General features: G+C 35.5%; 4 protein-coding genes across 4 annotated transcripts; all 4 read left to right on the top strand.

Moving 5' to 3' along the window:
• Positions 1 to 758: 758 nt before the first annotated feature.
• On the top strand, positions 759 to 4,069 carry LOC113518732 (membrane-bound alkaline phosphatase-like). The gene is made up of 5 exons (XM_052895551.1): positions 759 to 1,116; positions 1,581 to 1,773; positions 1,863 to 2,035; positions 2,376 to 3,015; positions 3,682 to 4,069. The coding sequence occupies exons 1-5, from the start codon at positions 766 to 768 to the stop codon at positions 3,894 to 3,896; spliced, it is 1,572 nt and encodes a 523-aa protein (XP_052751511.1). The 5' UTR covers positions 759 to 765; the 3' UTR covers positions 3,897 to 4,069.
• An 871-nt stretch (positions 4,070 to 4,940) lies between these two features.
• On the top strand, positions 4,941 to 11,014 carry LOC128200842 (uncharacterized). The gene is made up of 3 exons (XM_052895548.1): positions 4,941 to 9,481; positions 9,617 to 9,740; positions 9,915 to 11,014. The coding sequence occupies exons 1-3, from the start codon at positions 5,849 to 5,851 to the stop codon at positions 11,012 to 11,014; spliced, it is 4,857 nt and encodes a 1,618-aa protein (XP_052751508.1). The 5' UTR covers positions 4,941 to 5,848.
• Positions 11,015 to 14,498: 3,484 nt separating this feature from the next.
• LOC113509511 (membrane-bound alkaline phosphatase-like) lies at positions 14,499 to 18,333 on the top strand. The gene is made up of 6 exons (XM_026892848.3): positions 14,499 to 14,649; positions 15,220 to 15,497; positions 15,571 to 15,760; positions 16,682 to 16,857; positions 16,952 to 17,603; positions 18,084 to 18,333. Exons 1-6 carry the CDS (start codon positions 14,589 to 14,591, stop codon positions 18,272 to 18,274), a joined length of 1,548 nt encoding a protein of 515 aa, XP_026748649.2. The 5' UTR covers positions 14,499 to 14,588; the 3' UTR covers positions 18,275 to 18,333.
• A 5,838-nt stretch (positions 18,334 to 24,171) lies between these two features.
• Positions 24,172 to 47,939, top strand: LOC113509510 (uncharacterized). The gene is made up of 10 exons (XM_026892847.3): positions 24,172 to 24,523; positions 30,797 to 31,012; positions 31,338 to 31,383; positions 41,160 to 41,362; positions 41,461 to 41,645; positions 41,774 to 41,952; positions 42,042 to 42,700; positions 42,910 to 44,431; positions 44,697 to 44,808; positions 45,318 to 47,939. The coding sequence occupies exons 2-10, from the start codon at positions 30,956 to 30,958 to the stop codon at positions 45,466 to 45,468; spliced, it is 3,114 nt and encodes a 1,037-aa protein (XP_026748648.2). The 5' UTR covers positions 24,172 to 24,523; positions 30,797 to 30,955; the 3' UTR covers positions 45,469 to 47,939.
• Positions 47,940 to 72,089: the final 24,150 nt, after the last annotated feature.

Here is a 72,089-nt window from a genome sequence, read left to right as displayed (position 1 = left end):
TACAATATGAACAATAACGGACTGATGATAGAGCCTTGAGGCGTCCCTCTGTTGATTTTTCATTTTTGACTGTACATCTTCCCCTTGCGCTCCTTCTATTTTTACATATACGCTCAGTGCATCCACTGCGTCCAATACCGACGTCGCCTCAGTTCTGTATATAGTTCCTATGGCGATTCGTATCCCACCGGGTGAAGAGACCTCCAGCCACATCTGTTCCAATTTCAACAGTGGATGCGAATGCACCCGTACACGAAGGTCCCGTCGTATATAAAAGCCCACTCCTCCTCCTCTCTTGCCATTCAGTCGAGGTGTATGCTTAAATATGTATCCCGATATAGCCGGCGCTCCAGATTTCTCTCTATTTGTTATCCAAGTTTGTATGTATATATATGTATTAATGTGACATTGAGTGACTTTGAGAATATGTTGAGTGAAAATAGTAGTTTACGTTCTTTATGTCCTCAATACTGTGTGTCAAGGTACCAAAATATCACATTAACTTTGATGATTATGAATTAACTTTTTCATTGTAATATTAGTAAGGTTTAGTCCTCCCGTTACTGGTAAATAATAATAAAAAAAAAGTAAATAAATCTGCAGTAATTACACAATAATAAATAAATACAAAATCACGGTATTACCTTTTATCTATTTTAAATACAGCGATTACATTAATTATGATTAGAGGGTATTGATAATAGAGAGAATAAAAGTGATATTAGGTGTATGCAGGCAGTTACATTGACACAGTTTATTGTCAATATGCTGTTGTCACCGTTGGTGTTGATCACAACAGTGTTGGCGGCTGTCGCCAGTGCCGCTGATACACGACACCCGGATTTGTTGCCACTGTCGCAACACGATGCGGCAGCCAGAAACCCTGCAGAGCAGTCTGCTCGATACTGGGTAGATGAGGCTCAGGCTGGGATCAAGTCTCGTCTTCAATTAAACAAAATCGAGGGCAAGGCACGCAATATAGTTATGTTCCTGGGTGACGGCATGTCGGTTCCGACGTTGGCGGCCGCACGGACCTTGCTAGGACAAAGGGAAGGTCGCACTGGCGAGGAATCTCAACTATCTTTCGAAGCGTTCCCATCTGTTGGTTTATCGAAGGTAGATATAGTTATATAATATAAATGATGACATCGAACGACAGGATTACTTTTTTTTTGCAAGGAACTCGTATTTGAGAATAAACAGTTCAAACAATTATAAGATTAAGTTTACAAGTTGAATGAAACTATTAACGGGAACATGGATTTTTAAGTTTGTTTACGTAATAATGGGAATTGATAAATATTTCGTGTGGACATATATATTACTCTGGTCAAATATTATAGGTACTAAGAACTCTTTCTATGTCTTAAATACGAACATTATTAGCTTTCTAACTGAAACAGGAATACATTTAAATCGTAACAATAATTTCTTACTAGGGATTCTTTACATTCTTTTAATATCTCCGCTATGTTGGCTTAATTTAGTTGTTTAGGCGATTTCCGCCGATTGCGATAGTTCATGCCAATTTGTAAGATCCGTGTGGCTTGAATTTTTATTCATCAATTACAATATTTCAGACGTACTGTGTAAATCAACAAATACCGGACTCGGCGTGCACGGCGACCGCGTACCTGTGCGGCGTAAAGGGCAACTACGGCACGATCGGCGTGACGGCGGCGGTGCCGCGCCGGGACTGCGTCGCGTCGCTCGACAACAGCACCCATGTCGCCTCCATCGCCGAGTGGGCGCTGCAGGACGGCCGCGATGTTGGTATGTGGCCGCACTGCACCTTAGGCACTTATTAAACTTAACTGTTACCCATAAGTGGTGTGTCTACAATATAATTGTTTATTATACAGGTATTGTGACAACGACGCGTATCACGCACGCATCCCCGGCCGGTGCGTACGCTAAAGTGGCTGATAGAAATTGGGAAAATGACAATAGCATTGTACAAGATAGACAGGATCCATTACTCTGTCGTGATATCGCTCACCAGCTTATACATATGTATCCAGGGAACCAATTTAAGGTAAATTACAATTCGGTTTCTTATTATTAACGTGCTACTATTAAAATTTATAATACAGAAACGAATTATTTCTTAAAACAATAACTAAGTGAAGTCAGCAAGATACATGTTCTACATGTTGTATTAGATTATATATATATATATATATGTGTGTGTGTGTGTGTGCGTGTGTGCGCGTGTGTGTGTGCGTGTGCGTATGCGTGTGCGTGTGTGTATATAATTATTATTAATAGATAACTAATGATATAGCGTGCGACTAAGGTATGGCTTGACTATGGACAAGTGACGAAAAATATACACGATTATTATTTTTAATGTAAATATATTTTTATATGTATAGGTAATCTTAGGTGGTGGAAGGCGTGAATTTTTACCAAATACAATACGAGATGAGGAAAATACGAGAGGTAGAAGAACGGATGAACGTAATCTTATTGAGGAGTGGCAATCACTAAGAGCATCACAAAATGTCAGTTACAACTATGTATGGAATAGAGAGCAATTGATGAACATATCTGAGTCACTGCCAGAATATCTTTTAGGCCTCTTTGAAGGTTCTCACATGCAATATCATTTAGAAGCAGACACTACTACGGAGCCAACACTCACCGAGTTAACTGAAATTGCAATAAGATCTCTAAGTCGTAACGAAAAGGGTTTCTTCTTGTTCGTGGAGAGCGGCCGCATTGACCACGGACACCACGACAACTACGCGCACCTGGCGCTCGACGAGACGATCCAGCTGCACGCGGCGGTGCAGCGCGCCACCGAGATGCTCTCCGAGGACGACTCCCTCGTAGTAGTTACCGCTGATCATGCCCACGTCATGACCATTAACGGGTATTCACCACGGGGAAGCAGTATCATTGGGCGTTCTAATCAGCAGGGCAGTGATGGCGTACCGTACATGACCGTCGCATATGCAAATGGACCTGGCGCGCGTGGAGCTCGAGTTGATGTCACAGCGGATGAAAACTTTGGTAAGATAATGATAATTATATGTGTAACATGACTGATGTATCTCGAGGGTTCATAAAATATAAATAATACTAAATAATTACGAGTACATTAAGACTGTAAGTACAGGTACATACAGTACACATATATCGTCGAAGTATTTGAGTAAACATTTTCTGTATATTATTACAGATAGAATTAGATAGAAATTTTGTACCTGTATTATTTATTAAGAGGAGATATTTAGCTTTGAATAGTTCATATAATATGACAAAGGAGAGATAAGAATTAATCATTTTATATGCATTATATTGCAGCGTTACGGTTGCGGTAACCGCTCATGGTCAGGCGGTCTATACGGTTAAATATTTTTGTATAAACATTTTATTGTCATGAATAAGAATTGTACATAAAGATTTCTATTTTTGTATGTAAAGGGTAATCTGTCGATCTACTGAACCGTTTCTGGAAATATTTGTTGCCTTTTTTGATGTTACCTTGAATGAAAATCTGGGAAAGATATATTTTATAACATAAGAATTTTACAGGACACATTTCTCACAGTATCTTATAGATATGTATTTTAATAAAAAATAAGAAAAAAGAAAAAGAGGTAACCAGTTCGTATGATAAACATAATCAATGATACTTATTCTGAGTTTACAAATAATGGAACTCTTTATTGCTAGGCGATTTGCGGTGGAGAACTCATGCAGAAGTACCGCGGAGCAGCGAGACGCACGGCGCGGACGACGTGGCGGTGTTCGCGCGCGGGCCGCACCACGCGCTGTTCACGGGCCTGTACGAGCAGAGCCGCATCCCGCACCTCATGGCCTACGCCGCCTGCATCGGGCCCGGCCTGCACTACTGCAACGCCGCCACTTCTTTCAGTGGTTTACCATAGTTCTCTAAATATATTGTTATTATGTTTGATACTTGCCACCTTTGCTATATTATATCAGTAATTTATCATTTCGCGGTATCGAAACTTTTCATATGTAAACACACATCACAATGTAAACAAACCTAAGTAAATAGTAGCAAGCTCATCAATATTTACTCTGATATCAATTCCTTTTATAAGGTATTTTATGTATTATTATTTCGTATACCTAAGAATATTATATTATAATAATATACTCTGGTATTCATTTATTATTACTCTCCCAAAAATTATGGCCTAATGATATATATAATATCTAGAGTCTATTCTAAACGCTATGTTTGAAGTATGAAATTTGAGTTTACACATACCTAATAATGTATTTTAAACATATTTTTCTTATATACCCAAACGTAAGTTTTTTTGTATATATTAACTCGTATCCAAATGTAAAGTGAAGCTTTGATGTATTTTCAATATAAAATAAATGTATGATAGAGATTTGAGCAAATCATATCAAATAATATGTGTAAGTATATTTGTTATTCATATATATTACTAATGAATAAATAAATAAATAGACTCAGTATAACGTACTATACCTCATAATGTACGGTATTAAAGCACAGAGAGTTTTTTTTTATTTGATATGAAAAACAAAATGTTGCTGCCATCGTAGCCCAAAGGTGTATTCTTAGTTGTAGCCAGGCACACTTGCGCCGTAGTGCGGACAATCTGTGTCGGCGCACTTCGATTTTGCGTAGATAATGGTTTGTGCAAACAAATATTATGACAGGGAAACCATTTGTTTGTAACTGTAATAGTATAGCTGAGACAATTTGTAAGCAGTAATATTATAATAACAGAAATACTGTCAAATATTGCCCAAATATAAAAACCTACTAATATTATAAATGTGAAACTTAGTAAAGCTGTTTGGTTGTTTTTTATTTAATGACGTTTGACGGCTGAATAAATTTGAATACTTGGCAGGTAGGTACATACGAGTATAAGGTTAATCCTATGGTAGACACTTTTTAATAGAATTCTCACTGGTAAAGCTGTGAATCTCGAAATTGCACCTCATGGCGTACGCCGCCTGCATTGCTAAACTGACAGTGCTAAATGGACAATTAATAAATGTTCTTATAAACAAACTATTTTCATATTGCACTGCATGCACTATCATAGGCATAACTCCATAGATTGCTTAAATAATAGCTTTGTGTGGTATTAAAGACAATATTTTAAACTCAATTATAACATATTAAAAAAAAAAAAAAATTACACGGCATTACATGTAACTGATCTCTTGTGCGAATGGGTGTCCCTTAAGGGTCTATTCTTGGCCCATTATTATTTTTAGTTTATATTAAAAAAAAAATCCCCCATACTGTTGGAAACTCCAACAAAAATTAATACTGGCATAAAAACTTTTTATTATATTTTTTAATTTCAAATAAAGAATAAATAAAATTGTCATAAAAATGGAGAATAAAAAATTGTATTCCTAATTAACTTTGGCCTTTTATATATTAAATCCATGTATCTATATTGAGTACAATACAAATTTGGTCCATTTCGAGCATCGTAAGGCAAGAAACAGCGAATTACAAAAAATCTCAGTTCAATATACGTGGATACGAGAAGCGCCATTGTTTCAAGAATACAACATATATGAAATCTATTCTCCTCCGTGCGTTCGACAGGCGATTGCAATTTTGTTGAAGTCTACAAGTAAATATTATATATTTCTCCGAGTGGTAACTACAATTTCTTTAGTTGTCAATTAAGAGTTTTATATAGACGACGACAAACGATTATCTCAGTTGACCTGCGAGAAAAATATACATCGAACAGCGGCAAATTCATTCATGACACGAGGTGGGAACTACGATTATTATATTCAATAAATACATTTGAACATTTTCCATAACATCTACATATTTTAATTTTGTGGCAATCGTCGTGCAATGGCCACTGATAGTGAAACTTCACTACGCGCCTCGCGAGGCTATGTTAAAGGGGCGATTACTCGTCTTCACAGTTTTGTTAGCAACGAGTCTGAATTAGAAGAAAGTACCTTACAGGCCATTACAACGCGTAAAGAAAGACTGCTCACAGCCTTCCGTGAATATGAAGGATTTAATATGCGGATTCTTTCAATGCGACCAGATGATGACGAGGACGTAGCAGCTGTTGAAGATAAATATCTATATACTCTTACCGTTCTTAATGAAGTGATTAGCCGTAAGACTTCTTGTGTAGAGGACTCTAAAAGTCATGTTAATACTATTGCACGATCGAAAACTAAGTTACCCGCGATTCAAATGTCCATATTTTCTGGTAATTATGTTGAATATGTAGCGTTTCAATCATTGTTTACTTCATTGATTCATAATGACTTAACATTAGATAATGTTCAGAAGTTGTATTATCTTAGGTCTTATTTAAAAAACGAACCGTATGATCTTATTAAGAACTTACCATTAACAGCCAGTAGCTATGATCAAGCTAGACAATTATTAGACGAGAGATATAACAATAGGTATCGTATTGTAAATGAACATATTGGTCAATTACTAGACTTACCTGCGCTTGTCAAATCAACCCCTGAAAACATTCGAAATTTTGTAGCGAGTCTTAAGCAGACTTTGGCTGCTCTGCAAAATTTAGATGTGAAGGTTGAAACTTGGGATCCAATAATTGTTTGTATTCTTAATCGTAAGTTAGATACATACACGGCTCGGTCGTATCAAATGGAAAGAGATATTGCCGAGGAACACAGCGTCAAGCACTTCATCGAGTATCTTGAGAAGAGGGCACTTGCATTGGAGAACGCTGCGCCGTCAACTGCGATGCCATCTACCAAGGCCAAGGGTTTATCAGTCAACGTAGCGGCTGCTGGTGAGAAAGTGGTGACGTGTCATTACTGTAAGTCTAACAATCATAAATTATTTTCCTGTAATACATTCAAATTAATAACTTCTGTGGAACGCTATAAATTCTGTAAAGATAATAAGTTATGTCTGATTTGTTTGAATAAGCACAATGGAAAATGCAAATTTCATTTCAAATGCGATCAGTGTAAAAAGGCACACAATTCACTAGTTCATCATGACGAATGTGACGAAGGTCCTGTTTCCTTATTATCCAAGGGCCACGATTCTAATGTTTTGCTTCCCACAGTAAAAGTGAAATTATTCACAAAGGATAAAAAGACGATAATAGTGAAGGCGATTTTAGATACAGGTTCACAAGCCTCCCTCGCTACGAGCAAGTTAATCCAGCAATTGGGTTTAACTCCAACACCCAACAATACAAATATAATAGGCGTAGGCAATGCTCAGAATAATACAAGATATTGTATTCCATTAAACATACACTCTGTTAATTCTTCTTTTAATATGACTGCCAATTTTTATGTGGTCGAAAAAATTACCTGCAAGCATCCACAAACAAAACTTGATATTCGGCAATTGAAATTACCTCCCAATATAGTGTTGGCAGATGATCAATTTGATGTTCCATCTGAAATAAATCTCTTAATGGGTGCTGACATATTTTTCCATGTGATAATGCCCAATGAGCCTGAGCGACCGTGGTCTCGAAATCTGCACCGGCCGCTACCTAGTCAAGATGACATTACGCCCTGCATTATCAATACACGTTTTGGATATATTATTGGTGGTTCAATGCTTGAATATCAGCAAGCTTCAAAACAGGTAACATCACTATTATGTATTAAATGCGATCCTGAAATCAATGATAATATCAAATTATTTTGGGAAGCTGAGAGTATACCACAAACCTTTTCTGAGAATCAAAGTGAACAAGAGTTAGCTGAAACTATCTTTCAGAATTCTGTAGAATTGATTGATAATAGATTCCAGGTGAATTTACCTCTTAAAGTCGAGGATAATGAAATTCATAATTACTTGGGCAATTCTTTTGTTTTAGCTTGGTATCGATTTTTAAGTTTGGAAAGGCGTTTACAAAATAATATTAATCTATTGTCAGAATATAATAAATTTATTCATGAATATGTAGAGCTAGGTCATGGCGATTTTATTAATTTTGATTTCTATGATTTTGACAAAGATGCTGTATATTTTTTACCGCATCATGCGGTCATTAATGAATCGAGTAAAACTACTCGCACAAGAGTCGTTTTTGATGCCTCAATGAAGACGGATAAAAAGGTTTCATTAAACGATTTATTACTGAATGGGCCTTCAGTCCAGAAAGAGCTTTTTGATGTAATTTTATTGTTCCGAATTGGTAAATATACGTTTTCCACGGATATAAGGCGTATGTTTAGGAATATTCTGGTGAATCCCAAACACAGGGCTCTTCAAAATATTCTTTGGCGAAATAATCCTGATGAGGCAATAAAATGTATACGTTTAAATACTGTTACGTACGGTATGAAAAGTTCAAGTTATTTATCAACTCGTTGTTTACTCGAACTTACTGAACTATTTGGTCAAGAATTTCCTATAGCTTCATTTATATTGCGAAACTGTACTTACGTCGATGATATCCTCTATTCGTCATCAGATCTTAGTGAAATAAAAGAAGCTAAGCAACAATTACAGTCTTTGCTACAAAAAGGAAGTTTTGAAACACATAAATGGTCAACTAATGATCCAGAAATTTTGTCTGATGTTCCAATTAGTAAACAACATTTTGACGAGCTAGAGTTGCAAAAGGATAATTATACCATGAAAGTATTAGGTTTAAATCTAGATGTAAAGAATGATTGGTTTAATATCACATGCCCAGAAACTATTGATATAAAATCGGTAACAAAAAAGTCAATTTTAAGCTGTATTGCTAAGTTTTATGATCCACTTGGATTTGTGTGTCCAATTATAGTAAAGGCTAAGATTATTATGCAGAAACTGTGGGCTGAAGGTATTAGTTGGGATGCTTCTCCCTCCGATCATGTTAAAGAAGAATGGTTGTTTTTTATTGACGGTCTCAAGGCAATGGAACCTATTCATATTAATAGAAATATACCAATTCCATTAGGTTCTAAGGCTGTTCAATTGATCGGTTTTGCCGATGCCTCAAGTAAAATAGGCTACGGATGCTGTGTATATCTTAGAACGGTAGACTCTGATTGTAATGTGCGCATGTTTCTTTTATGTGCGAAGTCCAGAATTAATTCGTTTTCGAAACCAATAACGATACCACGATTAGAGTTGAATGCGGCCTTATTGCTATCAAGTCTATTACGGAGGACATATGAAACGTTACAGCTCAAACTTTCAATTGATAGTGTTTATCTCTTTACCGATTCTAAGATTGTTTTAGGTTGGTTGAATACTGATATTTTTAATTTACAAGCATATGTGGCTAACCGAGTAAAAGTGATTACAGAAAAAACTGTACAATTTCAATGGAATTATGTTAACACAAAGGAAAATCCAGCCGATTTAATAAGTAGAGGTATAGATCCAAAAGAATTAACATCTTGCTCTCTATGGTGGGACGGACCAGACTTTCTAAAAGACAATAGGTACAATTTTACAAACAAGGCTTCCTTACCTATCGACTTACCTGAATTGAAGAATTCTGGTGCGGCTGTAGATTCCTCTAAGGTAGTATACCTCTCAACACAAATAAAGAGTGATATCTATCAGCTTATAGATAAGTACTCGGATATAAATAAAATGATCAGGGTGTTAGCCTACATATTAAGATTTTGTCATAATCTTAAAAATAAAAATGATCAGATTAAATGTAATTATTTAACTACAAAAGAATTGCAACAGTCATCGCAAAACATTATTAAACACGAACAAAGTATCCATTTTAGCAAGGAAATAAAATCGTTGACTGAAAGCAAAGATGTAGAGGGTATTTTAAAACCTTTTCATATTTTCCTGGATAAGCACGGTCTAATAAGGGTAGGTGGAAGGCTTCATAATGCTGAAATATCTTATAATCAGAAACATCCTATTGTTTTACCGAAGCAATCGAGAATAACCGAACTTATAATTCAGAATGAACATATTAGATTATTTCATGCAGGTCCGAAGTTGCTCCTTTCGAGTCTTAATCAAAGGTACTGGCTGATTAATGGCATGCGACAAGTTAAGAAAATAACTTATAGATGTCTTGTTTGCTTTAAATTGAAGGCAGAGGCGGCAAAGCAACTGATGGGTTCGCTACCATATCAACGTGTTACTGCCTGTAGGCCTTTCCAGACCGTTGGCGTAGATTTTGCCGGTCCACTTCGAGTTAAGAATTCTAGAGTCAGACGTGCAATCGAAACTAAAGGTTATATATGTGTATTTGTTTGTTTCGTAACTAAGGCGGTTCATCTTGAACTAGCTTCAGATTTGAGCACCGAAACCTTTCTCGCCTGTTTTAAAAGGTTCATTTCGAGACGTGGCCTTCCCAGTGAAATTTTCGCTGATAATGGAGGTGCTTTCAAGGGTGCGGCGAACCAATTTGTTGAACTTTACCGGCTCCAAGCTTCCAAGGGTCATCAAACGCGAATACAAGCGTATGCAGCGCAGCAAGGGGTGAAATTTCACTTCATACCCAGTTATTCACCTACTTTTGCTGGCCTGGCAGAAGCTGCTGTCAAGAGTACCAAATTTCATTTAAAAAGGATTTTACAAAAGCTTTTGTTAACATATGAGCAATTGTACACAATTTTAGTTCAGATAGAGGGTGTCTTAAATTCAAGGCCTATTTTACCTATGAGATCTGATATAACGGATTTTAGTTATCTAACTCCCGGTCATTTCTTGACTGGTAATGCTATTGTAGCTTATCCTGAAAATGATGTATCAGATTTACCTATTAATAGACTAAGTTTTTGGAAACAATGTGAACATTTAAAACAATGTTTTTGGAAAATATGGCATAAGTACTATTTAAATGCTTTGCAGTTTAGATCCAAATGGCAAAAGAGTTATCCTAATGTAACAGTAGGAATGTTGGTGATACTCAAGGACCCAAAAAATCCTCCTTTGCACTGGCCTATGGCTAGGATAAGTAAGGTTTTTCCAGGTAGAGATGGGAAGGTTAGAGCTTTCGAAGTTGTAACACCTAATGGTAAAACTTATAAACGTTCCTTATCTGGTATATGTATTCTTCCTATACGAGTAAATGATGCCTAGATTTAATTATTATTTGCTCATTTTAAACTGCTTTCTTTTTCTTCTTTTTTTAATGTATAACGATAAAGAGAAGTAAGAATATGTTATTTGTAATTGTTTAGTTATTTATACAATTTGTTATTGTTATACTTATTGTAATGTAATTGGGCATCACCCACAATATTGGATTTACTAATATAACCATCAACTGTAATATTTTTATGGTTCTGTTATGTTTATGCAAGTTGTATTAGTATGAAGTAAAGACATTTTCTGTTATATGTTATATATTGTGTAGCACATGTTACTGTTCTGGTAATTTATCCACTAATAAACCGCTGGTGTGGCGAGCATGTTGGAAACTCCAACAAAAATTAATACTGGCATAAAAACTTTTTATTATATTTTTTAATTTCAAATAAAGAATAAATAAAATTGTCATAAAAATGGAGAATAAAAAATTGTATTCCTAATTAACTTTGGCCTTTTATATATTAAATCCATGTATCTATATTGAGTACAATACAGTAAATTATTTTTTGAAGACGACACTTGATTTTTAATTTTTACAAAAAGACTTAAAATTATGATGATGTAAATAGGGCTTTGCTACGTCTTTTGCATTGGTTCGACATTGAAAAAGTTAATAAGTTTTGTATGGGAATGGACATTATATTATTAGGTGTTATAATAAGATACCAAAGGATATCTTGGATCTAACTTTTATTAAATTTGAAAATATTATTAAGATACATTTATCAACCAAAGTTTATTACAATCTAAACAATTACTTGCATGACAAACAAACCATGTAATTTGGATAGCATATTTAAATAAATATAGAGAATGTTAACAAAGTTTAAAAGAGTAAGTTTCTTGATAATTCTTCTCAGCAGATAACAACATTCAAGCCTTGCAGTAGATTCATAATAAATAAAGATTTAAAATTGCTTGTAAATAACTCAAATGGAATAAAGATGATTTGAAAATTCAAAAATTCAAAGTTTTTAAGAATATTATTGTATTCAAATGAATACAATGATATTTAAAAAAAAAAAAAAAAAATTTGTAGAATTGTAAAACAGACTGTAGAATTATATACGGCAATTAAAAATTATTACATTTACTTAAAAAAGTGTTCCTTTTCAAACATCCTACTGCTCAAATGTTATTACTTCAACATAATAATGATAATGGATCAGGTGCAAAGAGAACGCTGCTATTTTGAATATGTAAACTGACGATAGGTATAGTCAGGATTCCAAAATGTAATGCAGTGTTTAGAATATTTTTAAATAGATTTTTAATTGATAGTAGAACCTTATAAAGTATGTTTTTAAACAGGAAGAAATTTTGAATTGTACTTGGAACTTGTTTAGGGAACTGATAGGGCTTTGAGTGATAGGCAGTGATGGACTGACATATCTAATTGAGTTCGGGTGACTATAAATACTTTATAATCTCTAGAAATGGTTTTATTTTGTAACAAGGAATAGTGTAGCGCGGTGTCGTGGTGTCGTGGTGACGCGGTGACGCGGTGTCGACACGCGGCAATAAGAGGGCGCGTTCATTTTTCATCAAAGCTCCATTAGGTGCGCGAAGCAGTCGGCCAATAAACGTCTCGTTGCGCCGTCGCCGGGTACCTACGCGGCGCCAGTTAATGATCCAGCAAAATTGGCACGAGAAAACTACATTTTTCTATTGCTCGGTCCAATACAGCTTTATACGATACACATACAATACGAGGAAAATGTCACTGTAACCATTATTGATTCTTCTGAAAGTTTTGTAAAAATGGTTAAGTTTAAAATACAATAGTAGTTAAAAAGTATTCAAATTATTTTAATGACAAAATTATTCTTTCTTACTAATGTAATAAAGTTGTAACTGCACGATGTTTGTACGTGGAAGACGTTAAATAAGAAAAATAATACAGTATAAAGGATTTTAATTAGACCAATAGATGCCAAAAACATATTTTTTATTATGTTTTGGCATCTATTGTAGAAATTATGTTTGTCTGTCTATGTGTATGTATTCCGGCATCAGACAAAAATTTCCGCACGAAGTTGTGTGCGCTTTTAATAATTATGTTCCTGTCCCTGTTACTTAAAACTGGTGTATGTGTTATCGCTATCTAGAAGTGGTCCATTTCATCGGTATTCACACATTACATTCATACTTCCGAAATCTACGCGGGCGAAGAAGCGACAAAGGGCTAGTTTTTAACAAATATTTAATTCGGAACATTTAAAAATGATTTCGTGAACTAAGTGTCGCGAATGACGAGATTGTTTTGGCTTTGTAAAAGCAATGTATACAATATGAAATTATACGTGAAATTGTTGGTGAAATTAATGTCGTGAAACTGGTTTCATGCCACTAGTAATGCGTAATGTAAATTGGGGCTTAATATTCTGGTTTGTGAAATTTGTTAGCACCTCAGTGAACGCGATTATCATTAGATAGTTCGAATGTTCAGCCGAGCGCTGGTAGGCGTTTCCGTTTTTGATATTCATCATTTACACTGAGATCGTCGTATTACTCAATGTGGAATTAAATTCATTACATTATTTATACAATTACAACGATAAATAACATATATGAGATATACAGAGTAGGAATTTGTAATAAAACCAATCATTTGTAATACTTTAATGCAAATGGAAACGAATGATGGACTTGTATGAACGATGCATATTAATCCACATATATGTGGATCGTAACGATATAGTAGAGTTATTAGAATTTTTGGATCCCCTTTATAATTAATTAAGGAGAAGATAAATTATTCTTGAATCCACATGTGTGTGGATTTGAGTGAACTAAGGGCATATCGTATCTTATTATGTAATAAAATTGTGACTGGACGATGTCTATACATGGGATTTTCCATTTAAGATAAATAATATTAAGTCTTAATAAAATCAATAGATATTAATAAAATATTTTTCAAAAAAAATTCTGCCTGTTTATCGTTCCGTCTTTCCGTATGTTTGTTACGGCATCATGCAAAAACTATTGCACGATATTGGATATGGTTCACGGTTGTGTTTCTGGAGGTGTAACTTAAATGTTGATGAATATCTGGTGCATGTGTCATCTAGATAGTGTTTCTACAAGTGGTTTTCATTGCTGATGTTTTTTTAGTTTTGTAATCCATGCGTATGAAGTAGCGGGCAAAAAGTTATTACAGTTATAAAATAAAATATATATTCAAGAGATTCACTCGGGAATATTGGTATGATCAGCAACGCCAACGTTTGTGACAATTACAGTCTCATACTGGCGATATCGTGCCTCGACGAGTAGATCGGTACTTATTGCAGCTCCTGGATAATTTTTAATTAACAAAAAAATACATATAAAACTTACCTGAGAACCATACAGTTTTCGCGACACGTAGATGTCTAATTTTATTCCAAGAAGTGCCATTGTTTTATCGAAATTTATCATAGTGAATTTGATGAAATGATAAATATCTCAGAGGATGCGATGCTGACGATCTGTGCTCAGTTTCGCGTTAGTTATCGTCAGGCAAATATTAAATATTTCTACATAAATTTGAAGTGTTCCGCAGTGTTCGCAGAGTGCTATGGGTCGTGGTGTCTTATTACTGTTGGCACTCTTTGTTGTCCATCTGCATCCATCTTTTGGTAAGTTCACAATAAACATGACTTACCAAATACGAATTTGACCTAAAGAAGTTACCTCTTGAAATTATATTAATTAATTATTCCTCGAGATACTTTTCTACGTTGTGAATGATTCATTAACATGCTTAAACTGTATACAGAAGTTCTGACATGAGTAGCAATTACTTGTTACTTTGTTTCTTGATATATTTTCATTTCGCATCGGGTACTCGATCAATTTATTTGATTTAATACTAAGTAATTTTAATATAGATATTTTCGTGACTCTGGTATAAGTAGTTCTCAGAACAAAAATATTCTGTTAAGTGTTTAGATAAAGCATTTTTTCATTCCAGTTCAACAAATCCATTTTTATGGTATAGGAAAAAGAGCGACCGTGGTGATGGGGTTCTATTTATATAATTTCGAGGGGTAAAATTTCTTTTATATAATTATGTAGTAAATTCATAGTATAAATAACAGCTTACACAGTTATAAATTTAACAGATGAGCGAGTATCAGTGTAGAGAGGAAATTATCACTATTAATTATTACCTTTAAGATTATCAACTATCACATACTTATTCGCAGAAAGAGATGTTTATCACAAGTCTTCTCGATATCCAACTGTAAGGAATAAGGAAGAATCAGATCCCAATTTTTGGGCGAAGGAGGCGTGGCAAGGTATTGAATCTAGTCGCTATAAAGACAATGTGAACAAGGCGCGCAATGTAATTATGTTCCTGGGAGATGGCATGTCGGTGCCGACGCTGGCGGCCGCGAGGACTCTGCTGGGGCAGAGAGAAGGCCGCACTGGAGAGGAGACACAGCTGTTTTTCGAATCGTTCCCTACTATAGGATTATCAAAAGTATGTACAATATTTTCGTTGTGAAGTCTGTAAGTAATTATAACTATATTGATGTATTGTTTTGTAAACACAGACATACTGTGTAGACGCCCAAATCGCCGACTCGGCATGCTCGGCTACAGCGTATCTATGCGGTTCTAAAGCAAATAGAGGCACTTTAGGAGTAACTGCTGATATATTACGGACCAATTGTTCATTCGTCAATCCAGAAAATTACGTCCATTCTATTGCTGAATGGGCACTCGCCGCCGGAAAAGATGCAGGTAACTATTGCAGCTGAATAGAAACAAATTTACACAAACTCAATACAAATATAGAGGAATATCTTTTTATTTAATATTACTCAGATTTTTTTCCAATGTTTAATAATGTTTAATGATGTCTGGATTTCTTATGGTGATGTAGCTTTTTAGCAAACACTTACAATAATAGATAGTAATACATTGTTGATATAAAAAACAAATGTCATTCAGTACCGATTATAAAGAGTAGCAGCAGACAGAGTGACATTAAATATTTTTTTTATTTCTAGCTGAATAGAAACAAATTTACACAAACTCAATACAAATATAGAGGAATATCTTTTTATTTAATATTACTCAGATTTTTTTCCAATGTTTAATAATGTTTAATGATGTCTGGATTTCTTATGGTGATGTAGCTTTTTAGCAAACACTTACAATAATAGATAGTAATACATTGTTGATATAAAAAACAAATGTCATTCAGTACCGATTATAAAGAGTAGCAGCAGACAGAGTGACATTAAATATTTTTTTTATTTCTATCTGATGGGGTAAGCGGCGCGGTATCAGATAGCACGAAAAATCCCCGAAATGAAACACCATATACAAAAGAATGAGTATAATGTAAAAAAAAAAATCACAGTAAGTACTAAATATTTAAAATCTACAATACTAGAGCCTGACTTCTAGGAAATTAAATTATAGCGTGTTTTAGAACAGAGTGCCATCTAATATCAACTTTGGAATTAAAACAAAATAATAATTGTATCTCTGCACAAATCATTAAGTAAACCTGACTAAACCCTTTGTAAAGTACATATACAAAAATATATAAAAGTATAAACAATCAATTTATAGATAGTGGCGCTCTCAACACTATCCATATTTGGATTTAATCCTACAAATTGGAATTAATAATGATTGCTATGCTCGTTATAGGTATAGTCACCACGACTCGCATAACTCACGCATCTCCAGCAGGCGTGTACGCGCACACGGCCGAGCGCGACTGGGAGAGTGATGCCGACGTCCTAGACGACTGTGCTTCAGCACAAGATGTGCCTATTGACATTGCTGAACAACTAGTACACAACTATCCTGGAACACACTTTAAGGTTGGCTTCTTTTTTATGTTTTCTTCTTTGAGTCTTGGTAATATTTCCATTGGTAATCAAATTCTTAAATGTACATGACTTTTTATTATTTTAGGTTATTTTAGGAGGCGGAAGACGAGAATTTTTGCCTAATACTATTATAGACGAAGAAGGAACCCAAGGCAAAAGATTAGATGGTAGAAATCTTATAAATGAATGGATAGAGGATAAAATATCCCGCAATGTGAGCCACAAGTATGTATGGAATAGACAGGAGCTTGTACAACTGTCGTTATCACCTCCAGAATATTTACTGGGCCTGTTTGAGGGAAGCCATATGAAATATAATTTGAAAGCAGATCCTACTATGGAACCCTCCCTCGCTGATATGACAGAAATAGCAATTCGTTCCTTAAACCGTAACAATAATGGCTTTTTTCTATTCGTCGAGGGAGGTCGCATTGATCATGGACACCACGATAACTTAGTGCATCATGCACTGGATGAGACCATCGAGATGGCGGCGGCAGTACGACGCGCTACTGAGTTATTATCAGATGAGGACTCGCTGATCGTCGTGACCTCTGACCACGCACATGTTATGTCTTTCAATGGATACACGCGACGTGGCGGTAATATCCTCGGGCCGTCTGATGATCTCGGTGATGACGGGCTGCCATACATGACACTTTCTTATGCAAATGGACCTGGTGCGCGCTCGCATGTGAACGGCAAGCGCGTGGATGTTACTGCTGATGAAGATTTTGGTAATTTGATTGCTATTATTAAAGTACTATAGTGCTTATTATTACTAGTTTCAAAAGTCTATGAACAGTTCTAGAAGACTCTATATTCCAGATTATTTTAACAGATAGGACTACGCAATCTTCCACAATCTAGGTTATCTATTGCTTTAAGAAAATCTATTTTTTCTTCATTCTCGAATTTTTTATCAAAATACTCCTCATTTCTAATTGTAAAAACTAAATACGTATCTGTCGCATGATACGAGTATCATATAAGTGGTTTTAATTTTAGTACTCTTGCTCATTTTTAATGTCAATTTTGTATTAACGTACAAACAAAGATGAAATACCATTACAGTATTTGAACTTGTATTTTCCAGTTGCACGGGCTATATTTCCCCTTGGCGTAATGGAGTAGAAGGAGTAGGCACCTATAATTAGTTGGCTTTTCCAATCTGTCTAGCTCTATCCACGAGTACATCTGTTTATGTGTTGCTGCAGGTGATCTGGACTGGATGACGCACGCGGAGGTACTGCTGGAGGACGAGACGCACGGCGGCGACGACGTGGCGGTGTTCGCGCTCGGTCCCTACCACCACCTGTTCACCGGGATGTACGAGCAGAGCCGCATCCCGCACCTCATGGCCTACGCCGCCTGCATCGGGCCCGGCCTACATTCCTGTGATGATTAAATTTTGTTAATTTTTAGCTCTATTTTACGGTCTATTATAACATTTTCAACATTCAACAATTGTTTTGTTACTTTCTCCCACCCGGTCTACCAAGTCATTAATACCATTCAATTAACTTTTGAACTTTGCTTTCTTGTATGAAATGATAAAAAAATATTGTTATATATTGGACTGAGCTCTTAGGAGAATGTTCAACTTTATAATATTTTAACTTTGAGTTTTGTCTTGATATAGCTAAATGTAAAATGGATTCAAATGTTTTATATACTTAATTATAATCTAAGGAGAGGTTTTAAAACATAGCAACTACTAGATAGTTACGATCAACTAGCAGTCAGTCGAGTTGCCGGGATGCGTGAGGGGCGGGGGTGGGGCGCGGCTCGTTCGCGGCCGCTCGTCGGCAGCTATTGTCGCGGTGACGCCGATTAATGGACGCTGTGGCCGCACTTTGCCGTCTCAAACTCGCTACACCCAAGGGTAGAGATGGGTAAAAACTCAATATCTGTATATTAAGTCCTTCAGGTCACTGATGACCACCCATTGCGATATCGCTCATATCAGTTGGGGATCTATATTCATTACGAGCGGGTTCTTTTCTATATTATATATTGGATAACCGATAGTTGATATATTTGTTATTGGGCCAATATATGTATAATTTTTGCAATACGAATCTTTATAATATTCGAGTGCTAAAATTTCATATAATTTAATAGGATTTTAGGTTAATAAGCTGCAAGCTAGGCTACTTTGGCTATAAGAATGAATAATTTCTCATAATAGTCCAAGACAAGTAAACTAAAGTGGCAATGGGCTGGTCACATAGCTCGAATAACCGATAACTGTTAGAGAATAAAGGTTTTTGAGTGGTTATCCAGTACACGCAAAAGTGTAGGACGTATAGAGTGACAACCTCAAAATGCATGGAGGTAAGTGGATGCAGGTGGCTCAAGATCGTTCCTTATGGTATGCTATGGGGGAGGCCTTCAGCAGTGGACAGATAATGGTTTATATGATAATAATGGCATGTTGGAACTAATAAAGATATTGGATATGAATATTATGCATATTCACAGTAACGACAACATGTGTTTACACAAGGAATAGTATAACGTGGGCACGCGGCGTTTACTGCATACAGGTATCATAGGCAGAATATTTAATAAATTGAAAACAAGATATAGATTAAGCTGTTAATAACGATCATAATCGTATCGTGTTTATAATTTGATATTATGTAGTTGGTATTGTCTAGATTACAGTGCTGATAAGTGGGCAGCACGCGAGCAATTGGCTCGTTAACAGCACCCGCCACGCCGCGCCCACGGAGCCACGGCCGCATCGGATCCACACCACACGCTCGCGCGCACCTCACTACGCTACGCGCAGTATTATCTCTGCACTTTGAATTTCTAGATTGTTATCCCTGACCGTCACCACACGCACCGCTCGTGTGATGCTCATCAGATAAGCCTGGACAGGGTGATAGGCACTGATGGATTATTAAAATTATGTTTGTACGAACTAAAACTTTGAACTTATTTTTATTACCTGCGTAATTGAGTTGATCGTCTTTTATTTATAATTCACTAGTAGTGAATTTTAAATAAGAATAACTACTTTATATTAATTAGTAGCACTAGAAAGCCTATGTTATTTTCTATAAGCACGTTCGTATATGGTAATACGACGCCTGTTTCCTACAGGACTAGCTCAGCCTAGTGTAGTGTAAGAATCAATAATAAATTTTGTGTTTATACAAACATACTTTGATAATAAAATACATTATAATTATTATTAGAAAGCGATTTTCTATACTGAGTAACTTTATTCCTTATTTTTTTGCCTTTTGTAAACTTTGGTGCAATTTAGCCAATTACAAAACGTTATCGAAAGAAAAGGCACCCATACTGTATGCAAGATATATTAGAATTTCTCCCACAACTAGTGAATATTAAACAGGAAGACAAAATGTTTAAAAACTTTCTTAATCAGTAATGTTAATATTTGTGTATATGACTATTTCTTGAGCTCAAACATATTTTGATTACGCAGCTGTGAGGTGAGGCCTCATCACCTGCTGCTCTAGACGCGGAGGCGACAACTTATTGTTAGATAAATAGTTACGTTTTTGTAACCTCACTATTGTAGATGGTTTGTAAAGGTTTTTGTGTAGTGTTCAGCACTCTCGTATTGACTTACGTCGTATAAAATGTAATTGCTAAATATTTTGAATTATTTTAATTAAAACTATGAGGTGTCGTTTCTCATTGTACGTTTCTTTTTTGTATCAATTTATTATTTTTCATTACTGAAGAAGAAGAGGTACTGAGTATATGGGTACCGTGGGACAATAACCTGTTTTTTTTTACAAATACAAACTGATATTGCATATAGTTTGCTGCCACTCTCGTTTATTTACCGTGCGTGTTATTTTTTACTTATAAGTTAAATATGATCTTGATCCATTATGAACCACTTAACGCTATAAGTAGGGTCGCGGCGCTGCGGCGTCTATTATTAACAATTTGTTAAGTATACAATTGAATATGATACGAAACTCTTAGTACTGTATCGATGCTGAAAATAGTTCGAACAAATTGGTCTTCTGTAGTTCTGTAGCGAACCTTTTTAATGTTACTCTAAATGGCAAACAAGCTGACATGTGAGCATGTTCAATAGAGGTATTGGGAGGCGTTCAAGTAAACGGAAATACTATTACGTGTCAGATTATTTTGATACTATCCCAAAGTATATGCGAGTAAAGCGCTTAGTGGAACGACATTTGATAATAAAGTTTAGGACTTTACTTTTCATCATACAAGGCACCCTAATGCACGGGTAATTTATATCAATATATCAATTTGATTACCATAAAAGAATGATAAACGATAATGTTGAAATGTTACAAATTGCGTATAGAATGTACATTATGATATTATTACGGAAAAGGGAATGTTATGTTAGTAAGTGTCTCGGGGTTGACGCGTCGCGCGACGACCGGCGAGCGACGAGCGACGAGCGACGAGCGACGACGGGGGCGAGACGTCGGCATGGGGTCTTAAATGTGACTCACATGGAACGATAGCATTATCCAAACGCTATCGCTACTGTGATATATCAATTATAGGCGGCGAGTGCGCGCGCGCGTGGCCTGCAACTCCGCGATAAATCTAAAAGCAAATGTACTGACAACTCCCTTCTAGCCACCCTAACCCTATTGCATGCATGTGCACCCAAACATTAACTGTCGACCTTATTGCAATAGTCTCACGATAGACTTTTTTACAGCACTGCACTGCTTCGTTTTATTGCACTGGGGCTTTGCAACGAATGCACTGCCAAATCTGAGGCGATGCATTCAATTGTTCGCGAATGTGTAGCCAATACATTTTCGCATTTTAATTTTACGAACTACGAGCACTAATTGGTGTTTATCGCGTCGCGTGATCCTTTGTTATTTATGTTATATATAAATAAATAAAATGTACGTTTTAATATATAATGTAGGTAAGTTTATTAAAATATAGTTGTAGTCGAATAGAATGTAATCGGATTAATGAAGGTTATGATAAGGTTGTATATGGCTATAGAAATTCCTTAATGTAGATAGATAGATACTTTTTATTGTTTCCTCCAAATGATTACAATAGTAAACTTATTATTAGTAAAGATACAAACAATTACAAGAAATGATCACAGTGAAAAAACTATGGGCGACTTTATTGCTAAAAGCAATCTCTTCCCGGCAACCTTTGGATGGAGTGGAGTTGATATTTAAATTATACAATTTATTGGCGGATTTAAGGAAGAAACGATGATCAATGTATAAATCTCTAAAACAAATGAATCAACAATTTATAAAAAAAACAAGTGTATAATTTTTTAGTGATATATAATTTTAGTTAGTATTGTACTTTAGGTACTATATCAGTAATTAATTTAAAAACTAATTAATTACCGTGCGGTGTCGTGACATTTTCTCATTACCACAGCGTATAGTGATAATTTCGATTTATGCCTTTTAATTTGAGCTACAAAAATCAGTTTAATGATATCGTGAGTTTGTAATGAACTCATCTAATTAATGTATTGTTGTTTTGTAAATGTATTTGTTTATAACCGTTTATTGATTACATTGTACATATAGATTTCAGAAGTGGAGAAATCAATAAACAAGATCACTCTAGGTGATGTATCAGGATACAACATATACCACTTTTTAAGTTAGACTTTTTAAAAATTGCATCCAATTTCATGTAGTAGTTTTGCATAATGCCGGAACAAATATATATGATAGATAAATAGACGGACAAAAATTAAAAACAATATCTTTTTAACATCTATTGATCCCTTATATAAATTTTTCTTAAATATTTCTCATATACAGATATCGTCTATTTACCATTTTTGTACCTAAACAGTCACTGTAGCCTATGGATGCCAGCAACACATGTGCGCGTTGCCGATCCTGAAGAAACCTTAATATACCCTTTTTGTAAAACCCCCATACTATAGTCTCTAGGAAAACCTTCGGAGGGAGCTCATTCCAGAGCCTGAGTGCACTGTACGCAACCATTTAGGTTCAATTTTATTGTTAAAAGTTTCGCAAGCACACATTATATTTTATTCTAATAACTATTGGTTTAACGTACGGAAGATGAATTCCCTGTCGATAGCGAGCGGTGCATTGATAAAAGGTGGCTGTGGGCATCATTTTTAACTATTCCGCAGAACATAATCCGTTATACAAATAGTAGAATACACATAGGGAGGCAAAGTCTCGCCTTAGATTTAAATACCGCCTGTGAATTTGGGATCGTCGACTATACTGATAGCTCGTCTTTGAATAGGGTCAAGAAGACCAAGCTGGTATGTAAAAGCTCCGGTCCACAGGTGAGAACAGTACTTCATAAGGGGTCGGATTTGCTACTTGTACAATAACAGTTATTGTCTTGGCGTGAAGTACCGTTTTGCTCTATTGAGCACCCCGAGCCTTTTGGAGGCCAAACCTATCTTTAAAGTGACCCCGGAACTCTACAGTTCCAGAAATGTCGACAACGAGGATCCTTATATTTTCGGACATGATAACGGATGTGTTCTGAAATTTGGAGCCATAGTAAATGTTGAGCGGTGAATGAATGAATGAATGAAAACACTTTATTGGTTCACTTCAAAGAATGATACAGATTATAAAAAAATACTATATGTGAACGCACAAGCCTGTGTTTTACATCAATTAAAATGGACTAAGTTTAGCTGATTATTATTAATATTAGTAAGATAAAATTTTGGTTGTTAATTTTAATCTTTAATGCAAAGTTCGCCTTCGCTATGCCTGTATGCGCGGAGGAATGCGTGCGCTAATCAAGTGTGATTTTACATTAGTCATAGTAAGCGAAAAGTTCCGCTATGAGTGTATGTTGTTATCCAAATATTAATATACGAAATATTTTATAAAAAGAAACAATGTTTTAATATCTGGGCTCCTCTGTGGCAGGCAGGCGGCCGCGCCGTGTCGCGTCAAACTGAATCGAATGGCATAAAACTGCCGTCGAACTGTACGAAAACTTTGGCAATTACACAAATTGCTCGTCGCTCATTACGGGCCTGTCCCCGCGCCCCTCGATCACCCCCGCACTTGTCCGCGACGCATCAGTATTCATTAAAAGCGCAATTAGCGGAGTGCATAGCCTCCCTCGCCCCTCGTGCTGTGCTCCTCTCAAAGTGTAACATTACGAAAATGTCATTCGTCAAAATTTCCCCGAAGACTGTCGGATCCGGGTGAGCTCGAGCCGCACTACCCTCGCCGGCTCGCCCCTGCCGCCCCGCGGCCCGCGCCCCCGCCCCCGCCCGCGGCGCCCTACCGAGGGCTGCACTCCGGCAGTCCAGAGCGCCCGCCCTCGCACTCTGCTCGCGTCGCTTAACTTCCGAACTTCCGAAGCTCGCGCAGAGTTCTCGGAAACTTTATCCGTGGATCAACTTGCGAGTTTCACGCAAAAGCGTTGACACTTGCCGACTTATGGCTTTGGAACTAATCTCGATAAATGAGAACGAGTTGTAAGAAGATTTTGATGTGAAAAGTTAGAACCAGTTGCACTTGCATTGCGTGCAGGAGCCTGCTTACTAATATCAACTTTTGTTATGTGAGTGGAGTGCGCGTGTACTTTAACGTGTTACAGTGATATCTGGCGGTGAATTGGAAACATTTAAATAATTATGCAGTATTCTATTTATATTAAGTAACAGGTATATCTAGTTACACTAATATACTACTCGTAGCTATATCATGGTAATCATAAGTACTAGTATCATCGACTGAAGAAAATATACATTTTCAAGTAATGATTCGACGTAGAGGATTTATTTTCTTAGACTGGTTTCTTTGTATTGTATAATAGATGGTTTTGCTTTTATATTGATGAGCCACTCAGAGGTCAGTGATATGGACACCCATGTTAATATCTTCTTATCAAAGATGTTATCATCGAGTATTCTATGAAGTTTATGGTGCTGGTTTTATTACAAATGACGTTTGCCTCTTTCCATCAGGTGACATACTGTTTTGAATTCCAAATTTCATAAAAGAAGGGTCGAAATTTTGATGCCAGAATTTGATATATCTGTGATCTATATATTGACTTAACCGGAATAAAAATATGGAATACCTAAATTTTATAACCTCAGTATGGAAGGTTCAGAATTTACCGAGAATAGAAAAACGTACCTACATTAAAAATGAGGCTATCGATTTAGAATCCATCTCTTATAAAGTTTGAATGTATGGATATAGCTCTTGTATGTCCGAAGACGAAGTTAAATACAATCGATAGCTAGACAGGTGTGTACCATGTAAGAAAATGTGGGTTAAACTATGGCAACTTTTGAGGCATATAGTATGTAAACAGGTCGACGATGGATTATGTGGCATAGTTTCAGTATTTTAGAATGGAAGATTATTAAATGGTTATGTTTCTAGATATGTTTATTTAGAGTTTAGGAAATATATTGGAATTATTGATTTGTTGGAAAGTATCCTAAGTTTTAATGTGACGTATGGTCGATGTATGTATTCAATGACGATCTTTTAGGAATAGAAATTTAATATTTGACAAAAACACAAAGTTACAATCACAAGATACAATGGGCCTCACACTAGGCGAGCCTGATCGTGGGCACCCGACAAACATTAACAAATCACAATGTGTACATGTAATAAAGAGTACATAATGGGCGAGTATTAATATGCATTAAAGAATATTAAGATTTTTTGGAACAACTAAAACATGTATCTTTTTCCCATACCTCTGTCTCAGACATAATATGTTCATGTTGATATATTTACACTCTCTACTCTACTACCTATTGCCGGTACTATAATGTACCTCCTTATTTTTGACATATTGCAAAATGTTACATATGTACTAAATTATTAGGCCCCTTTATATGTGATAGTTAGTTAATAATATAGAATGCTTGCTCTTTACCATTCTGTAATAGTACCTATACTATTAATAAATGACATATTTTAGATATGTTACCGGTTTCTATTACCGATTTACATTGTTTGTTATCGATTGCCTGACGCAAGAATTCTTATCAATATATGAATAGATAATGGTACAAGACACGTTGTCTATTATTATAGTAAGCTTACCTCTTTATTTGTTTGCATACATGCTAGTTACCTCTGGAATTGCATCTTCTTATTACCTCCACAACGAAGCTTGGGTGTAGAGTTAAATTACTTGTCAATGTTTAAAACATTTAAACAATTTCCAATATAGCTGGATGATTACTTAAAAACTTCTTAAAATGAAATAAAATCCAATGTATGGTATATAAATCTTGCTTCGATTTACTTTTATGTATAGACATAGTTTTAATTTAACAGGTACTGACATTTTATTACTAAATTTTTAATCACATATGTAATAAGATAGTATAGACTATATTATATTCCAGTATCTATCAGAGTCCACTAAATTTGCAATATGTCGATGTGGATAATATTAGCAAATAGTTCTGGCGAACTCGAAGCATCAGCACCAGTACAGTATTACCTAAATCCTCCAATAAACCGCTTAACTGCACGGCTCCGATCATCATTGGAAATTGAACTCTCGGCACGAACGGTAGAGTTCAAGTTACAAAGCGATGATGACCAGAGCAGTGCTAGTCCTCGAGCTACATAATTGTCACGCGTCTTGTATCTCAAGCACTTTGAGACATCTCCATTGGACAATCCTTTACGAATACATGTTGGTCATTAAACAATTAAATCGGTGTATACACATACAATAGGTTTGGTTGGATAACAGTATATATAGATTAAAGAAAATTCGAAATTATTTTAATTACTATAGCTTTTAGAAATCTAATCTAAATACTAAGCATGCATATAATCTTTAGCTTTGTATAAATTTGTATGCATGAGTTTAGACTCAAAGATTTGTGCATACAAATCTTTACAAAATTAAAGAGGCAAAATTTTAAGAGAAATAAAACTTAAACATAAAAATATAGAGTAAGTGGTTCCGATATTATCTGGATGATTAAATACGTATTGTGTACAAGTACTGTGGCTATCCACAAGGCACACATATATATGTAGAGTTGTAGATATAAAGATGTAGATTATGTATGTTTACATCATATACTCGTACATATGTACAGCGGCGAGCTGCGTTAACACGATGACTGACGAAGTACACCTTTGTCTCGGAAAAAAGATAAGGTGAAATGGACGAAAGGATAGATAAATTATGATTTTTATGTAGAAATATTCCGAATCATAATCATCATTATTAGTATACTGCAATAACTTGTTGAACATCTTTCCGGGCTCTCCACGCCCCCATGAAACGATCCTGAACTACGCACAGTCACCGACACCGCAATAAATTTTTAATTGCCATTTATTAATAATAGATCAATTTGATAGAATTATACAACGGCCCTTGTAGTTGACAACGTTGTACGAGTAGCTCCGTCACGAGCGGGCGACATGAAATGCACTATCGCATTTAAATAACCTGCAGGACGGTGTGCCAGTTTTAATAAATGACGTTCGATACATCCAAATGGGCTGAATTACGTATATGCGCAGATATTTCATTATTGTGAGCAGGTAGTGCAATACTTCAAAGACGATTAGGTACTTACTTAACTAGATTTATTAAAGATAAGATTATTCTAATGGCTACCTAGATATTGAATTATAAATTTATTTTATTAAACCGGAAAAATTAAGTTCGATTTGTTTGGAAATAATTATGGGAACTCGTAGACAGATTTGATCCAAGCTTATCGATACTAAAAGCAGATCTGTAGCGTGTCTCAATTAGGAGAAATTGAAAGAAATGTGAGGAACACAGAGGATTATCAGTTATCGCGTGTCGACGTCTGTTGTACATCGTATTATTATGAGATCTATCGCAATCAAAACAACGATAATGTCGCACTATCTAAAAACAGTATTAAAACGTTCGCCATATCTAATCGGTAAATCTTAATAATTGATATACTTATTACCGGTAGTACTGTGTTCTCTTGTAATAAACATTTCTAGAACACTTACATAGCTACTTAATGAAAATAATGCAAACGAAGTATACTATATATTAAACGTGTTTCATTATTACATATTGTTACAAGTCCAATAGATGAAATTATTGCAATACAAGGCATCAAGAAATTTAAACACAATATAAGAATAAAAGCAGGAAACGATATTGATGAAATTATAGGGACGTTATTAATTTGGTAACCAAAAATACAGACGGTTATGTACAAGTCCGTCGTCATCGCCACGTTATTGTGTTATATAGTAGCAATAGCTGTAAGTAAAGACATGGACTCGTTTTTTTCTTTGCCTATCCGGTAAGAGATTTAGCATGAAGATATTATCTATATACATTATCTATATAGAACGAAAAGTAATATCTCAAGAATATTAGTGATATGATTATTGCTACAACATATAGAGTTAGCAGTACATATCTCAGAAACTAGAAAGTGAAATTGTAAATTAGTTAGAACTAATTGCTGGAACATGTAGAGGGATTTTACTTAAGCTTATCTATAGAAAATAAAAACTAATAAGGTCTCTCAATCGGGAGTAATTGTAAGAAATCCCAGGAACAGAGAGGATTATCGGCTATCACGTGTCGATATCAACGGTACATCGTGTTATTGTAAATCCATCACAATCATAATGTCATACGATGTAAAAAAAGTATTAAGTGAATGCGTAATCTAATCTAAAAATCTTTCATTAAGATCGACTAATTAATAATAATTACTAATAAATTACAATGGCCACATTTTGTAATAAAAATTTCGAGAAAAATTCTACGGTTTTGAATTGAAAATGTTATAATATGCAAGGATAATAATGCAATATAAGAGCTTAAAAAGATTTTAATTAATAAACAAAAACTTGGCATACCTAATAGGTATGTGGCGGACATATTTATTACTTGAATGTTTGAATGTGATCGACAGAGACCTCTAACTACCCCATTTTTAATGGTATTCCTTATTTATTAATTAAGATTAAAATATTAATAAGTTATTAATAATGGACACACACACACACAATTAGTTTAATTCATTTAAAATCAAATAAATAAATTATTTTTTGTTAAGAATTCTCGCGGCGACTTTTGGTTTTTGGTCACAACAAAATATCAGTGTTTAGCTCTTTTGAGAGCAAAGCAATAAACTAAGTTGTGACCATTTTGTGTTACCATGGTACATTCACGAAAAAATATGTTACCTCTTTTATGTAGATACATATATATAAAAAAAAACAAAAAAGTACCTATTCTTTTTTAACTATGTACCAATATCTAATGTTATTTGTGTGCTGTAAGTGATGCAAATAAATTATCTATCTATCTATCGATATATTCAGTGCATTTACACAATTTATGACAAAATATTGCGATGACATTAAGACCAACACTATAAGAGTGGCTGTACTGAGATGTCATGTCAATATGTCTAATACTACATATCTACACCCAGCTCCAAAATTAAACAGAGCTCGTATTGTGCGCACTAGACAACTAATAGACACATATAATTGCATACAGCGTGCATCGGATGGATGATTGTGCATTATTATATACTATACGGAACTATAGGTCTACATTTATAAATGTATTTAAAATTATATCGGCAAGATGGTTTGCTTCTTGTATATAAATAAATAATGAATAAAAATATTTAAATACTTATTTTTTTATGCAACTTAGAATGGCAAACAAACTATCGGTCCACCTGATGGAAAGTGCTAAATGTAATTTATTTGAAAGGACACACATATTTTCACAGTAAATACTCAAACCAATATAAACATTATATGACCTTTGTCGTGTCTGTTGCGTGCCTTTAACTAATATCCAAAGTTCACATTTCATCCCGTATGTAAAAATACCTAGTTTATTGTATCATTATCATTATATCACCCGTTAACTGTCCACTGTTGTACAAAGGCCTCCTCCTTAAGGGTTCTGCCAGTAGTTGTCACGCTTTGCAGGCGGGTTGGCAACGACAGTTAGGCTTTGGTGACGTTTTAGAAGGCATGCTGCTGCCGATCCCTCGCCTTCCCTTAGTCGTCTCTTACGATGCCCACAGGAAAGGAAGGGGTAACCTATTCTATGCCGGGACTACGTGGCTAATTAAACATTTATAAGAATTTAGAGAATAGTCATTTTCTTAGAGTCCACCACTTCAGATGAGAAAAGTAGGCAGGGAACCCAGTTGTTGCTTTTTTTAAATAAAAGTCGAGTTTACAAAAACATTGTTAATGGTTAAAATAACTATCACAAACGTCATATTGATAAAAAAAATACAATGTCGTGGACATCATGCTCTGTACGTGTCTTGAAAATAAATGTATGATTTATATCAATATTTATACTGGTTGGCTCATCAATGTTGAGCCGAAATTATTATATATACAAATATAGAAATCAATATAGAAATAGATTTTCTTTTTTGACCGCGAGAAAAAGTAGTCTATGTAGCCTCCATGCACATGTAGTAATGTACTTCTACAGGGAGTACTACCAGTACTACCAGAGGGAGACTTTGTACAAAAGTCGATTGCGTGGGTACCTCTGTCCCATTCGTGTTTCAACCGTGAAACAGCTGTATTTGCATGGCTGTGTTTCAGTTTGAAGGGTGGGATATGGCGTGAATTTACTGGGTACAGAGGAATGACACCTGAGTCCTCAGGAATGGCAACGCATGGGGGGTATCATGGGCGAAACAGTATACTCTGTTATGTCCATGGTACAGCTCATGTCTATAGGCGACGGTTACCACTTTACACCAGGTGGGCCGTCAGCTTGTTTGCTATTCTAAGTTGCATAAAAAAAAAACATGGCATGTAATACCACTAGTATACTCATTTTTGCAATAATTGGTTAAGCCCTTAAAGCGCTAGCGTTACAAGCAAACAAACTCATTTTTACAGTTTAACAAAAATAATGTATATATTTTTTTTTTCAGACAACGCAGTGGATAGTGTAAGCGCGTTAGTGATGTGACTGCCAGTGTGAACTGGATGTAGTGCGGTGATGCTAGTGATGCTGGGCCCACGCGTGGTGACAGTGTAGTGAGCGACGGCGGCGGCGGCGAGTGATGCAGTGAGCGGCTCACAGCGCCGACATGGCGGACGACAACACCATCATAGAGGGCACCGTTAAGTTCAGGGATGGGAAAAAGGTATATACGGAAGTTTCTTATTTTTTAGTTAACTATCTTAAGTCTTGATCCGCCAAATGTGACAAAATCAGCAAACATCGTTTGTATATGCAGTGATCGACTCTAGGCCCGCAGCGTTCGACCATTTTGTTTTTATTAAATTTTGTCATTGTCAACTTGGCTATTTCGTAAGATGTTTGTTTTCTACAGTTGCCCGTTGTTTTCTTTGATCATATTGTTTGTTGATGTTTATAGGTGACAGATGTTTTCAAAATATAAGCGGTATTTTTTTGTTTATTTTGTTTATTACATAATAATATAAAGTGATCCAATTTATTGTGTGCAGTGGAAGTCCCGGTGGTGCGTGATGCGCAAGCTGTCGCCAGTAGCAGGTGAGTGGTCACAGCACTCTTATCACACTAACTATATTTCCCAATCTTTATATACTTCGCTTGAATGTGAGCGTCCTCCGCAATCCAATAACACTTGTAATATCATTCATTGCCGCCTTAGCCATGATGAATCATAGTCCGAAGTAATTTCACTGACATCTTTTGTCTTGAAATGTGAAGTTTAAAAACTGTATTATAGTTGGATGGTGTCAGAAATACTCGCCGGTGATAGAGAGGTAGGTACGAGTACCAACGTACACGACCTTGTATAATTTTTGTAATAAATAAATAAAATTATATTTTATAATCTCTATGCCCCAATATCGGCTATTTTCGACATCAAAGGGTAGATTAAGATAGCATTTTAAATGTATATGTATTGTGATTCTGCTGCTAATAACCTTTCTTATCTACAAATTGTTCGAACCATATCTCAGTTTACATATTAGATTTGAATTTATATTTATTACATCCTATTAAATTACATTTAGAATTTATTACTGCCATGTATATATATATATATATATATATATATATATATATATATATATATATATATATATATATATATATATATATATATATATATATTCACGCCTATAACTCCCCATGGCAGAAGTCAGAGAGATTTATCAATAATTAAATTATCAATAATAATTGAATTTTAATGAAATTTCAACTGGTTTCTATTGTTTCTAGGGTGCATAATGAAAATAAGAACATTGATCTAAACACACAATATTTGTTATAATTTATACATACATATTAACATAATTACATTAAACGTGCAGTACGATTCTAAGTATGATGGTATTTATTTCAACTTGTTACCTCTTAATGTTTTTGTATATCATATCATGGATTTGGTCTTAAGGTCATCCTTGGACTAATCCAGTTTTATCTAAAGCTATTGTCATAGACTGTGGCCCACTGAAAGGCTAATCAGGATGCTTTGGAGTTGCGTATATTCATTATTTTTTAACGGATAATAATGGATTAGTCGCCCCGTCTGCGCTATCGGTATACGCTGGCGGGGCACCAGTGAGAGATGATAAGTGACGATGAAGCAGGTCAGTTAGCCTATCCTAACAAATTTGCTAATGAATCAATCACAATGGTTTCCAGGCGAAACCGCGAGGAGGTCGACCTAATAGAGTATATTGCTAGTAATAAGGTTGCTAATCCTCATTACTAACAATCCCTTTTCCTCCCAATTCATTCTGTTGCCACTTACCATCAGATAAGCGACACGCTTGTTTGTTCTTTTTCCATAAAACACTCAATAATTCGGTAGATTTTCAATTTGTGATTATTACCGATTTTTTAGTTACCAGAATACATATTCAGTTTTAAGTTTTTTTCTGCGAAAACTTTTTCAGTTCGCTATTACAACAACTGACTGTATCTAAAATAGGAGTGAGTCCTATATATAGTCAAACTGAACCTTATGTAATTGGTTTACGGTTAAATTTAAAATAATCCCATTGACTCCTATCGTTGCATATATAAGAATAAAGCGCGCGGTAAAGTCACACTAATCTTCAAACATCTTTTGGTCTAAAATTCATAGCAAGATGAATCGATTATCAACACAATATATCATCATCATCATCATATCAGTCTTTAACTGTCCACTGAACATAAGCCTCCTTCCATTGGGGAATTTTAACAGTTGTTGCCAAAACGAACGAAGTAAATATATATAAACACAATATATAGCGGATGTAAATAGGTATTAATTTTAATTTTTGATTAAAGATTGATTGCATATAGTTCACATGTCCCTATTAATAATGCCGGATCTGAAATTCAGTTCATTACACCTACATATATAACTTCATTAAGTTTTATTTCATTGGCCTTTATTAACGTCATTCGCTGGAGTTTTAAGTTCTGAATGTGCGTATAAGTTATGCGGTGTGTTTGTCAAATTCTTTTCGAATCAATACGTTTCATTTCTACGTTGGTCTCATTTTCGTTTTTGTAATTGAATCAGTTTTTACTTTACGACGAAAAATCTATTAGTCATGTATTTTAAATGAAACCATCTTGTCGTCTATCGTTGTATTTTATTAGTTTTAAAATAATATTGAGAGTGTGGCAGCCAATATTAATGTTGTTACGATTTAAGCCGCTGCTTTTGTTTTTTTGTGGTTTCATACCTTCACATTACATTATACGGGAATTATATGTGAAGTTTATACTTCTAGAGACACCGTTTAGAGTGTGTTTTATCTGATGGGCAGGTGTTAATGTTATTAAGGAAATTATCTATTTTCAACACGACAGAATAATTATGAACATTTGCTGTGGTCCAAGAGTTACGGAATTTCTTATTGGTTTTCATGTATGATTCACATTCAAATCGGCTACAAGTAGTTTATGAGTATTATATAAAATGAAAATGCATCAAATCAAATATATGCATACTTACGTGTTTACGATATTAATTAAAGATATGAAACTTTCCATCAAATATCAGAGAGAAAGTAAATTTATAAACATTATTTATTTGAAAGGAAGAAGTAATCGGTAGGTATTAAAAAGGTATTATAGGCTAATAAAGTACATAATTATCATATTTGATATTTTTATTTCTTTATTGTGAATTTATACCTATGCATCATAGAATCAGCATTATATATCTTATGATTATTTTAAGTTTTTTAAAGGTATATATTGAATGTTAATCCTCCCTGTGTTTTGTTTAGAAGGGCTTCTACTAGATGTGCGAGTATCTGTATATGTAAAGTTGCAACTGTCGACGCGAATGCGATCAATCACATCCCTCGTGTTCAGGGCTCGTGCTATTGACGTGCCGATACTTATCAGCACGGCCGGTGAAGGGTATCGCGAGAGGAGCCGCTGATAGCGTCAGTAATGTGACGATAATCGGAAAATTTCGCGGTCTTAGTATTACCTTGTACATATCTTCACATCTATACGTAGATATCTAATAAAATCACAGAAAATATAAACGAAATATTATAAAATAAGCTTGCAATTGTAATTCATATTAGTGTAGTCAGATATTCTCTTCCTTTCATTTAAGAGTTTCCTCTTGTCGGTGCAACTAATTCATGCATCTTCTTTCAGCCAGCTCTATCCCAGGCCATATCCTTGACCTCCCTATACGATATGACACCTAGTGTTTCTTTTATCTGTCCCATGTAGTTATTCTTCGGTCTTCCTCTTAATGTAATCAGATGCATATTTTCAGATGTCGATTGCTGAAGATGTCGTTGATAGTTATTATTTTGAAATACTTCAGTTGTACTACAACATATATGTTAAGTAAAATAGATAAAGTGGTCTAGAAAATAAATAGTTAAGTAATAAACAGCATCACTTATGCAAAATATCTAATAATACTACCACTGGCTATATCCTCTTGTTAGATATTACCGCGCCGATAGAACTCAGCTGGCACATCATTTTATGTTATACAAGTATATTACATACGAAACACAGTTAAATCGAACTAACAGTAACAGTCAGTAACGATTGGACGATATTGATTGTATCACGGGACCAACACAGCTGCCTCCCTTCCGTATGCAAATAAATATGACGATCTTAGTGCGTGCGCGATACCGTGGCGCTGCATCTTGCTTGGTATCAGTGCTCGTGACAAGTGGCGGCGCGCGGCCGCCGGGGGTGCGCCGCGACCACTCGGCCTCCATGGGGCTAAACGCAAAGGGGCTCATCTGTACGCGGGGCACGTCTCGCCCCATGCGCTTATAACTCCCATTACAATACTGCACAGGTACCCTCGATATTGGATTGTTTTGAATAAATCAATTTTAATGCCGCGACGGATTTGTCACGCAATCAAATTATATCAGTTGAAAAATTACGTAAATTATATGTGGCAATTGTGCATGGACGGGCAACATATAATTACATGAGTCATTCTTGTTGGATATTGACATAAATAATAAGCAGATAACGGTCATGATAGATAGCATTGACATACATCTTATAAGGATCAATTAAACACACACCAATTATTAATACTTATATTTTGCACCTTTTAATTTATGTTTATAATTATAATACATTGGAATAAGAGAAAGTTAATCATGTAATTCTACTAATTATTAATTATATTAAGATATTGTATGGATTACGAACACCTCTGAACTGTTTCGTCTCCTCGACGATACAGCCCTTTTTCGTTTTTAAAGTGTACATTTGAGCGGCCATGTTACGCCTCACCGCCACGTTTTCGGTTGAAATCACCGAAAGCAACAACAGTCTATTCCTACTTGCATTAACATGGTTTATATTATTCACCTTACCTATGTCCGTCACTGATGTCTCAGTTACCATTCGTGTGTACAGACGACGGTAAACGCTTTCCATTGTTTAGATTTCGGATTCTTCAGATTACATTATAATTAGGTACCTACAAAAAAAATCATTACAATTTGCGAACTTTGATATTACTAGTTAGTTGATTAAAATTATTTTGTTTAATTCCGCTTTCATTAGTATGTGTGCGATTGCCAACACTCTAACATTGACTATTATAATTATTGCTAATGGTAGTGGATTTAAACAAAATAATTTTATTCCACTAACTAGTGATATGGACTTCCACAAAATAACACCTACTTTAGTAAAACATTGGTGTTAGTTATTCATAACGAAACCATGTGATTGTTTCATATCTAAAATAAGTAAATATGTGCAATAGAAACGTGGTCCTGACAGAAGTGAGCTTCAATTAAAAGTGCACTTACATCGATGTTAGTTATTGTAAAACAACGGTTCCAAGTATTAGTTAGTAACAATAACAATATGTTAGTTACATTGTCCAATTTTTAGTAACATTCTTACAAAACTTCTTAACATTAGCTGATCATAATATTAGCTAAGCTTTTGAATATGCACGCTGTGTAGTTGGCTTACAGATTTTCATCTGTCAATAATCAATTGCCAACAATTAAAAAAAAAAACAATAATATACTTTCGTACGTTTTGCGTATATTATTACGTATATTACAGATGCGATTACAAAAATCAACCAAATGGCAACAAGTAGCGATAGAAGTAATAGAAAGTACCTAAATTACTGCATTGCGTAATATTGCTCTACAAAAGTGGCTCCGGTGTGAATATACTTCATTTTTATTAATTATTTATTGTATATAATTAAAGGACTATAAACGGGCGGCGTGTGTAGAATAGGAAACAAATAAATGTCATCGTATCGGCAGGTGACGTGTCCGCTAGCGCACTAGCAGGCAGTACTCGTGCTAGCACAGTTACTAGTGTTCGCTACTCATTAATTACCATGCAAGTGCACTCGCTAATTGAAACGCAAATTATAAGGACCGCAAGCTCGCTGCACCGTGCCACCGTCACCACCACCACCGCCACCACCACCGCACGTCTAACGATCGCATCAGCTATTATTTAAACACATTAATTGGACCGTTCACTGCATAAAGTTTGATACGCTCAGTTAATTTGCATTTAAAATTTTGTTTACTTGAATTACGCATGTTCACACGTCACAAAGCGAAAGTTTTTTCTTAATTACAATTTCAGATTTCGTTCATTGTTATTATAATAATTTTCGCACAAAATACAACACATGGGGAGTATCATGTGTGAAACAGTATACTCTGTTATGTTCATGGTACTGCTCATATCTATAGGCGACGGGTACCATTTTCCATCAGGTGGGCCGTCAGCTTGTTTGTCATTCTGTTTCATAAAAAAGGATGGTTTTCAAACCCCAGTAGAAGTTATGGTAAATATTGCAACAAGTGGATGAAATTATAATTGTTAGTAGGACGTACAATAAAAAAAGTAGGCAGTAGAATAAACCGTAACATGCTGATAAAAAATTGAGAAAGAATATAATAATATTATAAATAAAAAGATGATGAAATCGATAATATGAAAGTGGAACGATGCAGAGAGAGCCACGATATCGAAACTCAGATATAACGCCTTAGATTGTGTATTAAAGAAAGATGTCAAGTCAGAGTTGAAAATTGCCATGGATATCATGAGACGAATTATGTCAATATATGAAACGAGAATAGTAAATTAAGACTTTTTTACTTACAAAAATAAACTATGCTGTTAAGGATCTGCCTAGTAGATATTACGTAAAGCTGGTATAGGTATACAATATGCCAGACGATATGACATCTGTAGTGGACGTAAAACTCTGTAACGACTACAGTTAATGATCGAGACATTGACGCCTCGCGTGGAGCACAGTGCTACGTGCTGCTGGTACTTCGTGTGTGGCGCGCCGAGTGCCAGTTCCGGCCGCGCACCCAATAATGTCGCCTCAAAAGCGGTCCGAAGCGCATGTGGCCATCAAACTTCGTAGACTTTACGATCGCGACATAAAACATTTCCTTGGTGTAAACGTTATAAATGTACAAAACGGCACTGTAATTCAAAGTTCGAAAAACATTCATTATTTATTTTAACTTATAAAATATGCTACTAAAATAGGTGTTATCTTACGGAAGTGCATATCGCTGGTTATTTGATTAAAATTATTTTGTTTAATTTCGCTACCATTAGTTTGTGTGCGACTGTCAACAGTCGAAGATTGACCACTGCTACCACTGCTGCACCAGAAGTTCTACAACATTTCATATTCGATAGTAATAATATAGTAATAATACACAAATTTTGCAGTTTGGATGCCGAACGGTTGACACTAGTCTCCGAGCAGAGATCTAATAATTTGCCTGAAGATGCCTCGTTTAGAAATAGGTTGTGGACCTTCTGGTAGTAATAGTGGTGGTCATTTTTCGAGTACTGGCAGTCACACACATACTGATGGTAGCGGAATTAAAGAAAAAAACTCTAATCAAACCAGTTTAAAACATTCATCATGCAATTGGATATACAAGTGTCATGCTATTTGTAGATCCAAAAATTTATTCTTTCGGTAGAGATTTATGTGTATATTATACTAAAATTTTCCAAGTAACCTTAATTTTGATACGATAAACATGTAGTACATGTACATCTACAATGCGACCCGCCTCGGCTCCGCACGGGTAAAATGTTTGTGTAATTTTTAAATTGTTCGACACATTATAGCAAGGCTGGTACTTTGGCGTGTGTGAAAGTACTGCACTAATATTCTCTAAAATATTAAAATGAACGGCTTATTTAGCAATTTAGTATTGTTCGTTTACATAGTTCCCCCTGCGCCCCTCACCACCGCGCCCCGCCTACTATTCTCTCACGGCCATCGCCTGCGACAACGCAATTATTTTACTGGCTTATTTTTTTTTATTTCGCGTTTTCTTCTGACCAATTTCAATTGACATGTTGTAAAAAGTTTATCTTCTTAATAAAACTTTATCTCCATGAAATTTACGTTTTAATATAGCTATTTGTTTTTATAAGAGTTCGTAAAGTATACGTCAAACCGGTATCCAAACTTAATCTCTCTCTGTAATATTTGTTTTACTTTTAACATAAATACCATTTTTTTTGGCTGACATATTAAACTTACCATAAATATATAGTGTTACGAACTTTTTTGTAAAGGTAAAAGTAAAGAATGTTTTTGCTATAGATTTTATTTCAGACAGCGCATGCCATTATATAGATTTTTTGCCGACTTCAAATATATTTACTGTAAATAATTATTGAAAATATATATTTACCAAAATAAAAAGTAGTTTATAGCATTCAGACATTATAGCATTCATTGAATGCACACTAAGACTGAAAGAATTTCAAAATCAGATCAATACTATCCCGAACATTGAAACTTACAAATTTTTACGTCTATATAATAGTAGTATAGATTACTACTCGCTTTAGGGAGATGACCTCCGGTGTACAAGTATAAAGAAATATATTTATTAATTTAACATATTTATTATTTTCAAATTATATCATGCTGTTTTTTACGAAGATATTTTTTTAATTTAATCAATCATAATAAAACTGGAGGAAAACATTATCACAAAAATTTCATTCGTAATATCTTATAAATTAATATTCATATAATTGAAGGTTGTACTATATTTTACATTGTAATAATGGAATCCTTCGCACATAATATGTATTTGTCAAGCGGTTGAATTTTTATATTGTAAATAGATTTTAAATGAGTCAGTGTCAAGGAAATCATAAACGTTACACGAAAGAGTACATTATAGTAACCAAACAAATATAATAGGTAGTGACTTTACGATCTGAAACATCATTTTTCGGTGGTGGCACAAATCGGTTACAAACGACTGTCAAGAATGCGGAGTAATACAATGAAATGTTCGCTTCAGTTCAACTGAAAGGAAATACAATAGGTATTTCTTGTAAGTCATGGCACATTATATCATTTACGGGGTGATGGGTAGGATCCCGGAAATATAAGGTGTTGCTTCAAATATTTTATTTTTATATTAAAGACAAACTATTACGAATACGTTTAAATTTGCGGTCCGAATGACATTTAAAAAATTTATTTGGTTGCTGGTTTTACAAGTGTCTGTCCAAGATTACATTACTATATAAGAATTTTAATAAAAACATCGTTTAAGTTTGAACATAAACTTTTAAAACAAATTAACAATATTTATTGAAATAACAAAATATTACTTAATTCAATATAACATTAAAAAATTTAAAAATATATATATTTAAAGATAAAAAATTTCTTTAAGATCACTGCCAGCTGGTAGGGTGCCTAGGATAATAACTTTTAAATATAAAACACTTAGGTATAAAAATATTACATGAGACTAGAAATCTATTAAGCAACATGGAACAGGAAAGAAACTGACCTGATAGTAACTAGCCGACCTGATGGTAACAGCGATATGGACGGACGATCATCACGGAATATAGCGATGGTTGTGATACCGCTTACACATTGCATTTTGTCCCCTTCATATCCTTCAAACCAAAACACATTCAGATACAATCTATTAAATTCTGGAAATCACAAAATTTTGGAATATATAAATGGATTCGTGGAACAGAGTAATGAATGTTTGCATAGTATGAGTAACCCATGCCAATGTGTGCAATGTATCGGAATATGCGTATATCGTGAGCTCGAGACGAATCTATCGCGGTGGTTCGCGAGAGATCCATCACGCGCCGCTGCAGGCGGCCGCGAGTACCACGCAGGACGCCGACGCCGCCGCTACAAAGGATTTCGCAATGCTTATTTTCGACTCCATAAAATACGAAGAATGTAACGCGATCCCCGACTTGAAGCCCTCGCTTTTATTACTCACGATCAATAGGTTAAAACGCTACGAACCCTCGGCGCCCCGTCGGCTTTAAAGTGCAATATGTTTAGGAATTCAACAAAGTTTTATTGTTACCTACTCTTTTTTGTAACGTCGGGGAAGCGCTTCACTGAATGCTTTTATTGTTTATGTTCATTCTTTTAGTACAGTTTTTTACTATATTTTGAATTACAGGCTATCACTCAAAATGTAGTAAGAAATTATGCTTAAAAAGCGGCTAATAAAGCTTATAAGTTTCTTTACTCAGTGAAAGTTTTGTTTTGTTTAACAGTAGCCGAAAAAGAACACAACTGTATTAACATTATACTCATTGTAGGGCCCTGACGGTCATGATCGATGATCATGACCATCAATACTTTTGTTAAATATATCCTTCATATCATCTTTTATTCAAAATGGAATTTAATATGTAAGCTTTGCAGATAAGCAACCGATTAGTAGCAGAATTATGGATAAATAAGAGACATCCATGCTGATGGTCTTATAACAATGTGGGAGATTAAAACATTTGTTCAATAGATTGTGTGCATCTGCAACTGTATCGCGACTCGAAGGCGCGATGGGGCGGCGCCACCACGAAGGCTTCGCTGTCCTTGCAGCAGTACCTTGGCTGTGAGAGTGGCTTTACACTGGACAAGCATTCCAATACGTTGGCACTCGTGTGTCGAGACCTAGTAGCTATACTCGCGTTCGAGACAAGAGAACGACTCATACAGTGGCAGGTGAGCCTTGGCCATTATGTGTTTCTTTCTTGTTATCGTGTTTATGTGGGTCATTTAAGGTTCTTTATGATGATAATGATTACTAACAAACTACGCAGGTAAAAGTGAGCGGCCATCTGGGAGAACCTCGCCACTACTTGGTATTAGTGGGAGGTGGAGGTAGTGGTGGTGGAAAGCGCCTCCCACCAGGACCTGCTCGACTACACTTGCACGAGAGAAGGTTTGCGCTCACCGCTGGAGTACCACCGCGGTTACTTGGGATCTGGGAGTTAGCGCATCTCAGGTACATCATTTGTTTAAAATATAGTTGAAAGTTGTTGTCATTTCACATCTGAAATTACAATGTTATATTTATTTTGAGTTTGAAATTAATAAAGATGTAGATAGTACAGTTAAAATATCTCTATATAGGCGATTTGGTGTGGTGGAAGGTCGCTTTTGCTTCGAAGGAGGTTCCCACTGCGGTAAAGGCGAAGGGTTGCATGTGCTTATCAGCGATCAAGCTCGGGAAATAGCTCATGACTTCAACTTGGCATCACAGGGTCGTTTGTCACCAAAAAGGCGACCCTTAGTTGCGAAGAAAAGTGAAGGTATATTCTTTATAATATAAAATTTATTAATAATAAATAAATATTTAATAAATATGTACCTATGAATTTATTTATTTAATCATTCACAGGTGCAGAAAGTCCTAAATCACATAAAACTTATCGACCTGATACGAGACTTTCAGAATTGCAAACTGTGGATCATTCTGTACAGTCAATGGATCGTCTTTATGAAGATCCGTGTATAGGTGAAGAAGCTGGAGCAATATCACCGTATTGGCCATCAACAGAAAGAACTCATTTCCAAGACATGGGACTGGGTGATACCGCTTCGGTGAATGAGGCGGTGGAGGGCACTGATACAACTCCATGGAATATGACCGGGAACGTCACGTTGGAACGTTGTATGAGTTGCATCTCAAAACTTGGTGCCTTGTCAAGGTCATCCACTGCAGCGTTGACGCCTGGTGCTAAACATTTTAATCCTGCGTGGACAATGGAAGCAGTAAACGAAACACCCCATGTAGAAACTGTGGCCGTTGAAATCCCACAAAGTTGTGATGAGTACTCTAATATAATTAATAAGACTGAGGAATTATGTCATTGTGATGTGCCGCCCCATAGACCTCCAAAGCCTACTAGATTAGATCTCAACCTTAACAAAAAGCCACCGATGCCCCTACCTTTACAAACTTGTAGTTGCTCTCATGTTGTTTGCATTGAAGAAAGTAAATCGTCTAAAATAGGACCTTATGAAAATTATGATGTGCCAAAAGTTCCTTCAGCAGAGGTAAGAATTTTGTTTAAAAATAGCAATTATAGTATTATCTACTATTAAAAAATAGCTCTAAAATGCTTTTGGTCTATTTTCAAGTATATAAGTTTATGAACAACCTTGTAAATGTAACAGTAGAACTGTAATACTTCGTTGTTGTTGATTGATAAAATATGGCTGTTTTTTAAGCAATATATAATTAATAAATAATTTATATTTAATAGGTTGAAGGAGAATACTACGATACACCAAAGAGACTCAAAGAATGTCTTAATAGTGACCTTTTCAAAATAACAAAAAATTCTACTACAAACACACTTATATTAAAAAAACCTTGTGGATGTTTACTAAAATTCGGAAAAAGGCCAAAAGAACCTACTATTATAGATGCAGATGAAACATTACAACCAACTTCCAATTGTGCTTGTCAAAGGGTTACCGACTGGGCAAATAATTGGATTAAAATCCCTTACTGTAGGAAAAATACCACTTCAACAGATAACTTAACTCCAAACAAAGAAAATTTAAGACCACCTCCTAGTGACCGCAGTGCACTCTATGCAACAATTGATCTTTCTCGTAAGACAAAAAGAAAATTACGGCCTAGTATTTCTCATGATGAAATTACGTCTGAATATTATTTTAAAAGTACTGATACGAGGAAAATAGAAATTGACGAAGGTCCATTAGCCAATTATGAAAATTTAAGTTTTGCTTTATCATTAGAACATTATGAAAATGCCAAAGATCTTTTAAGAAAAGCTGGCATTACACAATCGGAATTAAATGCTATAACTACAAATTTAAAGCCAATCGCGTATAAAGTAGTAAATGGAAAAAATGTTTGCACAAAGTGCGGTCATCCTCAAATGAAATGTGATAATAATGACAATCGCGAAGCGAATATTGCTAATGTAGGCGACGATTATCTAATGATGGAACCCAATACAAGAGAAAGTAATAAAATTGAGCAAAATAAGCATTTGCCTGCTGGATACACACCAATGTCACCAATAGGAGGTTTTGCTTTTCACACAATGAAACATTCTTCAAAGAGTCCCATTAATAGGTTATTAGAAGAAAAATCTGCAAGCAATCCGACGCTTTGTGGATCCGAAGAAGATCGACCAACGATTACTGATGATCCTAATAAAAGCACAGCACGAACATCTGTCGAACGTGTAGATAAAATAGAATACAGGAAGCGTTCAAGTTCTGCAGATTCATCTCGATTTCTTGAAGACGTGAAAGAGTTTGAAGGTAGTGTTGGAAGTCATGGATCAACATCCTCAATAGAAACGTTGCGAAATATAGCTCTTGAAACTGACCGTGTTTCAACTTCATGTGAATGCGCAGCAGAAAATAAACACTCGGATGCAGACAGTTCGGAAGCATCGAAGGGCACTCGAGGGCGAGGTGTGGTACTATCAAAACGATCGTCATCGGTGCCTGGAAAGGCAGGTGGTAATCGCGATTCGTCAAGTTCGAATGATTCTGGTGTATCAAGTTGTTCATTGCGGCCGGGAGGAGAGCTAGCAGAATTCGAGCTGCCGCTAACGACGGCAGCTACGCGCCGGCATTACAGGAGTGCACGGCGTGCGGCTGGTGCACTGCACATATCATTGCCACGTCGTTCCAAGTCTACTGATCCGCTACAGGCCGGTGGTACACAGTCACTCCGCATACCGGCTAAATCTTCTTCTGCGGAAGCGGAAGTGCCCGTGTTATCTATAAAACCACTTCGAGGTACGTATGTTTGTCAATTTTCTTCTGTTTCCTTTAAATAATTAGTTCTGTTGAAAACCAACAATAATAATATTGTTTTTTAAAGACTGGAAAATATTTCCAAGTTTGGTGACTATACCATAACATGATGTCGATTGTACTTCATAAAACTACACAGAGTTAAATTTTTAAAATATAACTTTTAAATAACAATTGATAATATTGTTCACATATATATAGTTACCTTTAAGTATATATATCGCAACTTTCGCAAATGTCGTCGTAGGTGTAGTGGATACACACAGCACGTCGAGTGGCACCTCAGACATGTCGGACTATATCGAGACTCTCTCCATCTGCTCCTCACACTCCTCGACGGATACGCCTATCACCATGCGGTGAGTCAATATTGCTTTCATTAATTATCTTTCAAGTTTTGATATTTTGTATATTTTATCAGTGTTTTATGAATATGATCAAGTCACCATGCCTAATATGAAGAATTTATCTGAAATTAGCCACAATGAGTTCCAAGGAGTGTCAGAAGCTGAAGCTTGATATGTCAGATGATATGGCTACTAGATTAGTCTTCGTTATTAACCATGCACCTCTCTTGAAAGAAAGAAAGAAAAACATTGATTGATCTCTATATACTAATGTGATCATCATATCAATCGTTAGCTGTCCACTGCTGAACATAGGTCTCCCCCATAAAGGGGAGTTTTGCCAGTAGTTGCTACACTTGGTAAGCAGGTTGGCAACCGCAGTTAGGCTTTGGTGATGTTTTAAGCTAGACGCTGCTGCCCATTCCTGGAACATTATTTTATATACAAATGTAATCATAGAAAATGTTTGCTGTTGTGTGTAACAATGGGTGTATGTATTTTTAATATATTGAACGGTATAGGGTGGTGCGGCAAACGACGAGCACGCTGCGGCCTCGCTCTGGCAAGGAGTACCACAACCTCGACCCGCGGCTCACTTCGGTGTACCGCGCGCCGCTCTCACACCCGGCCCAGTCCACGCCCTCCACTCGTCACTACTCTACTCAGCAATAGTCGTTTTTCAATCGCGATTAGTTTATGATTACAAAAAGTTTAGTTACCAAATGTTTTCGTTGTAAAAATGAGACGAGAACGTAGCAATATTATCTATATGCTATTGTCCTGGAAACCAGGCGAGTTCTAGTATATACAAAATAATGATTTTATATAGCGAGGTTATTTATATCTAGTCATCGACCTATACAGTGTTATTTTCAAAAGTACTCTATCTGTTTTGATCTGTATTGACAGTTTTACGTGCAAATCTCTCGGTTCTTGCCGTTGTGGGCGAGCGACGAGGCGATCAGCGTTACCTACTGTTCGTTTCTCCCGTATTAGATGTAATCCGTCCATGAGCACACCCAAAGCATCGCAAACAGCGACCGATCCCTAGTCCGTGTCTCCGACACAATTTTTAATTGCAATTGCTTCTCAATGTACTTTCATCAATCAATTAATTTATTTTATTAGAATGTTGAAATTTGTATAAAATGTAAATGAATTTTTACTATTTTCTTACTTATTGTAGGCGTTTATGAGAATATTGTATAATACTGTCCGTATTTGGAACGAATGTGCCCGTCACAAGTAGAACTTAATAGAACAATCCAATTATGTACCTCTATTAGACGATTATAGAAACTATACGAATTATATGACAGGTGAAATAAAAAGATAACGATGTGTATTACATTACTAGCGTAAGGTGCAGCCAAGTATTGCATTCACTTCAAAAGTTTGCTAATGAAATATTTAATTGAACTTGAAAAAAAAAAGACTATTTCGTATAAATAATGAATTTCCTCAACATAGGATCAACAGATCCCAATCATTGTTCACTCGACAGTACGCGCTTGTTGTCCGTAGTTTCTATAATAGAGTTGTACCAGAGTGGGATTTTACTATCTGTCAAATATATAGGATCACAGCGAGATCAATGTATCTTTTTATGTAGCTATTAATATATAATATCTTGTGTAGTTATAGTATATAAATGGAATCGGGTGATAAAGTCATAGACTGTTTTCTTTACTCCTCTAATACAGTTCATTTTTGATATAGTAATATTTTAAGTATTTATTTTCATATATAATTTTTTCATCGATTCAAAAGTTTCATCACAAGTTTATGATATTATATATAAATACATCAATTTAGTTTATTTCCGTAATTCTTCACTCACATTAATGCATCGCCTACTCGTACCTATTTCCTGTTTGCCCAATGGCTAACGGGTAGAGAACACGATCCGGTGTTAAGACAAATTTTATATAAATAAATAACATTTCACATTTTCTCTTTATTTAATACTAAAATATACGTGTGATCATATATATTTGACAGTATAATAAATCCCTAGACCGGCCTCAGCTTAGTATCCCTAGGTACCAATAATAATTTATAGTATATCCATAAATTAATGGAAACAATTGCTTTTATTTATGACCAAAAACTTAGGAGTATTTATTTGCATGAAATGTAGAGTTTATAATGTTATCTTATACATATAGAATTGAAATGAACTTTGATTTCAAACTTTTATCCTGCGTTAATTATAAATATTGCCGTCGTTTTATAATAATGTATAAATATAATAAATAATTATATAATAATAACTGATACATTAAGTGCTATATTTTAAGGTCAGATACATACAATCCATTATTCATAACAATACAATGTATATATAAACAATTACCGATGTAAATTTTTATGATTATATTAGATATATGAAAAGAATACGCGATTATAGTATGTATCGTCTACAACGACTCTGTCTCCACTCTGTTGCGGTGATATTAATATTTTGATATTCGAAGTTTATCTCAATTAAAATTCTGAGTTGTCGACTCTACGTGTGCGACTTGCGATAGTTGAGTAGTTGCTGTTACGAATCTCACTACATAGCAATAAGCAGTGCAACTAAAAGTGATCCATTGTGTAATGTAAATAAGAATTATAATTGTACGTGCTAGGTTGTTAGGGGGGTAATGGTGCGTTTGCGAGGCTCCGCTCTCGCGCCTCGCGACACGCGGCGCGCGCTCGTACAACACGGGCGGTATGCCAAGTTGTAATTCTGTAGGATCCACGCAACTGAACAACTTGCCCCAAAGAAGCATAGTCGAAATCTCAATATATCTTTCTTACTAAATACATCAGACGAGTGTGCAATTAGTATGAAAATTTAAAAGATTATTTGAAGAATTCGACTGAATTTCCCGGCGATTATTTAGTTTCGTGGATATTATCACTGGGTTTCAGCTCAGTGTACCCGCTATGATTGTTCCTGTATATTGTGTGTTATTTCGTATTCCACGATAATCTCCACCGTGAGACAGCGCCGCGTGAGGCGCGAGACGCGAGCCCGCAGCGGATTCGACAGGCCCGAAGACTGGATTTGTAAGCAGGTTGTTTAGACATTACGCTAGCGAATGAATTTATATAAACTAACGTTAAACTTGAATTTCTGAATAAAAAACATGAATCAGCAGACATTGTCTTTTATTATTAATTAATTATGTAATAGGAAGAAGACGGAGAGGCGTCCGTCCGAGGTGGCGTCCAAATACCAAATGACCGATGAAGCGGTGTCGGCGATTGTCAGTAATGACTTGCCCAACTAAAAATTTCTTTGCACGAATTTTATCATCCCCTTAAAATGACAATGAAAAATAGGCTTTTTTAAATGACGAGGCGGCGGACGAGCTCGAGGAAAACATCTTAATTAGCGGCGGAGGATTTACTTCGTGGCTCCGTAATAATCTGCATTATTTACGTCGACGCGGGAATGTGGGACGCCTGCCGAGGTGCGAGGCCAACGGAACGGGCCTCCCTCATTGTAAGTTCTGTGGTTTTCCTCCTAAGTAGTTAAACGATGAAATACAGATTCTGCTGAAGCTGTTGCTAGTGTTAGAGTTTGGAGTTCGAATATTGAGTATGCATTTAAATACTCAATATTTGACAACATTTACAAGTAAGCGCGATTTTTTTACTTGTAAACTAGGTACATACAAATATTATTCAGGACTTTCAACAATTGTATAATATATACAATTCCCTACTTTTTGTGTTATTTGAATCCAAACGTAACAGGTCACATTCATGCCTCGGTGAATACATGATTTCCTTTTTCCTCGAAATGATGTTTAGTTTCATGGACTACTACTACTGGCTCTGTATGATGGAAAATGTTTGTGTTAATTTTTATACGATTTCCAAAATAAGGTGGTTTTCAATTCACTGTAGTTTTTTATAGCTTTGTTGGGCGATAACGTTGCGAACTCTGAACCGATTTTCAAATTTTTATCTTTAGAGTAGTCATATGATAAATACTTTCATATATATGACTAATAAACTTACACTTTTTAGCGGAGGAAAATTCTTGTAAATCTATGTTGCGGGTTGAATCAGACGTCGAGGTTAGTAGAGAAATATATTTTAACTGACTTGGAACTGACAAAATTAAAAAATAAAGATTATCATATAAACTAAATGCAAATATAGGAAATTGAGATAAAAATGGTGGGGCGACATATTAATCTAGTAAATTAACAATTATTAAAATTCTTAATAAATAAACAATTTTCTTACTGCACTGCATGCATAAACAAAGATATGAATCTATAATCCACGTTTGTGTAAATTCAAATATTTCTAATCAAATATGGCTACGAATAATGCATTTTGTCAGGGTTAAGTAGTTTTTTTTTTACATAGTATAATGCAGTTGTTTTAACTGGTGCATTGTGCCTTTGTGAGGTTGCAACATAAGGCTCCATAGTTCGAGGGATCCCAAAGTTGGTGGCACCAAGCTGCAGATGCGTACGGTCGGCCGGTTCCGATCTGGAATGGCGGCGAGCGGCTGATGAAATATCAACGTTGTGCTCGAGACATGGAAGATTTTTTTCTAGAACTTGTGCGTGTACCTATATATATGCTATCGTAGGTAATACATTATGAATCACAGACACGTGCCTGGCCTCTATATTAATAGGTTACTAAATAATTTATATTTATTTATGTATCATCTCTGTTTGGACTAGCCCGAATATGGTCTATATTCAGGTTAGTCTATTCATTAAATCGTTAATTCACATCCATCGTATTCATACTTTTTCATGAATTACTTTAGCCGCAAAGAGTGCGAAGCCATTTACATTCGCCGATAACACACTGGACGTCATACATTAGATATTCTGTGACGATAGCGCTTCTTATACAACATGACAAGCCTCTTGAGATAAATATTGGTTTTCTTATCTTTTGAACCAAAACACAACGACACGTGCGTTTTTATTGCACAGTTTTAAAGTAAACATTTCGGATTACCACTGGGTTTATATATGTATATATATACATATTTATTAAATTATTTTGTATTAAAGAAAAAATAAGGCAAGAGCCAGTTACAAGTGTTCACAGATAATAAGATTTAACTAAATGCACATGACATCGCTAATACTTACAATTACCTGAATTAAACTTAGAATAACAACATTATACCCGTAGTAGTACACGCATTATAGTTAGGCAGTTATGTAAAATGAAAAGTTGAAATATTTCTAGCTTTTACCCGCGTCTTCGTCCGTGTGACCGGGACATGTTTATAAACCGGGATAAAAAGTATATAACATATATAGGCTATTTTCTACTCCATCTCATGCAGTGTATGCATATTTCATAGTGTTTGGTTACGCCGTTTAGCAGTTATAACGTAACAAATAAACTAATTCACTGTAAGGATTTTAGTGCCACAAAATTGCTCAGTCCTCGAGCTACGAAACTCTATGTTATAAGAATCGAAGCAATGAACATTAGACACGGGACACAGTTCGCAATATCTTAGTCGAGCTCTAAATCAATTTAGAAAACTGACCGAGATCGAATCTAAGTACCTTAATTATAATCGGCAACTATTTCTCTAATCTCCATCACAGAAGTCAATGAACCAGTGATTTTATATCGATAAATATTAAATGTTTTATATTTCATATTAAAAGATTGTTTGTAGAATGGATATTTTGTCATCAAAAACAGAATGTAGATCTTTTTTAAAAAAATATAAGCTATTTTACTCGTAAGGAAAAATAATTCAAAAACAAGAATAACTCACTAAAAAGCAATAAATAAACTGTTTACCTATTAATAAATCTATTATTTATTAACTTAAATAAAATATAAAAAACATAACATGTGCTACCTACAGATCTGTTTGAACTCGGCGCCAAGCACAAATAGAACATGAACGAAAACAAAAATTAATAAGGAAACATAATCTTAATGAAATACCTACATATTTTGATAATAGTCAAGATCAACCACTTCGCGAGGCGGGGCGTAGTAGCCTATCAAATACCAATGGCTTTAGTATAACAAAAATTCCAGCAAAAAACGGAATTTTTTAAATCTGTTCACAATTGACGGAGAAATCGGTGGACATACATAAAAAAATACAGTCAAACATAAAAACTTCTTTTTTGAAGTCGATTAAAAATAGAGCAAGGAAGCAAAGGTGAATCATACAATTAAAGGAAAAGGATGTAATAATCTATAATGGATATAACTTTGATATTGAATCGTTAATGAGCTACAACGCAGCGTCAATAACAAATCCACAGTGAACAGTGAATGTTTGAACAGGTGAGCGCTCGGCTGATAAGTCGGTCGGCAGGCGATAAAACACGAATGTTTCAGAGTACATTTAAATCGAGCCGATGATAATCAGGGATTAAGTGCTCGTTAAACTGTTTATGGCTTTATCACGGGTTGTTAGCCGGGGGCGGCGCATCGCTGCCACCGTGACGGATGTCGCGTAGGGTTCACACCTTCGGGCTATCGTCAATCAACAATATAGCCATTTTAAAAATATAAAAACAGAAAAACATTTCTAAATCGAGAGTCAAATCCAAGAGCTTATTTCGCAATGTATCCCTCTGTACCTGTGCTACAGAAGTTTACTTTAGTATACGCCAAATAAAGCATTAAAAGTACTCGCATAAAAATATTTAAATGATGCATTTAAACGTCGTAGATATCATTAATTGATTTTGTAAAATACATACAAAAAAACATTACACGGATAAAATTAAACAGGTAAACGTATACTAAAAGTCACTTCAGGTTCTTAATTTATTAAAAATATTAGAAAAATTGCTCGACTGTTCTTAGATTCTTCATTTTGCATAGAATATGTAGGTATATGTGTTTATCTTAGATTATATAGATAGTATCTCCATAAACCTAAAAAAATACAACCGAATCGAGAAATTCTTTTTGAAATCGGTTGAAAACAATTCCCAACTTGAAATGGTCATTCATTTTTTTTACAAGCCAATAAATGGGAAATGTCTCACGATCAAGGTTTACATGTTGTACTGGCTTGATGTAAGTTGTTCATTTTTATGCAGTTTGCAAGTGATGACCCTGAATGCATATTTAGATACTCTAATGTGTTACATGATTAAAATGTAGTTAACAGACTGAGCTGTAGACGCCCGGCGCCCGGCGCCCGGCGCCCGCCGTCTCCTCTTCTTGTAGTTTATACATGATTTTATGATAGTTTAATATCACTACAAGATATATTTATAGCAAGAAAGGTAGGGAATAATAGTCGGAGGCATCGACTGTTATCGCGTGTTACTGTAACTAAGAACAGAACACTTGACATGTTCATATTATGGCACGCATATCTACCAATGTATTATGTTTAGAGTCTGCAGGAGCGAGGCTAACGCCACATGTAAATATAGTGGTACCTCGATATACGAGTACCCTAATATACGAGTGTTTTGAGATACGAGCGACTGATTATTGCTTCGAGATGAGAGCAAGATTTAAGATACGAGGAACCGCACACTACACCGCTGCACACGAGCCCAACATGCGAGCTGGATTTTGGTGTCTAACAGTTTCTCTCACCTCAGGCTAACACTTAACAAAAATAACTGAGGTGCTTTTATGGGAGTACGAATTAATGGCATTTCAATTAATTTCAATGGGGAAAATTGCTTTGAGATACTAGCAATTTGACATACGAACAAGGTTACGGAACGAATTAAACTCATATGTCGTACTGTAAAATTATTTATTTTTAACTTACTTCAATGGAGTGAACGTTAATATGTCGTATGCTATGAGTATTGTAAAAGGCGACTGAAGGAATTAATATTTTTTTATACAACTTAAAATGGCAAGATGATCGAGGCATGAGAAGTAGCGTCTCTCTTAAAACATCACTAAAGCCTAACTACGATTGCCAAGCCGCCTGCCAAGCGTGGCAACTATTGGCAAAATGCCGACCTTATAAGGAAGGCCTATGTTCAGCAATGGGTAGATAACAGCGTCAAGCGTAAGATCATTAATCGTATCGAATCACGATACGATAGTTTCAATAAGCTGAAGTATGTCGAATGTTATGTTCACCACAGTGGTAGTAGTCAAGTATTGTCTCTGACCTCGTTAAGGTTTACAATGGTTAAATTATCTTTTTTTTTTTTATTAAAAGGAGAATCTTAACGAACCAACATTTTTGTGTGAGCGATATTTTTGCAAATTATAAAGAAATTCTTCTCTCTAATTCTTAATGAATTTGAATTAAAAATTTTAAAGTCAGATTTTTTTTTATGGAAATAATTTTTAAATTATTCTTGAAGTTGTGAAAGCCATTACCATCAAGTGGATGTAACTGCTGCTCCGACGTACATGTTTATATGTACGATAACGTTGTTTTGTTTACAAGATCACATTACTAATATAATATTATTTAGACACGTATCTGCACATAATAGCCATTGAAATGAAGCGGTGAAGTGTTGTTACATTGTTAGGGTTTCGTGGAAAATCAGCTAAAACTACTATAATTGATTTTGGAGAAAGCAAAACTTAATTCTTTGAAGATTGATGCTCTCGAGATGTAGTTCTGGCGAAGGATGCTGCGAACTCCCTGGACAGCAAAGCGCACGAATATATTTATCCTGACGAAACTTCGCGATAGGCTCTCGACAGTCTGCTATCGGAGGATTCTTGGATACTTCGGTCATGTTGCTCGACGATAGTCTGACGATCTGGACAAACTAATGGTTGTAGGCGAGATAGAGAGGAACAGACCACGCGGACAATCGCCTAGTCGGTGGTCGGACTAAGTAGCCGCCGTTACGGGACTGTCAATTGCAGCTGTCCTGCGAGAGGCTGAAGACCGCGCGAAATAGAGTATTCTACATAATTGTATGTTTATAAATAAATAAAAAAATTAATTACTTTTTAATTGGCCCTCAATAAATTAAATGTTGTTAAAAAGGTACTCTTAATAATAAAATATTCTATTAGTTATTTTTATATAATAATAATCTATTGTAATTGTAAGCCTGTACAATACAGAAAAACTGACAAAGTTTATCCTTCTTTTGATACTTTGTTCATTAAAATTTTTTTAATCGTTTCAAAAGAGTATAATATTATAAATAATTTAACTAAAATACTAATATAACTACAGAAATAATAAAATAACCTTTGTATTCAGTTTTTTAGGATAGACTCATAATATTTGAGCAGTACATTTGTGAAGCTTGTACACTAGTGTTGTATATCTGTTGTATCTAACGAAGGAACTAACATACCTTTCAAGACGAGATCCCTTTAAATATTAATAAAGAAAAAATCTATAGAATTCTATTAAAGATTTTTCGGTACTCTCTTGGCCATGTTAGAATTCGATAACTTAAATTCGAAATGCATGATATTGCTAGTTTTAGCTATTGTCAATTGTCTTGTATAAATTTAAAATTGAACATACGGGTCACGTGGAAATACGTGATTCTCATGGTAATGTATGGACGAACTGAGACGACTTTTTACTATAGAAAATTGCTTGTTTTTAGCTATAGGAATAAGAGGTTTGTTCTCTTGGTGCGATTCAATGAATGATTATTCGATTCATGTATTTTGCGATCCTTTACGATTAATATTAGAAGAGTTGACTCGTTATATAATATTTAAAATACGCAAGTTCCGATATGATACTGTCGAGATAAGTCATGCGGCTTATAAGATAACGCCATACAAAACTATTTAGGTGCGCTGTGCCGCGCCGGCTGTGTGACCAGCCAAGTTGTACAACATTGTCAAATTATATTTGTGTTTTTTTTTTGTATATGTTGAAATGGCAAATAAGCTAACAGTCCACCTGATGAAGATACTGTAGAAGGTAACTGACTGTAGAAGTAAATATTACTTACTGACCTCATTTCTATGGATTAAAGTGGCATACCCAGTAATTTTGAATGCAGTGATATGCAACTATGTAAGCATGAATTACTGACGCAAGAATTACGAGTCGAATATAAACAGTCATGCAAACAATTTTTGTCTAATGTTTACTTCTAAAAGTAACAAAATTACAGAAATTAAACTATTATAGAAGCAAATATTGTTTTACCCACTGATAGTACATGGTTGTTTTACACTATCGTAATGTGAGCTGTAACTCTGTAAATCTTACAACAAAGTTGAATTTATTTATTTATTATAAAGTCAATTAAAAAACCATTCGTTTCATCTACAGTTTGTGATAATGTATGTAGGTAATGTAACACACATTTATTACAATTATCCCTGAAAATTTGCATTAAATAATGTAACAGTATAAAATTAAAAATGGTACCAAATAGTCTTTTAGTAAATATAACTAATTTAGTGGTTTGTTTAATTGCTACGCACGGATTATTTTGTGTAGGAAAATTCTTTGCATATTTACATTTATATTGATTTACTAGATCTTTCTATTGTACCATATACTAGTTGTTGAAGTCACTGGCGGAAGCTTCAATAAACATATTATTTATAATCTGAATTTTATAAAATATAAATATTGAAATAAAAATAGTGTATACTACTGATCGATGTTAGATACAGGATAATAAAATATTATTTGGAAATAAGATGAAAACCGTATTTCGTGTTTCTATGATCGCGGAATCGATGCGGGTGGCATTCGCTTGTACCACTTACCAGTAAACTATAAGTGTGGTAAGATATTGCCACTCTGTTGTCACACAGACATTTATTTGGTGATGAAAACCGTTATAAAGGTGCAAATGAGTTTATTTGTTTGTTTCTTTGTTATCGCATAAAGGAAATACACATAACACATGTAGATACTAAATAATGCATACAGATGGACTTGGCGTTTATTTACTTCTCTGATAAAAACTTAAGAAAGTATTGTAAGTACCTTATCGTGCTATTTGGCATTGATAGATAATACTGTTGAAAGATAGTCGCTCCAATAACAATAAAATTTAAATATTGAACTAAATAATAACTGATTAATTATGGACATATGATTTCAATGATGTTCCGTAAAAATGGATGGATGTATGAAAGAAGTAAAATGGGCAAATCGAGGAGGAAAATGTAAAAATATATTATATTTCATACTAAATTGAACATATTTTGTCCATTTTGTGTGTTGATATGGTCAGTTCTAAATGATGTTTATTTTTAATAATAAATGTTTATTTATTTATACTTGACAAAAGTTTAGCAATTAAAAACTGAATAAATATGGTTGTAATTATGGATTCCTATACATTTTGTGACAGGCTAATATCTGTAGGTATTAGTGTACTCAAATAGCCTGATGTTCTTGATTAATTTAAACAGCGGGTTCAGGTAAAGGAATAAGCTCCCTGTTGAGATTTTTCCAAAAAATGTAGTCATATGGGGTAAAGAATTTTCTTCAGGATTGGCAACGCTCGCGTAATTTCCATGTTATTAAAGGCATTCATAGGCTATGGTAACTGCTTACCATCAGGTGGGCCGTATATTTGTTTGCCACCTCAGTGGTATAAAAAAAAATCTAAATAAAAAAAGGAAAATAAGAATATAACGATCTACCTAGATATCGTTGGAATAAAAGAGTTCTCTCATAGTATTACTCGGACCCTTTGGTAAACCCTAAAAGCAAAACGAACAGGGTTGCCTCGTTTACAGCGGGAATAAATATCTTTAGATGAGATAGTCGGGAGCTCGTTTGCGATGCAAGTGTGCGTCTCGCATTACGCCGATCAGCCCTCGATAGCACCCGCCCCCCGGCCCTGAACTACCCCCCCTCCGCCCGCGCCTGTACTCCGTCCCTAGTGGCGTGCTCCAACTAACGAGCCTTAATGTATTCTTAACACCGAGCGTTCTTTATTAGCTGGCAGCCGCGCTCATATGGGGAGGTTAGTCCCCATTGCTATCAATATACCCTACCAGGTCGACCTCCACGCGGTTCCACCTGGAAACTATCGTGACTAATTTATCTTTAAATTCGTTACGATGGGCTAACTGACTTGCCTTTTCATCCTCACCTATCACCTCTTACTAGTACCCGGCCAGTGTATACCGATAGCGCAGGCGGAGTTACCATGCCATTTTCACCCATAAAAAAAAACAACCATAATAATAACCATACACATAATAAAAAGTAGCCCTATATTCTTCTCCATCCCATTGTACATATATACCAAATTTCATTGTGACTGATTAAGTCATTACTATAAGGTATCAGATAAACAAACAAACTCCCTTTCACATTTATAATATTTGTATGGATTTGTACGAATCAATTGTATAAAAAAAAAATTAAAAGTGTAGTAGTAATTATAGTACAGTAAAACTGAGATTATCAAGTAAGCCGACTGTCCACCTGGCAGCAAGTGATACCTGTTGCCTATAGACATAGCATCTTGGACGCCACGGCATATCATGGCTGCGCTCTGATGACCCTTTATTATTATTATTTCAGTCCTTAACTGTCCACTGCTGAGAACCCTTCCCCATAAGGGGAATTTTGCTAGTAGTTGCCACGTTTAGCAGTGGGGTTGGCAATCGCAGTTAGGCTTTTAGAGATGTTTTAAGGGGGATGCCGCTTCCTATCCCTCGTCCTCCCTTAGTTGCCTCTGACGACACCCACGGGAAAGGAAGGGGTGGCCTATTCTATGCCGGGACCACACGACGTTAGATAGATAGATAGATGTTTTTTATTGTTTCTTCCAAAAGATTGCAATAGCAAACTCATTATAGATACAAACAAATTACAAGAAATAATTACAGTGAGAAAACAAATGGGCGACCTTATTGCTAAAAGCGATCTCTTCCAGGCAACCTTTGGATGGAGAGAAGTAATTATAAACAGTTTGAAATTAAAGTAATTAATTAAATTAAATGATCGATTTTATAATTTAATTGGTCTAGTTTTAGATTATATAGACAGTGTCTCCACACAAATGCCCGAAAAAAAAAGGCAACTTATTCATACAATTTCGCCACAATTTGGCGTGCAAAATTTAAGATGGCCCTCATTTGTGGTCATTTCCTTCAGCGTGATTGGTAACATAATTTGTACCTACTGGCAGGATTAGTTGGACTAAGTATTGGGTTAACACTGTTGATGTTAGCAACAAAAAATAAAGCGTTTTTTTTATCAAGGCTTAATTGTATTATCAGGATTAGATATTTGCAGGCAATAATATTCAAGAGACTGTTGGTCGCGGCCGCTCGAGGCCACAGGCATGACACTTGACACATAAGGTGTTACGTAGGCATCAAAGGTATTGGAAAACTGGAGTAGATTCATGGTGAAGTACAGACGGTCAGAAAGATCCTGCACGAATATCATTTTGGACATTGTACAAAAACCTTGACGTCATAATATGATTCATATCAAAATTATAATATTATCTTTAATTTATTTAATTATTTTAATCTAAGATAATCCTCACAAATAATTAAATTAATTAAATCAGATGTTAATTTAAAAATTATCAGTTCCTATTTTTTATGTTCTCAAATCGTATATTAATCATTTATGGATCACACTAGGTAACAGGTTTAAGTGATAAGTCATTTGAAAAAAATATATTATGTGATTTTAATTAAATAAGAATTATATTAATACCAGAACTGGTGAAGTGTAAGTTGGGCTCATGCACTGAGTGTCTCGTACATCAAATATTTTGTTTTTTTTTTTAATGGATGATAATAGAATGGTAACCCCACCCGTGCTATCGGTATACACCGGCAGGGCACCAGTGAAGGATGATAGGTGAGGATGAAGTAGGTCAGTTAGCCCATCGTGACGAATTCAACAAAAATTGTTCAAGATGGTTTCCAGGGGGAACCACGTGGAGGTCGACCTAACAAGGCATATTGCTAGCAATGGGGCTGTCAAACTCCATTACTAATAATCCCTTTCCCCTTAATCTTCTGTGTTTGTTTATTTCTAACATTTTATTGTACAATACTCTTAAATTATAGGGTACAGAGTTCTCAAGAAAGATTTAGTTCAATGGCAGACTTGTACTATAAAAGGGATTTCTTTCAGTCAACCTTTGAATGTCTGATAGAAATTGTGAATTTGTGAAGTCAAAAAAATAATAGTTAATAAAAAAAAAATAGAAATATACTGGGCAAGATAACACATCTAAACGATGTAACATATCGAAAAGGATTATATCTTTATGCATAACGTAGGTTTTTGTTTTCACTAGATATTTTATTTCTATATGTTGATACAAGATACGAGTGCATTTATTATCTCAGCTGCGAATGTGTTTATTATGTTATTTGTATATATGTTTTTGATAATTTGTGAAAAATTCTGCTAGTTAGAAACATTGTTTTATTTTTTTTTATAACATTTACATATATTTCATTTTTATGATAATATCATAGGGCTATATAAACGGTAATAAAGAGAGAGGTTTCAGAAGTTGTGTATATCAAGTCAGAGCGGTGACACAAGTGAAGTTAAAAACAAAAGATACATATTATTTCATTTTAAAAAAAGATATGAATATAAAAATACTGCCAGATATTCTTATTGAATGTTTAACATAAACTACAAATTTATATGATATGTCGCTTTTCAAACTGTGGAGCTTCATAGCATTTCTTTCACACAATCCATCATGAATCGAAAAATGATATAAAATCAGTTTTAGAATGTGTAAGTAAAAGAAGTTCCTTCTTCTGTTTATTATTCCTTCCGGTTATTATACTTATCATATATTAAATATAAAATATACCCATACATAATATATTGTGGAGAAAATTGGAGATAGTATAACCTCTGATCTCATAGTCTCTAAAGGCATATTGAGTTGCAATACGCTAACCTGTAGATAATATATTGTATACGTAATGTATCCATATAGATACCAGAGGGAGACTTTGTACAAAAGTCGATTGCTTGGGTACCTCTGTCCCATTCGTGTTTCTAACGTGAAGCAGTTGTATTTGCATGGCTGTGTTTAGGTTTGAAGGGTGGGATATGGCGTGAATTTACAGGGTACAGAGGAATAACACCTGAGTCCTCAGGAATGGCAACGCATGGGGGGTATCATGGGTGAAACAGTATACTCTGTTATGTCCATGGTACTGCTCATATCTATAGGCGACGGTTACCACTTTCCATCAGGTTGACCGTTAGCTTGTTTGCCTTTCAAAGTTGTAAAAAAAAAAAAGATAGTAGGTGTATTTAGTGTTAATGGTATACATTTATACGAGTTCAAGTGTAGTTGTAACTTTGTGTTTTAGAATTAGGACTATAATATCCTAATGTTTCTGTAGGCTCGTACACCGTCAAATTGAGAATAATGTGTTCGGTGAACTGTGAACACGTCGAGTGTTATGCTCACCATCAGATAGCAACAGTCTACAAATGTTAGACAAGGGATTATCTGCATAATTTTGTCGTCATATTTATTTTAATTTATTATATTAATTCAATATATATCTTTTATTGTTTTTTTAGATTTAATGATTATAATTATAAACTATTCTATTTGTCATATTTATTTAACTTTCTCCAATTGTATTATTATTATTTCTGCCTTTAAACTGTCCACTGCTAAAGTCATAAACCTACCCCATAAGGGAAGTTTTGCCAGTAGTTGCCACGCTTGACAGGCGGGTTGGCAACTGCAGTTAAACTTTTAGAGATATTTTAAGAGGGATGCTGTTGACCATTCCTCGCTTCTTACGACACCCAGGATACAATTTTCCGAATGTTTAAAAGCAATTTAAAATTACAAACGGAAATATTACACAGCGCACTTGTAAAAACTAAGTAAATGCGCGGCTTTACGGCGCAAAGCTAATTTTGTTTCTCTCAAAAACTCGAGACTCATTAAAAACTCCAAATTTGTATGTGGCAAAGAGCGAGGGTGGGGATTAAATTTTTTAATATGAGTTTAGGCGGTGGCGGGACGGAAGCAATATGTCGCTAGACAAAGCCTGCGTCGCGTTTTATTAACAGGCGCTCACTTGACGCCGACCGCCGTCGTTTGACGCCGCTCTCACGCCGTCCTCCCCAGGATTACAGCTATGTATATATTATATAATATATACACGGTGAAATCACAATCATTAGCATCCTTTTAATAAAGTATTCTTCCGGTAAGATGGAAATTTTTTCTTAACATGTTTAGGTCGGAAAGTGATAAAAGATTTCGAGTCTACAATATCTAATTTTTTATTGTTTTTTAACTCACGTTTCGAAAATGTTAGTACAATAAAATAATGTACAATACAATAATTGTAATACGTAGTTTAAAAATCTGCTAAAAAAGCCACACTACAGTTTTAGTCGTGACCAAATTTTTTTTTACAATACGAGCATGCGGCTCACCTCATCAGGTGAGTCGCATAGCCAACGGTAGTCACTTACCATCGTAAGTGACTACCGCCGGCTATGATCACCTACACCACCAAAGGTATTGTAGGTATGCTGCCGGCCTTTTAAAAAGGAATATGCTCTTTTCTTGAAGGTTATGATGTCATATCGGTTCGGAAATACTGCTGTTGGAAGTTGATTCCAAAGAGTGGTTGTACGTGGAAGAAAGTTCCTTGAAAAACGCACGGTGGAGGACCGCCACTCGTCCAATTAATATATTAGTAAGTGATACATATCATATATAAACTTACATATATCCCGTATTCCCGCAGATCGCAGCTTCTGTTAGTTACGCCGCTACCACTGAATTATTTATTTTCTAATCAATATGTTACAACTTGAAAATGTACGCCAGCTTAATTCATTAATCTCTAACGGAATATTCGGTTTTTGCTGTTAATTGTTTATGCCTAATTATTGTTCCGTTTATTAAAATGTATATACCTATAATCCAATCAAATTATAGTCGATTGTGTAAACAAAAGACGCTCAATCCTGTCGGATTAACTTTTCCGATGTAAATAAAAATTAAGATTTCACTTGCTTCGAAGCTAGTTCGTTGATATATAAGGATAAATTATTTAGTTGTATGGTTAAATTTGATGGTACACTATTTCATCATCATCAGCTGTTAAACTATCTACTGTTGAACATAGGCTTTCCACTGTTAAATGGTTTTGGCAGTGATTACCACGTTTGGCAAGCGGATTGGCAAATGCAGTTAGGTTTTGGTGATGTTTTATAAGGGCAGCTTCTGCCCATCCCTCGACCATTAAGTTCCTTTAGTTGCCTCTTGCGATACTCACGAGAGAATAGGTAGTCCAATCTATGTCGGGACCACACAGTGAACTCTCTCTACTACTTTATTTAGTAAGTATATATCTACTAGTAAATTATTAGACATACAATTAGTCATATTATGTACCAGAGGGAGGATGTACAAAAGTCGTTTGCTTGGGCACATAAGTCCTATTCGTGTTTCTACCGTTAAGCAGTTGTGTTTGCATGGCTGTGTTTCGATTTGAAGGGTGAGATATGGCAGTGAATTTAATAGGGTACAGAGGAATAACACCTAAATCCTCAGGAATAGCAACGTATGGGGGGTATCATAGGTGAAACAGTATATTCTGTTATGCCCATGCTACTGCTCATGTCTACAGGCAACGGTTACCACTTTCTATCAGGTGGGCCGTCAGCTTGTTTGCCATTCTGAGTTGCATTAAAAAAATGTTTTTAAAAAGGAAATAATGATTTTTCTTTTCGGCGAGTAAATTTTCGGATGTTTAAAATAGAGACAGTTAAGTGTAATTAGATATTTACTTATTAAAACATAATTACCCGTATAATATTGTTGTCAATTATTCTAATAGCCTTAAATATAATATAAATAAAATGTATATAAATAAATAACAGATAACTCTTCGAGTTTGCACGAAAACGCCACAATATTTTGCGAAAACTGTTAGTGTGAAATTAACTGTCTGTCAACTTTGTCCAGGAAATTGAATCCTTCTCAGTGCTGCACACCGGCCTCCCCAATCCCCCACGGACTGCTGTAAGGAACGGTTGTGAGCCACCTGCATCCACTGCTCGCTGCTACATAATTGGGGTGGTCGCTCCATGTCAAATAATAATATTGATATGTCAAAAAGTAAAGTATTACCAGAGGGAGACTTCGTACAAAAGTTGTTTGCTTGACCACCTCTGTCCCATTCGTGTTTCTACCGTGAAGCAGTTGTGTTTGCATGGCTGTGTTTCAGTTTAAAGGGTGGGATATGGCAGTGAATTTACAGGGTACAGAGGAGTAATACCTGAGTCCTCAGGAATGGCAATGCATGAAGGGTATCAGTGGCGAAACAGTATACTCTGTTATGTTCATAGTACTGCTCATGTCTATAGGCTGTTATGCACTTTCTATTAGGTGGGCTTTTAGCTTGTTTGCCATTCTAAGTTGCATAAAAAACCTATAATTTTAACAGCCACAATATTTTTGTATTACAGCCCGTTAGCTTAATTTTCAATTTTTGTCAGTTCAAATGTCAGTTTTAAATTAATATTAGACGTTAGAGGTAGTTTTATTTTAATAATAATTTTTAATAATAGTGGTAAGTTAGTAGCAGTAAGCCGTGTGGTCCCGGCGTATATGAGGCCAACCCTTTATTTCCCGTGAGTGTCGTAAGAGGTGACTAAAAGAAGACGAGGGATGGGCAGCAGTGTGCCTCATAAAATATCTTCAAAGACTAACTGCGGTTGCTAATCTGCTAGTAAGCGTGACAGCTACAAGGGAAGGCTCGGTATGTTCGGTAGTGGACAGTTAAAGGCTGATATGATGATGATGATGATGTTTAGTAGTTAGTAGTAATCATATTAGAAGATATTTTTTTTCTAATTTTATATACGTACAGGGTGATAATGAAATTATTATATATATTTTATTATATATATATATATATATATATATATATATATATATATATATATATATTACGACTGCAAGAATTAAATACATATGTACATATTTTTACCGTGAACGAGTCAGCCGGCGCGCTACACCGGCCGCACATTCTGCTCATCAGGGAATGGATTTCATTTGCAGTTATTGCGTAAAAATCATTCAGTCATCGTAATCGTGTACAGCTGCGCTAGACGCACCACTCAGACATTACTGATGTACTGTAAAATTGAATACTGTGTTTAACTTAATATCGTGTATATATGTGAAGAAAAATATATTTATTAACAAACCACCGTAGAATCCCAACCATAAACTAAAATTTTATTTTTGGGCGAGTGGCGGTCTTCCACTGTGCGTTTTTTGAAATCAATCACTTTGAAATCGACTTCCAGCAGCAGTATTTCTAAACCGATACGACATCATAACCTTCAGAAAAAGAGCATACTCCTTTTTAAAAGGCCGGCAGCAAACCTGCAATGCCATTGGTGTTGTGGGTGATTATGGGCGGCGGTAGTCACTTACCATCAGGTGAACCGCATGCACGCCTGCCCCCTGTGTTGTAAAAAAAAAAATTTTCAGCATTTTTATTTTAAAAGGCACATTACATAAGATATATTTACATTTAAAATTTTAATTTAGATCTCAGGATTATATACAGTACAAGTAGACTGTCACTGTACTGTACACCGCTCTACCGCTGATATTGATGCTCCTTTCTATTTTGGGTTTGCTGTAAGAGAACTCTTGCAGAGTTATGCTTGCCTGGTATACATTTGCATTCAATTGTCGTATTTCTGTATAACTTATTAGTATTTATAAAAAATTACAGATAAATAAGAAAATTTTACTTTGTAAAGATAAATGTGAATCAAATTATGATAAAATTAATATAAGACCAACAAGGGATTAAAGCCTATTGACTACTAAAAGAATGATCATAAACTACTTAACCGATTTATATAATATTTCTATTTCTCTTCCATTTTTACATAAAAAGAAAATTTTCCAAAAGTATATAACTGATGGCGTTATGAGGTAATAAACATAAAAAAAATACAATCGAATTGATGTTCTCCATTATCTCTCTATCATTATCTCCATCTCATATCAAAATATCTATGTATAAAAAAGAAACATATTAAAATCTATTTTTATACCCACGGGATAGTTTTGAAGAAAGTGAAGCTGAAACTTCGTAAAGTACATGACGAATATATGTCTAAAACGAGACAAAATTTGACAGTATAATTGGCGGGGCGTCGCATCGGAGCGTAATTGGGTTCACACATGTGCCAGTCGACGGGCACGAATTAAGATAAAAACAGGTAATTTATTCAAAGAGCACATTCCTCGGCCCGAATTAATTCTGCGTCCAATCTGTATGTGTGGGGTGTCAATAAATCTAAATATTCATCAGGCCGGGCCCTCATTTACCCGGCATTAATTACGAGCACCCTACTGCAGCGCCCTTGCCCACGACGACATTTTAATATTCGCGCGGTGTTTTGTAGTGCGTACGACTCGCTACGGCCGCGGCGAGCAGTCGTACAGCTCGCAAGATCATCGCCATACATACTTAACGATTACATTGTCTGACATACATAGAAATATATAAGAAGTGAAAATCTCTTTATTAAAAGTCAGTTTGTTGCACGATTCACAATTTGGAGCAAGAGCTCCCGTGTTTAGTTTTTACTTTACAATATAATATGAGGCAATTCAAAAAAGACCGGAAACGCATAAACATCTCTTTTCGAGTTACAAGTGTTTATAAGCGACAGTAGTCGCTTTTTATTAGCTAGACCGTCTGCGCGTTTGCCTAACAATAAAAAAAACTTTTCTAAAACCGCACTGTCCGTGACCATTTTACTTTTAGGGTATGAAGATCTTCATCCCTAAGTCATAAAGGACCACAGCAAAATGTACCTAAGAACTTTAAAAGAAGAAAAACTCGGCATAAAATCCTATGCCATGTCTTTTGGTTACTGTGATAATAGTAGGCTAATAGACATTTGGACTTTCGTAGATTAGCAACATTACTTATAGGTATGTAATAAGACCCTAAATTGGCCATGTGGTCCCGGCATAGAATAGGCCATCCCTTCCTTTCCCGTGGGTGTCGTGAAAGACGACTAGGGGACAGCGAGGGATGGGCAGCAGCGCCCCTTTTAAAACATCTCTAAAGCTTGACTGCGGTTGCCAATCCGTCTGCCAGGCGTGGCAATCACTGGAAAATCTCTCAAGAGGAGGCTTATGTTCAGCAGTGGACAGTTAAGAGGTGATATGATGTTGATGATTACCGAGCCGCTTGTCAAACGCTTTAATACTTGTAATAAGTTAGTATCCACTTATCGAAAAATAATTCTTTACCCAATAGTACTATAGTGTTAACGAATTTTACAGCATTTGCCAGTAGCGGTGTGTATCAAGTCGCCAGTAACCATTGTAACGAGCGACGGTGGCTCCTCCCTTCCCCCTCTATCCGCCGCTCACTCACATATCACCCTAATTGCGGACTGACTCGTATTGTTGCGGGACACCGTTTAGCCAAATTGTTTCTTTTATGCATAGCTTTTTATACGTGTAATTGGATTTTTAGATTTAGATATGCAGGAAAAAGAACTGCCTTTGTGTTTTAAATGCACTACGTGATGTTTTTGCAGAGATGCTCTGTTAAAAATGTTGTTTCCTGATAATATTAAATTTATATTTTTGTACAGAGCTAATTATAATGTGTCTCTTTATTTCTTCTATTGTATTTTTTGACTGTGTGTTGTTAAAGTACAGAATATTTTTTTGGGATAATGAAATATTCAACTTGAAATTTAAAAGGACGTGGTCGTATAATCCTTGCATAGAATAGACCACCCGTGCCTTTCCTGTTAGTGTCATAAGAGGTGACTAAGAGTGGACGAGGGATGGGCAGCAGCGTCCCTCTTAACACATCTCTAAAGCCTAACTGCGGTTGCCAATCCGCCTACTAAGCGTGGCAACTACTGACAAAACTTTCCGAGCGGAGGCTTATGTTCAGCGGTGGACAGTTGTCAGACAGTGGAAGGATGATATGATGATGAATTTAAAAGGTACTTTATAATACCATTACAACCCAACCTCTGTTTTACAAATTAACCTCTGTTTACTGGATTTACGATTCTGACTAGACGGTTAGGCATAGGATTACATTTTAAGTTTTTCTCTTCCTTTACTGGTGTATTGTGCTTTGTTTCCTTATTCACCTCTTACTACATCCTCGGAATGAAAAGGAATTTTTAAGTTTAAAAATACTTTTTAAAAGTTTTGCTTCCTTCGCCACGAGTCGCGGAGACTTCCGTGATTCGCACTTTGAATATTCGACCCTCAGTGGTAAAAAAGTTTCTGGGTACATTTTCAACTTTTATATTATTCTGTTTAAGAGCGCCATTGTCAATGATAAATAGACACAGAGATATTATTGATATTGTAATAACATTATACGGAACTCAAAGATGTTATATTTAACTGCTCTCTTAAAGTTCCATCGCTTTACTATACTTCCAAAATGTGTTTCAATTAAGTGTCAATATTGTATTTAGCTTTCTTGTCTCTTTTGTGAAGTAAGATTTCGTCGAAATAGTATAATTCTGATGTTAAATACTTCTAGATTCGACTTTAGTGAGAAATTGCGCGTGATCCAAAATATTGGGATTACCTATCGTGGTATGTAGTTTTAATGGATAATAATGGAATGGTATTCCCGCCTGCGCTAACATGACAATAGGTCAGTTAGCCCATGTTGACGGATCGACATTAAATTAGTCACGATAGTTTCCAGGGGAAACTGCGGGAAGGTCAACCTGGTAGGGTTTATTGATAGTAATGAGGACTAACTTCCCCATTACTAACAATCCCTTCCCCCTAACTGCCATGCTTTTTTTTTAGGTGATAATGGAATGGTAACCCCGCCTGCGCTATCGGTCTATGTTGGCGGGGCACCAGTTAAGGATGGTAAGTGAAGATGAAGCAGGTCAGTTAGCCCACCGTAACGTATTTAACAATAAATCAATCACGATGGTTTCTAGGGGGAACCACGAGGAGGTCGACCTGACAGTGACTACTAACAATCCCTTCTTCCTCCCCCACCCCCTTCCCTACTTGTCATGGTAAACCAGGTGGTTTCTTATTGGCATTCTATAAGTATGCAAGACGGTCGAGGCGTTTCTCTAGATGGCGCTGGGGGGGGGGGGGGGGTTAGTCCGTCTCTGTATGCAAAACGTTGTTTGCGAGCGCGTCGTGCGCCGACACGAGCGCGTGCAATCAGCGTTTCCTCAGTTATGCGATTGAAATAAAGAATTGCTGCTTATGAAAAATAGATTTGGACGGAGTTATGTATTACATACACTCACACTAGAACAACATACGGTCGCTTACAGTAAGTTTTAAATGAAGTTTCCTTCTTTAAATAATCAGACAGTACAGTCAGCGTCAGTCAGTACAGCGGTTATTCAATGAGGTTTCTTTAGTACATTGTAAATAAATTTGATAATTTATAAATATATGGATTATTTTAGAGTAGTGCTTAATAATTTCGTTAATACCTATTTAAATTACAGAATCTGAAACTGTATGAACTTCTAACCACCTTCAGGTCGAATCCCTCGTAAGCTAGACAAAGAGAACCAATGCCAATCGGGGGGAAAGGAATTGATAGTAATGGAGGTCTAACACCTCTATTTCCTGCAATGTACCCTATCTGGTCGACCTCCATGTGGTTCCCTCTGGAAACCATCGTGATTAATTCTAGTAGAATTCTTCACAATGGGCTAACTGACCTGCTCTCATCCTCATCTGTCACCTCTCATTGGTGCCTTGCCAGTGTATACCGATAGCGCAGGCAGGGATACCATTCTATTTTCACCCATTAAAAAAAAAACAATGCCGATCGATATAAAAACGAATTTGTATTCACTACACTTCTATATTATGTTACATGTTGTATTGACTTCAAAATATTTGTTACCACTACGAGCGCCGTTTAGTTTAGGCCGACGGTGTGAATCCTTAATATACTCGAGCTACCATCGAGGGGCCCTTCCTACGTTATGTACCTATATATAAATCAATCACATAAACCTTGTAGCAATCGGACGGTGGCATTGTTATGCAGGGCGCGCGCTCGCTGCACGCCGCTACAGCACGCTCCAGATAAACGCTGTCAAATCTACAACGGTTTGCATTTATGTATTTCCATATATTTTTGTTTCGCGTCTATTGTCTGACTCAATATACTTGTTCCGCTCCGTGCCGCTGACAATTTGGCAGCTATTCGTGTGAGACGTTAGAAAATTCGATTCGACTTCTTTTTTTTTTAATACAGGATGCAAACGAGCATGCGACTCATCTGATGTTAAGTGACTACCGCCGCTCATGATCATCCGCAGGACTAGAACTTTCATAGGTGTGCTGCCGGCCTTTTAAAAAGGAATATGTTCTTTTCTTGAAGGTTATAATGTCGTATCGGTTCGGAAATACTGCTGCTGTAAGTTGATTCCAAAGAGTGGTTGTGTGTGGATGAAAGTGCCGTGAAAAATGCACGGTGAAGAACTACTAGTCATCCAGATGGTTTATCTTTGATTTATCCTTAGTAATCTGTACTAAATTCTAAATTTGAAAGGAGTTTATGTCTTAATACCTATTGGCACTTTGAGTTTGGTACATACACCCGTAGTATTAAGGATGCAGAAAGATATAGGATAGTTTTTGTTTCGGTCAATTAACATATCGTATTGCGGTTATGAGACCCAAGAAATCGCGGGTAAAGACTAGACATCTATAGATACCAATGCATTTGGTTTTAATGAGTTTTACTCTACCACTAGACGTTGCTCGATTCCTATAATAAATGACAGTACAATAGTAAGAAGATCATCCTTGCAATCATTCCTTTTCTTGAATGATGCCAGCTGTAAAGTTGTCTAATCACAAAGTCAGCGAGTCATTTTCCCTACATACTTTTTTCTGGGTTCTTTGGTTATGAATGACTGAAATGATAATAATAATGATTAAATTGTTGTCTTTACTTTGAATATTTTAATACGTATTATTATTACACTGAAGCCTAATGTGGGAGCGTGTACCGTTGCATGGTATCAAGGTGTCAAACATGCCGAGTACGCGAACAATATAATTATGTAAAGCTCACTTCGAGTTAGAGAATACGTAACAGACACAGCACAGTATTAATGATATTATTAATTATAATTAATCCGAGAATAATCTGCACACAATTTAAATTACACGCTGTAATAACCTCCAAGTGAATTATGTGAACACTAGACGGAGTCGTATTATATTACAGTCTTAAGTGTCTATAATATTCAATTTAAAAAAAATATATCAACTAGATATTTTAAATAAGTTTCAAGAAGAAGAAGATATTATAGAAGAGTCTATTCGTATAGGCAACGATCCATTTGTGACTTCAGTGTGTTCTTTTAAGATGAGTTATGAAAGTTTTTTTTTGTACAACTTAGAATGGCAAAAAAGCTGACGGCCCACCTGATGGAAAGTGGTAATCGTCGCTTATAGACATGAGCAGTACCATGGGCATAACAGAGTATACTCTTTCGCCCATGATACCCCCCATGCGTTGCCATTCCTGAGGACTCGAGTGTTATTCCTCTGTACCCTGTAAATTCACTGCCATATCCCACCTTTCTAACCGAAACACTGCATGGCTGTGTCACACAACACAACACAACTGCTTCACGGTAGAAATACCATTGAAAAAGAGGTGCCCAAGCAAGTAGTAGAAGAAAGAGCATTCGGTTTAAATAGTTCGTAAGGGACTCGACGTAATTTTAGATCCATACATTAGATATTATATATAATATGATGTATTAGGTATTTCTAATTGACGTCCGTAGTCTTTCTGGGGCAAGGACATCACGTTCGGCACGTCAAGACGAAGGTAGCCCGAGCGGGCCACGGCGGGACAGAGGGAGGCTCCACTAGCAAACGTTTCCGAATCTAATTAATATAATTTACTCGGCTTTGATCCTTCGGCGGCTGCGGATTCCCGGAGAGCGGACGTGACGAACGGTATCCGAGGGTGGTGATTTCTTAGACAACTTCAACTAGAGTTGCGTCCAGCTATTTAGATTAATTTTGTTATCGTGTTTTATTTATTTATACGGTTGCCATTATTATATTACGTATATCCCTACCGTCAATGTGTGGATGTATCGATGTGTGAGTGTGTAATTTTTGTATGTACGAATCGTGGAATTGATTTAAATAGGAAAACAAGGAATAATTTTATTGAAGGATGGTATGTGGAAAAAGCATATGTTATTGCTGGGGACAGTTGGTGCTTGGTAAGATTATGGAATTGATTTGTATAAATTGAGAACACTTTACAGGCAGTTTTATTGGATCATTAATTTATTTTATTATATTATTGGTTATGTTTATGAGCTCTCTTATTGCGAATATTATACTTATTGTGTTATATTCCTGAAATATAACCGTTATCCAGTCCACGCATGGGTTGCGACACGTGTTTTACCTCTAAACGAGGCATCTTCAGGCAAGAAAGTGCCTCTTTTCTTCGGAGTTTGCCTCAAAGATTGATGACTAATACGGAGGTTCTATTGAATGAATGAATGAATGAATATTGATACTAATGCTAGTCAATCTTCAAATACTGGCAGTCGCACACATACTAATGGTAGCGGAATTAAACAAAATTATTGTGATCAATTAACCGGTACTTTTTGATTGTGATAAAATATAATATTATCAAAGGTAGATTAAAGACATAAATACAAATTTCCCTTTAACACAACGGCATAAAATTGCTCTTGAATAAATGAATGAATCAATTTGATTGCTAAAAATGTGCTACAATAAGGTCATATGGTAATATTACAATGGTTTCACACATTTTATCATTACTGAAGTGCAACAGTCATTGCAAAAGTTATGACAAAATAATTCTTTAATATGTAATAATATAATAAAATAATTAATGTATAATAACATAGTCTTTATTCAGATCAACTTAGTACATTAAAAACAAACATAAAATTAAAACAAATAAACTTAATATAACTTATTCTAATAATTGTTTCTTGCTTATTTTTTGAAAATCTGTTTGTTATTTCTCCAACCGTTTCCACTCTCGCCTATCCTAAGCCACTCTGTCTCACATTTTTCCAAAATTATTATACAAAAAATAATTAATGTAGATTTAAGTAAATATAATGTACCGACTAGCTATATGCTTACCACGAATGCTTTTGCAGTCTACAGTCGAGTTTAACCTTAAAAATATGATAATATTCATCCGCTAACATTACCCGGCCCCTGGCTGGTATCTTCGGTGCAAACTACTCAAATGATAAGCCAACGCATATGACGGTATGCACTATAAAAGTCACTGTACACTGAATACGTATCGTTATTTTTTTTTATGGGTGAAAATGGTAT

This window comes from Galleria mellonella, unplaced genomic scaffold (genome assembly GCF_026898425.1).
Source record: "Galleria mellonella isolate WM207_F2 unplaced genomic scaffold, CSIRO_AGI_GalMel_v1 utg284, whole genome shotgun sequence".
Classification (NCBI taxonomy): domain Eukaryota; kingdom Metazoa; phylum Arthropoda; class Insecta; order Lepidoptera; family Pyralidae; genus Galleria; species Galleria mellonella.
Note: the sequence above shows the minus strand (reverse complement) of the source record. Positions and strands in the feature narration are given on the sequence as shown.

Bases quoted from the DNA above. Each gene is read 5' to 3' on its own strand.
- LOC113518732 (XM_052895551.1), top strand. From the start codon at position 766: ATGCTGTTGTCACCGTTGGTGTTGATCACAACAGTGTTGGCGGCTGTC. The intron at 1,117-1,580 runs GTAGATATAGTT...ACAATATTTCAG, and splicing joins CATCTGTTGGTTTATCGAAG to ACGTACTGTGTAAATCAACA. The intron at 1,774-1,862 runs GTATGTGGCCGC...TTTATTATACAG, and splicing joins GCAGGACGGCCGCGATGTTG to GTATTGTGACAACGACGCGT.
- LOC128200842 (XM_052895548.1), top strand. From the start codon at position 5,849: ATGGCCACTGATAGTGAAACTTCACTACGCGCCTCGCGAGGCTATGTT. The intron at 9,482-9,616 runs GTAGTATACCTC...AAAAATGATCAG, and splicing joins CGGCTGTAGATTCCTCTAAG to ATTAAATGTAATTATTTAAC. The intron at 9,741-9,914 runs GTATTTTAAAAC...TATTTCATGCAG, and splicing joins TGAAAGCAAAGATGTAGAGG to GTCCGAAGTTGCTCCTTTCG.
- LOC113509511 (XM_026892848.3), top strand. From the start codon at position 14,589: ATGGGTCGTGGTGTCTTATTACTGTTGGCACTCTTTGTTGTCCATCTG. The intron at 14,650-15,219 runs GTAAGTTCACAA...ACTTATTCGCAG, and splicing joins CCATCTGCATCCATCTTTTG to AAAGAGATGTTTATCACAAG. The intron at 16,858-16,951 runs GTTGGCTTCTTT...TTATTATTTTAG, and splicing joins ATCCTGGAACACACTTTAAG to GTTATTTTAGGAGGCGGAAG.
- LOC113509510 (XM_026892847.3), top strand. From the start codon at position 30,956: ATGGCGGACGACAACACCATCATAGAGGGCACCGTTAAGTTCAGGGAT. The intron at 44,432-44,696 runs GTACGTATGTTT...ATGTCGTCGTAG, and splicing joins ATCTATAAAACCACTTCGAG to GTGTAGTGGATACACACAGC. The intron at 44,809-45,317 runs GTGAGTCAATAT...TGAACGGTATAG, and splicing joins GATACGCCTATCACCATGCG to GGTGGTGCGGCAAACGACGA.